Source organism: Cardiocondyla obscurior, linkage group LG09 (assembly GCF_019399895.1).
Source record: "Cardiocondyla obscurior isolate alpha-2009 linkage group LG09, Cobs3.1, whole genome shotgun sequence".
Taxonomy (NCBI): Eukaryota; Metazoa; Arthropoda; class Insecta; order Hymenoptera; family Formicidae; genus Cardiocondyla; species Cardiocondyla obscurior.
Window position 1 is genome coordinate 643,398 of NC_091872.1, and position 72,089 is coordinate 715,486.

General features: G+C 42.4%; 3 protein-coding genes across 3 annotated transcripts; 1 reads left to right on the forward strand and 2 right to left on the reverse strand.

Annotated features, from left to right (window-relative positions):
• Positions 1-26,093: 26,093 nt before the first annotated feature.
• LOC139105597 (uncharacterized protein PF3D7_1120000-like) lies at positions 26,094-27,175 on the reverse strand. Its single transcript, XM_070661789.1, has 3 exons — positions 26,606-27,175; positions 26,372-26,525; positions 26,094-26,242 (listed from the first exon to the last, which is right to left on the reverse strand). The coding sequence occupies exons 1-3, from the start codon at positions 27,173-27,175 to the stop codon at positions 26,094-26,096; spliced, it is 873 nt and encodes a 290-aa protein (XP_070517890.1).
• A 3,669-nt stretch (positions 27,176-30,844) lies between these two features.
• Positions 30,845-34,527, reverse strand: LOC139105599 (uncharacterized). Its single transcript, XM_070661790.1, has 3 exons — positions 34,344-34,527; positions 31,214-31,479; positions 30,845-31,108 (listed from the first exon to the last, which is right to left on the reverse strand). The coding sequence occupies exons 1-3, from the start codon at positions 34,525-34,527 to the stop codon at positions 30,845-30,847; spliced, it is 714 nt and encodes a 237-aa protein (XP_070517891.1).
• A 32,635-nt stretch (positions 34,528-67,162) lies between these two features.
• LOC139105600 (uncharacterized) lies at positions 67,163-68,164 on the forward strand. Its single transcript, XM_070661791.1, has 2 exons — positions 67,163-67,364; positions 67,620-68,164. The coding sequence occupies exons 1-2, from the start codon at positions 67,316-67,318 to the stop codon at positions 68,162-68,164; spliced, it is 594 nt and encodes a 197-aa protein (XP_070517892.1). The 5' UTR covers positions 67,163-67,315.
• Positions 68,165-72,089: the final 3,925 nt, after the last annotated feature.

Consider the following 72,089-nt stretch of genomic DNA (forward strand, 5'->3'; position numbering starts at 1 on the left):
CTCTCAGGTGCTATAAGTGCCTGCAGAGAGGGCACGTAGCAGACAAGTGTCCAGAGACACTTGACAGATCTGGCAGGTGTTACCGTTGTGGAGAGCAAGGACACTTTGCCAAGATGTGCAGGGCCCCTCCAAAGTGCCCCATCTGTTCGGATCTCAACAGGAAGGCCAACCACGTACTTGGTAGCGCGCAATGCACGACTCAAATACGGAAGGGAAGAAGAGACGTCGCAGAAGTGGACAACACCAACCCACCGCCTCTTCCACAACGGGCCAAGAGACCCACAGCTGGAAAATTCAGCGAAGGGTCAATGGAGATCGATCCCCCGGAGGAGGGGCAAGTCGGCTATTTGTAAATGGCCCTACGCCTTATTCAGGCAAACGTCGGGCGCTCTAAGGGCGCTCAAGACCTGCTCCTGCATACGATGGCGGAGCAGAAGATGATTTTCGCAGTAGTCGCCGAGCCGAACTACGTTCCCAAGGACCACCCCTGCTGGACTGGAGACGAGCTAGGATCGGTAGCACTCACATGGAGATGGATTCCGGGCACCCCCTCGTGTGCCCCGCTGGAGCGAGGACAACATTACGTCGCAGCTAGATGGGGGCCAACGATCGTCATCGGTACTTACCTTCCGCCTTCAGGCACCATTGAGGAGTACCAGAAATGGCTGGACGACATGGCGGTGTACATCAGACACCTGAGGAACTCACCGACCATCGTGGCGGGAGACTTCAACGCGTGGAGTACAACCTGGAGCTCGGCACGCACCAACGCAAGAGGCCGCCTTGTCGAGGCTTGGGCCGCAAGTATGGACTTAGTCCTCTTGAATAGGGGCAACACGTCCACATGTGTCCGCCCGCAGGGAGAGTCGATCATCGACTTGTCGTGGGCATCCCCGCGGCGGCACGCATGGTGTCTGACTGGAAGGTGTCCATAGACATGGAGCACCTCTCCGATCATCGGTATATCCTGATGTCTTTGGCGTCTCTGAGATCGACTTCCCGTCGACCAGGAGACGAACGCAGATGGGCAACGCGGAAGTTGGACGAGGACGCTTTCCGAGCCTCCATCGCGGCTTCTCTTTTCACCAGCGATCTGCCGAAAGAAGAAGAAGATCCCGAAATCCAACTCCAGTGGATCACAGAGACAGTCACACGCGCCTGTGACATGTCTATGCCGAGGGTAAGACACCGCTTTCGAAGATCAGCGTATTGGTGGTCAGATCACATTGCGGCGCTACGAAAAGAAGCCATTAAGGCTAATAGAAGAGTCACTCGTAGCCGCAATAATCAAGAAAGAAGAGCCGAAACTATGGCGATCTATAAAGAAGCCAGAAAAACACTACGGACGGCCATTCGCAAGGCCAAAGAAGAGTCGTGGACAGAACTGATCGAGGCCCTAGATGACGACCCGTGGGGTCGTGCGTACAAGATTGTATGCAAAAAACTTAGGCCGATGGCGCCTCCAACCACAGAAGTACTGGATCCCCAGTTCCTCAAAGAAGTTATCAACAAGCTTTTCCCTCCGGACACCCGCGAAGAAGGTCGAGTCCACCTTCAATCTGCGGATCTGGACTGGAATGAGGCCTTAGAGATAAGTGAAGAAGAGTTTCTCCATGCGGCCAAAAGAGGCCTCAGAGGAAACACCGCACCGGGCCCGGACGGCCTGCCTAAAGCGGTTTGGAAGTTAGCCTTGAAAAATCTTCAAGGCTCCATAATACAGCTATTTAATAGCTGTCTACGACGTGGTGCCTTTCCGCTTCCATGGAAAAGGGCAAAGTTAGTCCTGCTACGTAAACAGGGCAAACCGGAAGACTCTCCTTCGGCATATCGCCCGATCTGCTTGCTGGACGAGGCCGGGAAACTTTTTGAAAGAGTTATAGTGAATCGCCTCGTTCAGCACCTTGGGAAAGAAGGCGTAAATATCAGCCGAAATCAATTCGGCTTTAGAGCCGGCCTTTCAACGGTGGACGCCATCACAGCGGTGAGGAACTTCACGGAAGAATATGTTTCTCAGGGGGGAGTTACGCTTGCAACATCCATTGACGTCTCTAATGCGTTCAACTCTCTTCCTTGGGAAACCATTAGAGCGGCCCTCAGTCGGCATCGAGTCCCAAAATATCTAAGGGACATATTAGGAAGTTACCTACATAATAGGTACTTTACTTTCACCGACCACAACGGTGAAGTCCAGGAGAGGAGCTTACAACGTGGCGTACCCCAAGGCTCCGTCCTCGGCCCGTTCCTATGGAACATAGGATACGACACGGTCCTTTCATCGGCGCTTCCCCCCCACTGCGGAGTTGTGTGTTACGCTGACGACACGCTCATCCTGTCGGGGGGAGAAGATTGGACAGAAGCAAGAACGAGAGGAGAGATAGCGGCTAGTTCCGTACTCCGCACCGTCCAGAAACTGGGCCTCCACGTGGCCCATGAGAAGACAGAGGCCATTATATTCTCTGGGAAAACAGGTGGCCCCCAGCCTCCACCATCTTCACAAATCTTGGTGGGTGCGGCCAGAATCCAGATCGCCCAGAACTTAAAGTACTTGGGCCTCATTTTAGACCATAAATGGTCTTTTGGCCCACATTTTAAAAGAATTGGGGAGAGAGTTAGGGAGAAGTCCACCTCTCTGCGTGGGATTCTTCCAAATATCGGAGGCCCAAGCAGCGCAGCGAGGCGTTTATATGCGAACACCGTTCGCTCAATCGCCCTATATGCCGCCCCTGTCTGGGCCGAAGACTTAGCGGCGTGCAAAAAGAGTCAGAAGAACTTGGAGGCTGCCTTTCATCAGGTGGCTATCAGGACCGCACGGGCATATAGGACCGTTGCCCGCCCGGCAGCAGCACTCCTGGCTGGCCTTCCACCTGTGGACATCACCGCTGCGGAGTATCATCGAGTATACAAGGATCTACAAATCCTCAAATCTAGGGGGATCACGCCCACAGCTGGGATGAAGAAACGTCTACGCCGGCGACACAGAGTCATAACTGTGGGCCAGTGGAAGGACAGACTCACCGGCCTTCACAACTTCGGCCAGCGTACGCTGTCCGCCATCCTCCCAGTCATGGAGGACTGGGTGGATCGTTGCGGCTGGAAAGGCGTCACATCTTTCTGGACGACGCAAATAATCACGGGCCACGGATGCTTTTCCTCCTATCTACATAGGATCGGGAAAGAGGCATCCACAGCATGTCATCATTGCGATGACAGTATTGACGACGCCCAGCACACTCTTGAAGTGTGCCCGGCATGGACGGAGGAGAGGCAGGTCTTGAGGAACGTGTTGGGACCGGACTTATCCCTGCCTACCATCATCGAGCTTGCGGTGTACGAGGACAACGTCTGGAGAGCCTTCATGGACTTCTGCAGTGCGGTCATGCGTCGCAAGACAGAAGCAGAGAGGGAAAGAGAGCGGCATCCACAGTCCGCTCCATCAAGAAGCAACGCGGGCGGCAATCATCGTGGGACTGGCCAACCCTCGGCCACAACTTCCTGCATGACTCCCGCCCAGGCATTAACGCCACCTGCGAGTACGCGGGTCTTGAGATCAAGACCGCGCCCAAGAGCGCCCACCAGTCGGGCCATCGGTGGAAGAAGTCCGAGGAATAATCCTCCCTCTTCCCAGCCATCAGCCCAACCGGGCACTCACAACGTGTCCTTGAGCCCTTTGGCGTCTAGACCAAGGGCCAGGACACTAAGTTGACACAGTCGGGGAGGGACAACAACATCCCCCTCCCCGTAAGTAATAGACATTTCACGGAGAAGTCAAAAAGGAGATAAACTCCTCCGAACAAGGAGTAGAGTAAGAGGCGACCCTAGCGAGAAAACAAACTCGCTAAGAAGAAGCATCCGCCGAGATGCAAGTGCGGAGGGGACCGAGAAGTTATACTTCTGTGCATCCTCGGTCTCCCCTCAAGGAAAACGCACTGGGTCAGAGCCCCGACGGGTTTTAGTGGGTAGTGGGCAGGCCTCGACTAGCGAGCCATAAGACCCGACCCCCATACCCCCAGAGAAAGGGGGGATGCGTAAAGAGTGCATTTCCGTCGTGGTTAGGTTAGGTTAGGTTGATGGGCGGAGCTGCCTGTTCTGCTCAGGCCAAACCGGCCAGGAACAACGGAACGAATAGAGGTGAAGGTACCTCAGAGAATGTAGTAGTGACGGAGACGACAGACCCTCCGCCCAAGCCGCAACGCCCAGCCACAAGGCGTACAGCCGTTAACAAATCGGCCGAGAAGAGTTCCGACCTGGAGGAGGTCGAAATGAGGCCAATCAATGAATAATACGACCTTACTGCAGACTAATTTAAATCATGCTCGCGAGGCTCAAGACCTCTTTGTCCATAGTCTCGTAGAGTATGGTTGCGGCGTGGGCATAGCAGCAGAACCATATCGTGTTCCTCCAAATCACCCTTCTTGGGCAGTTGACACCCTTGGATCTGTAGCCATTCACTGGACTTCGCACACTCGGCCATGTATTTCTGTGGCATCTGGAGATGGTTGGGTTTGCGTAGAATGGAATACCATTTATTTGATAGGTATATATATATCCCCAGCTCTTAACCTGGTGGATTTTGAAACAAGACTAATGTCTTTGGACGGTGTTATCAGGCAACTTCTCCCCCGACCGATCTTGGTCGCGGGAGACTTTAATGCCAAGTCTTTAGCCTGGGGATGCCCGAGGCCGGATCGGCGAGGAGATATTACAACAGAGTGGGCGGACAGTTTATCCCTCTCTTTAATTAACGAGGGTAATGTTCCAACGTGTATTGCATGGAGAGGTGAATCGATCGTAGATCTCACATGGGCCTCCCCCTCCATGCGAACACTTGTATATAATTGGAGAGTGGCAGATGATGTAGACTCGTTATCAGACCATAGATACATCTTTATGACATTATCTGCTACACGGTCTGCTTTGCAGACACGATTGTTTGCGGAGGTCCCACGAGGTCGCAGATGGGCCTTGCGCAGCCTGGATCAAGACAAGTTCTTAGCAGCGTTGGAAAGCAGTACTTGGCCGCCGATAAATGAAGAACAAACGGCCCTGGAGGAAGTAGAATGGCTTCGAGATACGCTACAGGGAGCCTGTGATGTAGCCATGCCTCGTGCGGGTGCAAGAAGGTCGTCCCAAGCCTACTGGTGGACGCAAGAGTTAGCTGTTCTTAGGAGATCTTCTGTAGAGGCTCAACGACGGTTTACGCGTACTAGAAGAAGAAGACGTAGTACTGCGGAAATGATAGACGAGGCATATGAGAGTTATCGGGACGCTCGCCGAACTCTTAGATTAGCAATTCGCCAAGCAAAAAACGCGGCTTGGAACGAGTTATTAACTTCGATGGAAGAGGACCCTTGGGGCCGTCCTTACAAAATTGTAACGGGAAGACTTCGACCCAGGGCCCCTCCGATTACGGAATTACTGGACCCACGAAAGGCCAGTCAAATCGTGGATCATTTATTCCCGCCAGAAGATGGCCCATCTATTACTAGGGTGATACCTCCACCTGATTGTACACAGCGAGACGTTCCCCCGGTTACTGGGGAAGAATTACAGCAGGCGGTCCGACGTATTCGATCCGGTAAAGCCCCGGGTCCTGATGGGATACCAGGAGAAGCAATCAAGCTTTCCGTCAAAGTACTTGGTCCAAGAGTATGCCGTATTTTTACCCGATTAATAAAAGAAGGTATATTTCCGCCGGCTTGGCGAGAATCTAATCTTGTCCTGATACCAAAGCCGGGAAAACCTGTAGGAGAAGCTTCATCATATAGGCCTATCTGTTTGTTAGATGAAATTGGCAAGCTATTTGAGCGCATAGTGATTGGCCGTCTCACTCAACATACAGCTCGGAAGGAACATCGCCTTGACTCAAGGCAATTTGGATTTAGAGAAGCGAAGTCGACTATTGACGCTATTTCAATGGTCCGCTCTCTCGCAGAAGCGGAAACATCACAAGGAAGGGTGTTAATGGCGGTCTCATTGGACATTGCCAATGCGTTTAACACCCTCCCATGGAGAACAATCGGTGAGGCAATGCGGCACTTCGAATTGCCGTTATATGTGCAGGAGATAATAGGACAATATCTTAAAGACAGAGTGTTGTCCTATACAAATAAAAACAGGCAGGTAGTTAGAAAAGAAGTTGAGCGCGGGGTTCCACAGGGCTCTGTTCTTGGCCCTGCTCTGTGGAATCTCGCATATGATAGGATCCTGAGAGTCTCCCTTCCCCCGGGCTGCAGCGTAGTATGTTACGCTGATGATACCTTGGTGCTAGCCAGGGGAGGAATGGGTAAAAGCCCGCACATATGCGGATTTGGCAGTTAGTGCCATAGTTAGTGCGATTCAACGCCTAGGTTTACGGGTGGCGGCGAATAAGACCGAGGCAATTTTCTTTCATGCTTCGCGAACTCGTCCACCCGAGTTAAGTATTAATGTGAATAACACTCTCGTCCGGGTAGGCTCATTTGTCAAATACCTGGGCCTCACCTTGGACGGGCAGTGGAGATTTAACGAGCATCATGCTCGTTTGGCTCCAAGAGTGGGAAAAATGGTTGCTGCCTTGGGGCGTCTTATGCCCAACCTTGGAGGGCCAAGTTGGCCAGTACGCCGTCTATATGCTGCCGCAATCAGATCGGCGGCACTTTACGGGGCGCCTATATGGGCTAGGAACCTCACCACGAGGTCAAAGATGTTTTTACGCCGCATTGAGCGTGCTCTTGCTGTTAGGGTTGGCCGTGTTTATCGCACAACAGCTTGCGACGCGGCGTCATTGATTGCCGGAGTGCTGCCTTTGGACTTAGAGGCCCTGGCCCACGCCCGGCGTTACGAGTGGGTAGGCAACATTAGAAGCCGGGGGATCTACTTCACCTGCCATAAAGGCAAGAATGAAGAACCTCAGCAGGAAGGAAGCTTTGAGGAGTTGGAGTGAGCGATTGCAGCAGACGACTGCAGACGCGCCCGGACATCGTGTGATATTGGCGGTTCGTTCCTGCTTGGAGGACTGGCTCGACGATGTGGCCGGCAGACTTGGATTTCGTGCGGCACAGGTGATCACCGGACATGGTGTCTTCGGTGATTACCTGTGCCGCATAACAGGGAGCAGTCTCCCCGTTGTTGGGAATGCGGTGCAGACCGGGACTCGGCGGATCACACTCGCCGAGTGCCCGGCCTTTGAAGCCAGACGCGAATTGATCGCAGTCATAGGGTTGACCTCTCCCTTCCGGTAGTAATTAATGCTATTGTGGAGGGAAAGGTCGAAAGAGGCATTTGCCTCCTTCTGTGAGACAGTAATCTCACAGAAGGAGGAAAATGAAAGAGTTCGTCGGGGGGAGATAGCCCCATCGAACTCCCAAGGAGCCTCAACAAGCGCCGATTAGGCGCAGACATAGAGGCATCCCGGCGCACTTACGCCGCTGGTGAGGAAACGGGGGCGGGTTCGGTCTAAGGATCAACCTAACCCCCCTAGTGAGGAGTTGGGAAATGGTCCTTTTAGGGCCAAGTAGTTAGGCGAAGAAACACGGCCCTTTTCAGGGCCATGTAGTTAGGCGGTGAAATACGGCCCTTTTCAGGGCCACTCGGAGTTAGCCTGTAGGGGCCCTCCACTTAACAGCCCTTGTCAGGGCTGAGGAAGGAAGTACGTGCTGGCGCCCGGGGACGGGCCCAATAGCTCCCGTAAGGGTGAGGGTTGTTCCGTCTTTCTGGTGGTGTCAGCCGTGCTTCTTGGTACGGAGGGGGCGGTATCATAGGTGGCTGGGAACCACCTACCCTGCCCACTTGTGGGCGTTGGCGAAAGGCGGTGGTCCCTTCTCGTCAAGATACGTGTGGTGGCCCGGTCAAGTCAAAAGACCGGGCGCCGAGGCCTCCTTAGCCTTTAAGGAGGAGCCCTCGGCCAGGCAGTGACCCTCTTACACCTGGGGGTCTCGGCGGTGGGCGGCGGCGCGGCGTTTGTAATGTTTTCACGCCTCCCGTGCCGTTCGCCTATCACTGCCTGCGCTAGGCCACTCGTGAGGTTTTAGTGGGTATTAGGCTGCATGTCTGCATAAGACCTGAGTCCCACATAACCCCCGGAGTTCCCAAACCGGGGGTATCCGTAAAAGGATTTCCTCACGTTAAAAAAAAAAAAAAAAAAAAGGTTAGGTTAGGTTAGGTTAGGTTAGGTTAGGTTAGGTTAGGTTAGGTTAGGTTAGGTTAGGTTAGGTTAGGTTAGGTTAGGTTAGGTTAGGTTAGGTTACCCTCTCGTTGTGCGCCACCTTGTCGTGGTGAGAGGGCTTAAGGGATCGAATCAACGATCCGCTGGGGCAGTACCTGGGACTTAGTCGGGAGGGGCCCGGCGGGGAGGTTCGGTCCTACTAAGAGCGCACAGTACCTCCCTGGCATTGCACTTCGAGTACAGCATGTACTCGAGCCGTGGGAGGTACAAACCTTCAGGGGCCGCGGTGAACAGTCCTTCTCAGGGCTGGGATCCGCGGTACGGGACTGGCGTTCCCGGAGGTGTTCCTGAGCCCGGCGACCACTTCGCCGAGAGGGTGGGTATTATTCCCCCAAGGTGGTAAGGGATGGCGACCCGGAATTCAAACGCCCGGCCCGCCGGGGTCGTTAGGGGATGGTCTAAGACCTCCCTCCGGCAAGGTGTGGGGAACGGGGGTTATGGGGGAGGGTTTTGGGGGTTTAGGGGTTTTGTTTTGTGTTATTATGTTTGTTTTGTTTTTGTATTTTTGTTTATCTCTTATTCCTTCCTTTCCTTCCTTCCTTCCTTCCTGTTCCTGTGCTCTTCGGAGCTGTGTGGGCGGCGTGGGGCCGCTCGGACTTATTCCGAGGCGGGGCCCACGCGCCGCGAGTTTAGGGAGTCGGCCAGGCCGGGGTCGTTAGGGATGGCACCCAACCGGCCTAGGGGAGCAAACCTTATACAAACCACCTTATTTTGAACTATGAAAATGTCGGCCCAAAATAAGAAAGACTTACCACTCCAGGGGGACCGGACCCTCAGGAGTCGGCGCGAGGAGTGCTGTCCCAGCTCCCTCCCGTCGTCATCACATGATGGGCCATCTGTTGCTTGCTCCGCAGGGCAGCAGAGGAAATAGCGTCTGCGATGATAGATGGTGCGATGATAGGTGGTTCGAGCCTTGGAAAGGCCAAGAGGCCTGGTCCAGCGAGCAAAAAGAGGGATGCGATGAGGACGTCACCTTATTTAGCTCCCTTAGTCGAGAGGTTGAGAACGTCAAGGGCAAGTTCACCCACGCCCTCTATAATGTCCAATGCCACGACGGACATACAATCCGACACGATATGTGTTACGGATGTTGAAGACGACTCCTCGGTGGACTTTGATTTGTCCACCATGAGTACTCGTAAAAGGGGACGTCCTCCCACTACGGGAGAATACGTAGGATTGGCGTCCGCCAAGCTACGTCTAGTGGAGGCTGAGAAGAAGATGTCTGACCTCGAGGAAACCAAGAGGATACTTGACCCTTCTAGCTCGTTGCCGGAAAAAATCCGTGTATCTACGGATAACATGATCAGCGGATATGGAGGACCTTAGAGAAGCTCCTCTTGAAGATTTAACTGCGAGGGCCTTTGAGGCCATGAATCAAGTGATAAAGGTGGCATGTGTCTCCAAAGGCCTTAAGGGCACTCTTATAAAAGAGTTGAAGACTGCAGCCTGCAAGACAAGTGCTAGTCTTGCCATTATGGCTTCTAAATCGGCCAGGAGGCCTGCACAAGTTGTTTCGAGTCTTTTACATTAGTAAAAGAGCTGGATGAAGCCAGGAAATCCGAAATCTCAAGGAAGAGATTCGAAGCCTTAGGTCAAGAGCAGCGGAGCTTCCAGCCCAGGACTTGCGTGATGTGCCGAGTACATCACGAACTCTCAGATCGAGAGCAACGAGGAATTCTTCTCCAACAATGGAGGAGGCTGAAGAAGCGTTACTTAAGCGCTTTGACGGCCTATTTAATAAATGGTGCGAGAAGAAATTTGGCTCATTAGTTCCAAACTTTGGTACTTCGAATCCAGACTTTGACGGTATGGAAGCCGAGACAGAGATCTCTGCTGTTCCCCTCTCCTCTAAGGCAAAGCCTTCTAAAGGCGGTACTAAGAAGAGTTCCGTATTAGCTCCGCAACCTGCGGCGGAGAAGTCAGGAAAGAAGAGTGGCTCTACAGCTGCCACAAGTGGGAAGGTAGACCGAGATAAAGATAGGTCCCGGATGCCTCCGCCAGTACCTCTTTCTAGGAAGAAGACATCAGGCGTAAGCGCGGAAACCAGCGCTGTTACTCGATCAACCGAGTCATGGACTGCGGTGGTCGGTAGGAAAACGAGGAAGAAGACGACCATCTCTTCTTCCGTGGAAGATAAAAAGAAGACTTTGAAGGCCAGGAAATCTTCAAGGACACCTGTGGGACGGAAACAGGGAATTCCAACGCCTGTTAAATCTGCTGGAAAGAAGAAGGCAGCGAACAAGCGGAAACCTCCGCGGGCAGCGGTGGTTGTAAACTGCCCTCCAGACAAAAGCGGCGATGTCCTTAGATTGGCCAAAAGCAAAATTGATCTGGCCAGTCTGGGAATTAGTCAGGTAAGGCCTAGAAGGGCTGCAACTGGGGCCCAAATGTATGAGGTCTCTGGCCCCGAAGGTTCGCAGAAGGCGGATGTATTGGCTCAAGAATTATCTAAGGCCCTGGAAGGATTAGAGGGGGTCACAATCCAGCGACCCGTTAAGATGGCGGAGATTAGAATACGCGGGTTAGATGACTCCGCTACTGTACAGGAGGTGATGGATGCGTTGGCTGGTGCTACGTCTTGCCAGCCTACGCAATTTAAGTTAGGCGTACTTCGCCTCTCAGGTGACGGTCTTAGAACCGTCTGGGTTCAGTGCCCGCTTCACGCTGCCAACAAATTGGCTTTTGAAGGTCGGGTACAGGTTGGCTGGACTAAGGCCAGAGTTGAGTTGTTAGCGGCGCGCCCGCTGCAATGCTTTAGGTGTTTGCAGTCGGGCCACGTACGCCAGAGATGCCCTTGTAAAGAAGATCGCAGTGGAAATTGTTTCCGCTGTGGTTCTTCCGGGCATAGGTAGCTGATTAAGTCCCCGCAGTCTGCCCTGTTTGTAAGAAGGTGGGGAGACCTTCAAACCACAGATTGGGCGGACGTGCATGTCCTGCGAAGTCCAAAGCAGGCAAGATAGTGTTTCCGGACAAAAGTCCGAATATAAGGACTTCCTCTGTTACCACTGCCATGGAGGTAGACGGACAAGTTCCAATGGAACAGAGTAGCAAAGAGCCAATGGTTATTACATTGGCCGAAGGAAGTAACAGCCTGGAGGAGGCTGCAACGGCCCCGCCTTCACCGCCATAATCCTCCAGGCCAATCTGAACCATGCCCGCCGTGCTCAGGACTTGTTTGTCCATAGCGTGGCGGCCCGTGGCTCATGTATTGGTGTAGCTGCGGAGCCACACTCCGTTCCGCCCGGTCACTCCCGCTGGGTGGGTGATAATTGCGGCTTGGTTGCCATTACATGGCATAACATCTCTCCTCTCTGTACTTTATGGGGAAAAGGAGATGGATACGTAGGGGTTAAGTGGGGAAAGTTTACCATCGTTGGTGTCTACATCTCCCCCTCACTGTCCTTTTCTGATTTTGAGGATCGATTAGAGATCTTAGGCTCGGTCCTGAGGCCCTGTTTATCTGGGCAAGTGTTAATAGCGGGGGACTTTAATGCGAAACACGTCGCATGGGGTTCCCCGAGGTCTGATCGTCGGGGTGAAGCCCTGGTTAATTGGGCGGCAGCATTGGGGCTCCTTCTTGCCAATGAGGGAGCTGCTAGTACTTGCGTTGCGTGGAGGGGTGAATCGATAGTTGATCTGACTTGGATATCTCCCTCCGCGCGCGCATTGGTGTCAGGTTGGCAGGTGGTGGACGAGGAGACGCTTTCGGATCACTTATACATCCAAATGTCTCTCGGCACCACTCTGCGGAATGTAAGAGCCCGACGGTTCGTCAACAGGGGACGACCAAGATGGGCTCTCAAGAAATTGGAGTGTGGCCACTTGGAGGCCGCACTGGAAGCTGCGACTTGGTCGCAAAATCCGGCGGGGTTATCGGCGCAGGAAGGAGTTGAGTGGCTTAGACGTACACTTACTGACGCTTGTGAGGCGTCTATGCCTAGGGCCACTCCCTCTAAACCCCATCGTGCTGCATATTGGTGGACGGAGGAAATCGCCGAACTTAGACGTGCCTCCGTCCACAATAGACGTGGCTTTACACGCGCGCGTTCTCGAGGACGGTCTCCCGAGATCATAGCCAGCAGGTATGCTGACTACAGGAGGCTTGCGGGACTTAAGGCTGCCATTGCGGCTGCCAAGGCCAAGGCTTGGGACGAACTCCTTCAAACATTGGAAGAGGATCCATGGGGGCGCCCATACAAAATAGTTTTGGGCAGCTTCGATCCTGGGCGCCTCCGTGACAGAGCAGTTAGCCCCCTCAGTTTTAAAGGGGGTGGTGGATACTATTTCCACCAAATGAGGACCTGTTATTCCCCCAAGCCGAAGGGGACTTTCAATGGCAGGAAGAGTGGGAGGTTTCAGAGGAGGTTGATCGGCGCCGTCAGGAGACTTAAGGCTAATAAAGCACCGGGTCTGACGGCGTCCTGGTAAGTTGTGGCCTTGGCGGCGAATACTGCCCAAACAGGTTGGGCAAGTATTTAATGCATGTTGCGGGAGGAGTCTTTCCCGGGCTTGGAAAAAGCTCTTCTCACCTTGATTTAAACCCGGCAAGCCCGGGTACTCCCTCCTCGTACCGACCAATCTGCTTGTTGGACGAGGTCAGGAAGTTATTGGAGCAATTATCGCTGCCCGCCTCGTCCAGCATCTGGCAGGTCGGGAGAATGGACTCCACGAGCAATACGGCTTCCGTCCGGGGCGTTCAACGATTGACGCGATTTCACGCGTTAGAGCCCTGGCGGAAGCTGCTACGAGGATGGCGGGGTGTTGTTAGCGGTGTCATTGGATGTGACAAATGCTTTCAACACCCTGCCGTGGAGAATGATCGGGAAGCGTTAGATTACTTCCAGGTCCCGATCACCTCCAACGAGTTATGCGTTCTTACCTTGATGGTAGGACGCTGGAGTACAGGACCGCCAGGGTAGGCGGGTCTCAGAATGGTAGATCGCGGGGTCCCACAGGGGTCTGTGCTGGCCCCTGCTTTGGGACCTCGCGTACGACAGAGTCCTTAGGACTGCGCTTCCCCGGGTTGCAGCGCAGTGTGTTACGCCGATGACACACTTGTGCTGGCCCGGGGATGACAGCTGGTGGGAGGCCGGGCTATGGGCGAAGTGGCTGTGGCGGCAGTGTCAGGGCGGTTCAGAGAATGGGACTAAGGGTGGCCCCGGAGAAAGAGGCACTAGTGTTTTGCGGTGCCTCTGCGACTCCTTCCCTCCTCATTCCTCCATCTTGGTGAGTGGTTCGGCTGTTCAGGTGAGTCCCATATTAAATGGGCCTCATTCTGGACAGCAATGAAGGTCGGCGAGCACTTCGCTCAACAGTTTAGATTGGGCAAGATTTCAGCACTTGGCCGTCAATGCCCAATCTTGGGGGCCCATCAGGAAGGTGCGGCGTCTTTGGCGACGACCGTACAGTCGGTGGCTATGTACGGCGCACCGATCTTTGCGGCGACTTAGCGCACTGTCATCGCGCCACAACTGCCACTCTGCGCCGCACCATGCGCAGGTGGCCATACGAGTCGCCCGCTGCTACCGTACGGTGTCGCATGACGCCGCTACGGTCTTGCGAGACTCCCGCTGGAGTTGCTCGCTTGGGAGCGCGCTCAGATATATGAGCGTGTCTCCCGTATGAAGGAGGACTCTGCCCACAGCCGCCATTATGGCGCGCCTAAAGAAGCAGGCGAGAAATGATATGCTGGGCTGGTGGCGCGCAAGTCTTAGCGCGTCAGGTGCACCACCCGCCGCACATTAAGGGCATTAGCCCCGGTGTTAGGTGGATAAGTGGGGCGTGTTATCGCCTCACCTTCAGGTCGGCACAGGTGGTCTCCGGACATGGGTGTTTCGGGGATTATCTGTGCCAGGTGTCGTGAGCCCACGTCGTGCTGCCACCAGTGCGGGGCTAGTCAAGACTCGGCGCAACATACTCTGGCGGAGTGTCCAACCTTCGCCGAAGAGCGCCGAGCCTTGACCACTAAGTTTGGGAACGATCTTTCCCTTGGTACACAGCAGCCGTCAAACACAAGGTAAATACGCCAAGTGAAAATCCGCCAATAAATAATCGCCCGTATAGATTACCAGAGAAACACAAAAAAGAAGTAAATAGACAAATAGACAAAATGCTGAAAGAAGATATAATTCGCCAGAGTAGCAGCCAATGGAACGCGCCAATACTAGTAGTACCGAAGAAAGTAGACGCGTCAGGAAAAGCGAAATTAAGAATAGTGGTGGACTTCCGAAAAATCAATTAAATAACGATAGGTGATTCATTTCCAATACCAAATATCACCGAAATACTTGATCAGCTAGGAAACGCGAAATACTTCACCACATTAGACCTTGCATCTGGGTATCATCAAATATAAATGAAAGAAGAACACAAATGCAAAACAGCATTTTCAACACCACATGGGCATTACGAATTTAATAGAATGCCCTTCGGGCTAAAAACGCCCCGCAACATTCCAAAGACTGATGAACTCAGTACTAGCAGGATTACAAGGTATCAAGTGTCTGGTATACCTGGACGACGTCGTGATATACGGACCGACACTTGAAGAACACAACAAAAAGCTGACAAGAGTATTTAGCAGGCTAAGAGAAAATAATCTGAAACTCCAACCAGACAAGTGTGAATTCCTACGGAAGGAAGTATTATTCCTAGGACACATAATTACAGAAAACGGAATACAGCCAGATCCAGCAAAAATAAACGCAGTAAGAAACTACCCGATGCCGAAAAAAGTAAAAGATATACAAGCGTTCATAGGTCTGGCAGGATACTACCGGAAATTCATAGAAAATTTTTCGAAAATAGCAAAACCACTAACAAAATTGACAAAAAGGGAGAAAAATTCGAATGGGGAATAGAACAGCAGAACGCATTCGAGATATTAAAAGAAAAGCTAACGACAGCTCCGGTATTAAGTTACCCGGACTTCACGAGGCAGTTCCTGGTAACAACAGATGCCTCGGATTATGCAATCGGAGCAATACTATCACAGGGAACGGTCGGAGAAGACAAACCGATCGCATATGCCAGCAGAATTCTAAATAAAGCGAAGCGAAATTATAGTACAACAGAAAAAGAACTACTAGCAATAGTATGAGCGGTAAAACATTTCCGACCATACGTATACGGAACGAAATTCATAATAATAACGGATCACAAACCATTAACATGGTTATTTAATGTAAATGATCCGGGCTTAAGACTAATACGCTGGAGACTAAAACTAGAAAAGTACACATATCAAATAGTGCACAAAGACGAAAAAAGAAAACACAAACGCTGACGCACTAAGTAGAAACCCAATCGAAGAAACCAAAATAAATAAAATAGAGAACGAAACAAAAAAATATTTAGAAGAAAAAATAAAAATATAAAAAGAATATCACGACTGCCCATTGGGAGGACACCAGGGTGTGAAACGTACAATAAATAGAATAAAACTCAACCATAATTGGCCAGGAATGAACAAAGAAGTGGAAAAATACATCAGCAAATGTGAAAAATGCCAAAAGAACAAACTAAGCAAAAAAACAAAAATGCCAATGGTCATAACCGATACGCCGAAAAAGCCATTCAAAAAATGCGCACTCGACATCGTAGGACCACTGACAGTAACAAACGCGGGAAATAAATACATCCTAACATTTCAAGATGCCTTAACGAAATTTAGCAAGGCAATACCAGTAGCAAATCAAGAAGCGGCAACCGTGGCGAAAGCATTCGCAACAAAAATAATTTTTGAACATGGAATTCCAGAAAAAATACTAACGGATCAGGGAACAAACTTCGTAAACGAAATGTTCAAAACGTATGCAAACTATTGAAAATCGAGAAGATACAAACAACGGCGTATCATCCGGAAAGCAATGGGGCTCTAGAGAGATCACATCGAACTCTAGCAGAATACCTAAGACATTATATAAACGGAGTTCAAGCCGATTGGGACGAGTGGGTACCGTACGCGATGTTCGCATATAATACGACACCGCACACAGCAACGGGGTACACGCCGTTTGAATTGGTGTACGGGCACCAAGCAACATTGCCGACGGCACTGGCGACGGCACCAAGAAACACATACACATACGACGACTACGCGCAGGAACTAAGGGAACGATTACGCGCGTCAAATACAATCGCGAAGGAACACTTAAAAGGAGAGAAAAAAAAATCAAAAACAAACTTCGATAAGAAAATACGGGAAAGAAAATTCAAAATAGGAGATCAAGTCCTATTGCACGATGAAACAGTGAGAAGAGGAAGATCAAAGAAATTAGAAGCACAATGGATAGGGCCGTACACGGTTATAGAGAAATGCGGAGAAGTAAACTACAGAATAAAAGGAGGAAGAAGAAGCATAAAAGTGCATGCAAATAGGCTAAAAGCATTTGTAAAGCATTAACAAAAAAAAAAAAAAAATGTGTATTCACCAGAGTGCATAGGATAGACGGCACGATTTCGTCCGGACGATCCTCCATCATCACCAATAAATTTGGCACGGGGGTAAGCCGGTAAATCCGTGACCGAATAGGAGGAACGGAACTTAGTCGGCACTCAAAACACTGAAGTGCCATGTACTCCCGCTGACAGGTGGTACATCGCACCCACCGACGGGAGGACTCAGCGGGATCAAAAACGATATTCACAGACGAACTAGATAAAAGAAAAAACAAATAACAAAAATACAAAAAACAACGCCGGTAAAAAATAGAATTAAAACCGACACTTACGACATTGTAAAAAATGTATAGGGTAGAAGATACAGCAAGAAAGTTACTGACAGACTGACGGAACGGAAACGAGACTAAGAGACAAATCCGACGCGATATAAAAATGCATATTAAAATTTCAAGAAGAGCAACGCGAAACCGCGCGAACACAGCAAAGAAAAGTTATAAAGACTTACCTCGTATCATAATACACAGTTGCTCCCACAGAGAACACACACGCACACAATAGATAACACACGCGAAAAGAAATAAAAATTAGAATACGCAGAAACCGCGAAAAATCAATCTGAAAGAAAATCATCTTTCAGAATAATAATCACCGTGACGCTGAGCGCAAGCGAAAAACCGCCGGAGATAAGCTCACCGTACACGGTAACGCAGTTCGTACATGAACCCGGACTCTACTACGAAAACGTGGGACAATTGCAGCTATCCGACGCGTCGTGGAAATTAGTAATAATAACAAAAACACAAGAATTAAAAGCGCAATATGAAAAACTACAAGAACGAGTAAAAGACGGAGAAAAAGCGTGCGAGACATATAGCGGAGAATTACTTAAGGATAAATGTAAATACTTAGCAGAGACAGTACGAGCCCAAAACGAAAAATTAATAACAGCTATAGAATTACTAACAACACATGAGGCACAAAAAACAAAGCAAGGATTAATAGATGTAATAGGAACAATAAGTAAAAAACTATTCGGAACAATGGACGCGAACGACGAAAAAGTAATAAGCAAACAGTTAGAAATGTTAACGAAAAGACAGCAAACGCTGCAACATGTAGCAAAAAATCAGCTGAAAGTAATAAATAGTTCGATTGGTCATATACAGAAATTAGAGGAAACAATAAAGTACCACAAAAAAGTTATAACAAACGCGACGAAGCTGTTAAGCAAAAAAGTAGACGGCATAACGGGACAAATAGAAATGTCGGAACATTTCTACATATTAAGAATGTTAATAACGGATTTATTAACGAACGTGCAAGAGATGAGAATGGATTTCATCAAGCCTTTGTCTTAAACCTCTAACAAACTCTCCTTAAGAAACTGAAAACTGAGAAAATTGAGAAATCATTCCCCGCGTTAAATCTAACGGTAACCTTAAATCCCTGCCAAAACAAAGCTCCGCCGGAGAAACCTCAGTAACCTCATGCTTCGAAGACCTATAAGCTAACAAGAACATTGAAACCCAACGATCCCAATCTTTTTGATTTTCTGAAACAAATTTTGAAAAATATTCCAAAACTGTACGATGCTGTCGCTCCACCTGCCCATCCGATTGTGGATGTAAAGCAGTAGTCCTAGTTTTCCTAACTCCCAAAAGATTCAACAACTCTTTCAAAAGACCGGACTCAAAATTTCGTCTCTGATCCGTATGTATTTCCTCAGGAACTCCAAATCTCGAAATAATTTCTCTAACAAAAACCTCAACTACCGTTTTTGCTCTAATATTCTTCACCGGAAATGCTTCCACCCATTTAGAAAAACAATCAACAATTACCAAAAGAAACCTATTTCCAGAAGAAAATATAGGAAAAGGACTAAGAACGTCCATCTGTAATCTCTGAAACGGAGATCCAACATTGTAAATTTGCAAAGGAGATTTTCCTTTGCCGGAAGGTCCCTTCTTTAAACAACAAACCGAACACAAACGACACCAATCTTCTACATCTTGTTTACAAGAAACCCAATAAAAACGCTTTCGAATTCTATCTAGAGTCTTGTTGATCCCGAAGTGCCCAACCGAAGGAGAATCATGGGCATCAGTCAGAACCTCTTTAATCCGTTTACAAGGAACCACTAACTGAAACAGCACCTTCCTCAAATTCGGAGCTATTCACTTCTTATAAAGAACTCCGTTCTCTAAAACAAGGGAATCCCAATATGAATTAAGAACTCTTCCCGTTGTATCTAAAGAAGAAAATCCCGAACGGGAAAGATGTTTCCCAGACTCCTTCGCCTGAATTAAAACATTCAGACTCGGATCTTCCCGCTGATCCTTTTTCCAAAGATCTAATTCTTCTACTTGGAAGACTATTCGAGCCACAGTCTCACCTCCCTCGGAAAGACTTTTTTGCTCAACCTTAAAACAATACCGACAGTTTTCCGCTTCACAAAGTCGCCTCGATAAACCATCGGCATTTCCGTGAGAAGTCCCCTTCCTGTAAGCAATTTCAAACTGAAATTGTTGTAACCTTTCTACCCAACGAGCTAACTGGCCCTCGAGTTCCTTAAAAAACAAAAGTCACCTTAAAGAAATATGATCCGTACAAATTAAAAATTTCCCTCCTAAAAGAAAATGACGAAAAGATTTAACTGCATCAACGATGGCTAAAAGCTCGCGTCGAGTAACACAACAATTTCTTTCAGACTTTGATAAAACCCGACTGAAATACGCTATAACTTTCTCCTCATCTCCTTGCTTCTGTGAAAAAACAGCCCCGATTCCTATTCCAGAAGCGTCAGTATCTAAAATAAACTGACCTTTCTCCTTCGGGAACGCTAACACTGGAGGAGAAGTTAAGGCCCGCTTCAAGGATTCAAAAGCCTTTCGACAGTCATCCGTCCAAGAAAATTTCACCAAATTTCTCGTCAAAGAATGAAGTGGCTTTGCTATTGAAGAAAAACCTTTCACGAATCTCCGATAATATGAGCAAAAACCTAAGAAACTTCTCAATTGCTTCTTAGTATGAGGAATTGGCCAATCTATCACTGCTGCTACTTTCTCCTGATCAGTAGCAACCCCTTCTGAAAAAACCACATGACCCAAGTACTTAACTTTTCTACTGAAAAGAACACACTTCCCTGGATTAATTTTTAAATTAAATTTTCTTAAACAAAGAAACACTTCATTAAGATTCTCCATAAGTTCTTCGAAACTCCTTCCAAAAACTATTACATCATATAAATATACAAAACAACTCTTAGAAAGAAGCCCTTCCAAGACCCTTTCCATAAACCGTTCAAAAGTTGCTGGAGCATTTGTGAGACCAAAAGGCATGACAGTGAATTGCCAATGTTAAAATATATGCGCTTCAAACATGTTAAAATATATGCGCTTCAAACAATAATTATAAATTTAACTTTAAATAAGACCGAATCAATTTACAAATAAATAATTCCTAGTAGACCGGAAACACTACGTGACTTTGTGACAGCTAGATAAGAAAGGGAATAAACAAAAGGTTTATAAACAAGACAAAGGACCGGGAAGCCCCTTTACTGATTCAAAGATAAAACTAATATCGGGACTTACTCACTTGAAAAAGAGTCGTCGTCGGGTACAGACGTGTCACATATTAAAACCTCCTTAAATACCGTTCTATATTCTTTTATGTTTTTTTATTAAGTGTGTGTAAAATATAAACCAAATATAAACCAGTGTTTTGTGAATTAAAGTGTTTTTTATTATAAAAAATTATCCACGCACCCAAATAATTTTTTCATGGTAGCAGAGCGTGGTTCATAAATCAAAAGGTGTTTACCACAGTAAAAGTGAATGCAACTTGGCTTCGAAGTTGACTGGAACGATATTTAAAAAATAACCAAAAAAACTATTACAAAAATAGTTAAAATTAAAAAGAACATTCAACAAAAATCAAACACTGAGTTCAGAATAAAAGAAGAACAAGAAGACGAAGAAATGACTGAAGAGATTAAATTTAACAGTTCAATGGACAAGATTACAATTTATGGAAGAAGCGGATACTACTCTATTTAAAATTGAAAAAATGTGATGAGGTGGCAATCAAACCAATGCTATCGTCTGATAATTCAACAACATGGGCCGAAAGTAATCTTAAAGCCATGAATTACGTTTATTGCGGCATATCCAATGAACAGCTCGAATTTGTGAGCAATGAAGAAACGGCTTATAATATTCTTAAAAAATTTGATGAAATGTATTCCAGAGAATCCACTGCGATACAAATATGTGTGCGAAATAGACTAGAAAAAATAAAGCTAATGGATTATGATGACTCAAGTGCATATTTTACAGACTTTGAAAAATTAATAAATAAGTTAAAATCATCAGGTGCCACAGTGACGGAAAAAGAAAAACTGAATTACATGCTACGTACGTTACCCGAGTCATTAAGTTATGTCGGAAACTTAATTGATGCTGTAAGAGAGCAAGACCAGACATGTGAATTTGTCAAAAACAAAATCAAGATGTGGGAAATACGTGATAAAACTGAACAAGGAAGGAATGTGACAAAATCAAGTGCCTTTAAAGGAGAAAGAAAAAATATAGAAAAAAGAACGTGTTACAAGTGTGGTAAACTCGGACATTTAAAAGCAAACTGTCGTGCAACTGGATCAAAAGGAAACTTTGAAACTCAAAATTCAACAGAACAAATGTATCCACAAGAAGGGAGCAGCTTTAACTATAGAGGAAATAATTTCAACACCCAAGGATATGTCCCGAAAGGAAGAGGAGGATATTCTAATCCACGTCAAATAAACAACCCCAGAGGAAGAAGAATCATGCAAGCCATCAGAAGTGTTGTAACCCGACAGCGCACGCTGGTCATTGACCACCACGCGCGACACATTTTTATACACAACTCAGCAGATTACCAAACTGTTGGAATCTGCTGAGCTCAAGAATCCGTCTTGTCAGCCTTTCGACATCACGCGCTATCAGCAGAAAGCAGTAGGGCACGCGGCCACTTCCTTCTGCTATTTCGCTGACAAGACCAAAAATAATAATATATAATGCACAAGCTCCGAAGCTCGTGCAAGTCAGTTCGGGAGTTCGAGGTAGCGACTCGTAACTCTATCACCGAAACATCAAGGAGAAATAAATCCATCAATATACAATATACTTTATACAACTAAGAGTATATTTATTTACAACACCCGTACACCGATTACACTGGAAAGTGTAATATTCGGAGGACGGACCCCGTGCACCGCTCCGGTGCAACAGAAGATACAATCAAAATAGAAACTATAATAGAGACAGTAATTGCGAAACCAACACCAGCGAATCAAGCGTCTTCAAAACCGAAATAAACGAAGGTAAGAAAAATATAAAAACTATGAATACGGAGGTAAATTTTTGCAACAAAAAAGAAATTAATTGGGTGATAGATAGCGGCTGTACCGATCACATTATAAATAATGATGCATTTTTTGATAAATTTGTAACTTTGCAAAAACCGGTAGACGTTAAAATAGGCGACGGAAGATGTATTCAGGCAACAAAAATAGGAAATATTAAAACGATCTTTATAAATCATGAATCAAAAGTACCAATATTAATTACTAATGTATATTATGTAAAAGAAATAGATAAAAATTTATTAAGTGTAGCAAAGATAACAAATAATTTTACAGTAATAGCAGCTGGAAATACAACAAAAATTTATAATAAAAAAAATTAATTAATTGCTGTAGCATATAAAGACAATGGATTGTATAAATTAAAAAGTTTTTTAATACATAATGTATAAGGTGTTTATTTCTCCTCAGAGGTACACCGGGACTTTCGCTTCCCCAATTTTCTGTTTACAATTTCATAAAATATATTTTCAAACTTCATTCTTATCTCTAAACTATTTCTACTTTTATAATCTTCTTTCTTCTCACAGCCGTTTCCTGAAAGTAAAAACTTATATCTACGCCTTTTTCCTATTCTATTGCCTACGCGTCGAGAGAGAGAGAGATCACACTTCCATTCATACTTTACATTGTTTTGCCTTAATTTTACCTTAAATTCTATCTTTGGACCCCCGCTTCCGACGCTTTTTCTTTCATACTTTCAGTCACTCCTATTTTTCTCCCTTGTTCTTTCCAAATTTTCCAACCAATCTATCCCCCTTCCTTCCCCTCCCAGAATTTCCTCCACCATTTCCTCCCAACTAATCTCGTTTCCCCAATCTATACACTCCTCCCATATATGTTCCCACGTTTCTTCCTTCTCCAAACATATTCTACATTTTCTTTTCTCCTCTTCCTCCCAATATTTATTTCCTCTCATTTCCTCCCCTAATCTAAATTTTGCCATTCTTTGCCATTTTTCTTCTTTCCATCCCAATTTCAAATATCCTGGTATCCCTTCCTCTTTCACTTTTTTATAATACTTATTAAATCTTGACTCTCTTATTTTTTTCCATCTTTCCTCTCTTTGCCATTCTTTATCCTTTTTCACCAAATATTCCCCCCTTATTTCCCCTCTTTCTCTTAAATCTTCCACCTCTTTTCCCGACCACCCAAAATTTTCAAAAAATTCCTCTCTTTCTTTTTCCCATTTTCCCTTGCTTCTTCCCTCCCTTGCTCTTTCCTTCATTTCTTCCCAGCACCATTTTGCTAGAACACCTCCTTTCCCTTCTTCTAACCTTTTTTCATATTTCCATGCTCTCATCCCTGCTCTACCTTTCAATTTATCCCTCTGTAGTTCTTCTCTCACCATATATCCTGGTACATATCTTCTTACTCCCAGCAACCATCTCAGGTATTTTTCCTGTAATATCTCCACCTCTTCTCTTTCCTTCCATCCCCATATTTCCACGCCGTAATTAATAACCGACCATACCAGTTTATCAAATAGCCATATTCTTTTACTCCAATCTTTTCCAAATTTTCTTTTACCTATACTCCACACCTGCCCCATTATTCTTGCCGCTCTTCTTACTCTGTCCTTTACATGCTCTTTCTGCTCTCCATTTCTCATAATTGTGTATCCCAAATACTTGAAACTTTTTACTTCCTCTATTTCTTCCCCTTTCCATACCCATTTAGTTTTTTTCCATCTTCCTCCCCCCTTTCTACACCTCATTATCTTTGTTTTCTTTACATTCACTTCCAATCCCTTTTCCTTTACATATTCTTCCATACTTTTAATCATTCCTTTCATGCCTGCCTCATTTTCTGCCAGTAGCGCAATGTCATCCGCATACGCCAGCGAGTAAACTCTCCTGTCTTTTATTCTTATACCCCCCCATCCTCCTTTTTCTAATTCTTCATCTATGTCTGCCAACAAGAGCGTGAACAAGCTAGGACTAAGCGGACAACCCTGTCTTACTCCTTTTGTTGTCCAGAAACTTTTCCCCTCTTTATCCTTCACCTTTACTTTATTCACCGTTTCCTCTAATATTTCTTCACACCTTCTTATCAATCCCTCCCTTACCCCTCTTTTCTTCATTGTTTCCACCAATTTTCTCCTGTCTACAGAGTCAAAAGCCGCCTTCATATCTATAAACACAATTACCATTTTACCTTCCTTTTCTTCTATCTTCTTATTTAGCAAATAATTTAACACATATATTTGATCCACTGTCCCCATGTCTCTTCTAAAACCGGCTTGACTCTGCGGTAATATTTCTTTTTCTTCTATTTCCTTTCTTAATCTTTCTGCTAACACAGATGCATACACTTTGTACGCAGTCTGTGTCAGCGTTATCCCTCTATACTCTTCTACTTTTTCCCCTTTTCCTTTTTTTAACACCGGAACTATCACACCTTCTCTCCATTCCTCCGGCATCCTCCCCTCCATACCCTTTTGCACGTTTCCCATAATTTCTCTTTTACTTCCCCCTCCCCATTTCCATATTTCATTTTCTAACCCATCACTTCCTGCAGCTTTTCCTTTTTTCAACTTTCTTATTACATTTTCAAATTCCTCTCTATTTATATCTTCCTCATTGTCTTCTATTCTCTTTCCTCCTAATTCTTCTCTTACTCTCCATTCCACTCCTCCTAACATTTCCTTAAAATATCCGTCCCACTCTTCAATCTTTATTTTTTCCTCCACTTCCTTCCTTTTTTTTCTTCCTTTGTTTACTACTTTCCATACTTCTCCCTCTGTTCTAATCTTTTCTATTTCTTTCTCCCATCTCACCTTTTCTTGCAATTTTTTCTCCTCACATAGTTTTTTATATTCTCTTTTCTTCTTTTTGTAATTCTCCTCACTCCCTTCCCCCTTCCTCCAATTTATCATTTCTTCTTTTACTTCACCTTTTTTCTTTTTACAATCTTTATTCCACCATCTTTCTTTTGGTTTTTCCCCCTCCTCTTTTTTCATTTCCTTTTTAACTACTTTCTTTGTTTTCTCCAGTTCCTTACTAAAACTTCTCCAATTTTCCTCCGTATTGTTTTCTTTCTCTCTTTTTTCTTTATATTTTTCCCTGAACATTTTCCTCTCCTTCTCACCCCAAGCCAGTCTCGTGCTCTTTTTTATACCATATTTACATCTTCTCCTCTTTTCTCCCTCTCTTTTAATCGTCACTATTAACGGTAAGTGGTCTGAGTCCACTTCTTCCCCCACCTTCATTTCTACTATTTCTCCTTTTGATTCCACATTACTGATCACATAATCTATTACTGTTTTTCCTCTTCCCCCTACATATGTCCATTCACCCTCTTCATCTCCTCTTGTACAACCATTAACTATTCCCCATCCTGCTTCTTCCAGAACTTTACAGAATTTTTTTCCTTTTCCTGTAATTTTTTTATCTTTTGTTCTCCTTTTTCTCTCTTCCTTGTCTTCTTCTTCTTTTTCCTCATCCCATAGCCCGCCCTCTTCTCCCGTCCTCACATTAAAGTCTCCTCCTATCAGATATCTCGTTCCTTCCTCTTTTTCATCCATCCAGTTTCTCATGTTCTCTGTTATGTCTTCTAAATCCTCATTTACGTATACCCCTGCTATTTTCCACCATACCTTTCCACTTTTTATCTTTATTCCTATCATTCCTTTTCTATCTTTAAATTCTAATTCTTCCTCTCCTTCCAATTCCTCCCTCCATCCCATCACCATTCCCCCCATTGCCCTCCCCTTCTTATTTTTCTTTTCTGCCCCCTTATTTATCCATTTATAGCCCTTTGGCAATTTACTTCTTAACCCCTTCCATTTTTTTTCTTCCAACCAAGTTTCACACATATATATCACCTCCCATTTTTCCATGTTCTTCCAAAAATCTTCATCCTTGTTTTCTATTCCTGCCACATTCCAAAAAACTATTCTCACGTTTCTGTCTTTTACCTCCGCCTTTTCCTTTCCTTTCTCCTTTTTCTCCCTTTCTTTTTCTTTTTGTCTTTTATCTTTCCTTTTTCTATTTTTTTCTTCATCCTTTTCTTTTTCTCCTTCCTCCTCTTTTCTCTCCACTTTTTCCAGCTCATTTCGTTCTCTTCTTCCGCCTTTTTTTAAAAACTTGCATTTAGCCTGTCTGCTATCACCTTCTTTCTTTTATTCCCTTCTTTTTCAAATTCTTTCGCACCATCCCATTTTCTCAATTCTTCCTTCAGGTCATCCCATATCCACATTTCTTTATTTACCCATATCTTTTTGTACCCTATTTTTACCTGTTTTCCTTCTCTTTTCAATTTATCCGCTTCTCTCTTTATGAGCCATTCCACTTTCCTTTCGTATTCTGTCAGATCGTCTCCTATCCATTCCGTCCTGTCCTTTAATTTTCCCTTACATCTTAATATTTCCAATTTTTCTTTGAAACTTTCCATCTTTACCCACACCATACCATAACCTCCTTTATTTACTCCTCCTATCTTATTTACATCCTCTATCTTTGCTTTCACTCCTGTTGCTTCTATTATTTCTCCCACTTGTTCTTTCAGCGCCTTTTTTCCTCACTTTTTATCTTTATACCTCTTATTATTAAATTGTTTTTCCTCCATTCTTTCTTTTCTCTTTCTTTTGCCATTTCCAGCATTCTCGTTCTTTCTTCTAGACTCAAAACCTTTCCCTGTATTTCTTCTGGTATTTCCAGTTTACCTCCCTCATATTTTTTTTCCTTTATTCTTTTTTCCATCTCGTCCATTCTTTTCTCTAAGTCTATCTTCTCTTTTTTCCATATTATCTTCAATTCTTCTATTTCTTTTCTTATTTGTACCTTTATTTCCCTTACTTCCTCCATCTGCGCTTGAATCCTTGCAAATCCACTTCTCATTTCCTTTATTACCTCTTCAAAACCTTCCTTGCTTATTCCCCCTTCACCTCCCTCTCCTGTTGCTTTCACGGGTGATCTGTACACTTTCACACTTTTCCTAAATCCTTCCAAGCCCTCTATTTCGCTTTTTTCTTCCTGCCTTTCCTTCCTTTTCTCTCCTTGCTTCCACGCTTCCAAAATTGGCATACTGTTAGCCCTTTCTCTTTTTAACATCTCTACCTTTGCAGGCCTTCCCATTTTCTTTTTTGTTTTCTCTTCTCCTTTTTCCTCTTTTCTTTCCTCATTTCCACTCTCCACATTTCCTTTTTCCTGTTCGCTCATTTTTCAATTTTCCTTATCTCTTTTCCCTTTGTCTTTTATACCTCTACCTCTCTCCTTTGCCCCCTTGCCTTCCTCTTTTCCTTTGTCTTACCCACGGTTTTTTCCCGTCACCGCCAACTTAACCTCAAAATGAACTCCTCTTTTTACCTTCCCCGATTTTTCCTTTTATTCTTACCTTTGCTCTTTCCCTTCACTTGCCCTCCTTAAAAACCCTTCCCTTTTTCCCTCAAACCAACCCTTTACCTCTGAAAAACTATTTTACTCCCCCGAAACCTTTTTCTACATGCACTCGCTCAGACACACAACCGCTCGCGCTGCTGTCGGAAACGAAAGTCCATTAATACATAATGAATCAAACATAACATCAAGAGTAAATAATGCTATCACTCAAAAAGAAAGACTACACAGAATACTAGGACATGTCAATTTTAAATATTTGGAGGACATGTGTAAAAATAAATATGTAAATGGAATTCCGGAAAAATTAGAATCTGATCAATTTAAATGCGCTACTTGTATTAAAAATAAAATGCATAACCTTCCTTTTGAAAATCAACGAACAAAAGCCAAAAATTTATTAGAAATTATACATTCTGATTTAAATGGTCCTCACCAGACAATAGGTATAAATGGAGAAAGATATTTTCTCACTTTTATCGATGACTTTAGTAAAGCAGCAAGAATATATACAATTAAATCTAAATCGCAAGTATATGATTGTTTTGTTGATTACGTAAATAATATTGAAAATTTAACTGGTAAAAAAATTAAAAAATTAAGATGTAATAATGGAAGAGAATATAATAATAAAGACATATATAATTTTGCAAGAAATAAAGAATTCATAATAGAACCGTGTCCACCATATGTTCATCAATTAAATGGTACAGCTGAACGTTATAATAGAATCATAATGGATATGGCAAGATGTTTGTTAACCGAATCAAATTTAAGTAAAAAATTTTGGCCAGAAATAGTTAGAACTGCATCATACTTGAAAAATAGAATCTTAACAAATACAGAAATTAAAAAGACACCCTATGAAATTTTAACAAGAATAAAACCAGACATTAAAAATTTACGTTTATATGGAAGTAAAGTCTTTGTAAAGGTACCGGAAGAAAAGCGTAGCTCAAAATGGGACCATAAAGCCGATCTTGGTCTATTATTAGGATATGAAAATGTAGGATACAGAGTTTTAATAAATAATAAAATAACAATCGCTAAACACGTAGATATTATAGAGAATGAAGAAAATTTAATTGGATATAGTAATGATGAGAATAACGTCACTTGCGAAGAAGAAGATAATAATACTAATTTTGGTAATGACACAATAATAATTAGTTCCGATGAAGAAATGGATTTAAATCAAAGCTTTAGAAGACAGAATGAAGTTAGGAAATCATCAAGAAATAGGAAAAGACCTGATAGATATGGTGACAATATTGCGACAGATTTTGTATATGTTAATTATGTAAGTGCGGACAGTCCTCTTAATTATGATGATGCAATAAACTCAAGGAAAGCAGACGGCTGAAAACAAGCCATAAATAAAAAAATAGAGTGTTTAAAGAAAAATAAAACATGGGAATTAGTTCCGTCACCAGCAAATAAAAAAATTTTAAGTGTAAAATGAATATATACAAAGAAACCAAATAATTTAAAAAAGGCTAGGCTAGTGGTTCGATGATTTGAACAGGAAAAAAATTTAGAAGACATATATTCACCGGTAGCAAAGATACAAACACTAAAACTTCTATTAAGCTATTGTTGTCAAAATAAATTATCTATATTTCAGATGAATGTTGAAACAGCTTTCTTAAATGGTAATATCAAATCCGAAGTATATATTAAGCAGCCACAAGATTATGAAGACGGAACAGAAAATGTATGCAAATTAAATAAGGCTTTGTATGGATTAAAAGAAAGCCTAAGATTATGGTATGAGTGTTTGAATAATTACTTAAGTAAATTAGAATTTGAAAAAAGCAACAATGATTATTGTCTTTATATATTAAATTGTAATAATGATAAGATATACTTAATAGCATTTGTGGATGATTTACTAATTTGCGGAAAAAACTTAATTAAAATAAATCAAATTAAAGAAGAATTATCTAAAAAATTCATGTTAAAAGATCTTGGAAAAATAAAAATGTACTTAGGAATAAATATTATATATGATTTAAATAATAATAAAATGACTTTAGATCAATCTGATTATATAGAATCACTTGCAAAAAAATATAATATAGAAAACTCAAAAACATTCCAAACTCCAATGGAACAAAATTTAAAGTTAGAACCAGCACAATCAGTAAATACAAGTATTAAATTTAGAAATATAATTGGAGCATTACTGTATATAAGTACCGGAACAAGAGCTGATGTAAGGCTATAGCGTTAACTATCTTAGTCGTTTTCAAAATTCATATACAGATACACACTTTAAATATGCTTTGAGAATTTTAAAATATTTATATCAAACAAGAAATCTGAAACTAACGTTTGAAAAGAGTATAACATATGAACCTCTTGAATGCTTTGTTGATGCTGATTGGGCTGGAGACATAGTAGATAGAAAATCCACAACAGGATATGTGATTAAGTTTTATGGCAATACTATATATTGGAAATCTAGAAAACAAGGAAGTGTAACGAAATTATCCACAGCCGCCGAATATGTTGCGTTATCAGAAATTGTAAGCGAAATAAAAATTATAATAAACCTATTAAGAGATTTAGGAGAAATTATAGATAAACCAGTAAAAATATACAAAGATAACACAGGAGCAATTGCATTAGCAAAATATGGAAATTTAACTAAAAATTCTAAATATATAGAAGTACATTTACATTACATTCATGAAAATTATAGTCAAGGAATAATTGATATTATTAAAATAAATACATATGATAACTTGGCAGATATATTCACTAAATCTCTTGGTAGTACTAAGTTTAAGAAATTCAGAAATTAGTTAAAAATTATATAATCATTTTTTTAAAGTATAAATTTAAGGAGGAGTGTTAAAATATATGCGCTTCAAACAATAATTATAAATTTAACTTTAAATAAGACCGAATCAATTTACAAATAAATAATTCCTAGTAGACCGGAAACACTACGTGACTTTGTGACAGCTAGATAAGAAAAGGAATAAACCTCTTAAGACAAAGGACCGGAAAGCCCCTTTACTGATTTAAAGATAAAACTAATATCGGGACTTACTCACTTGAAAAAGAGTCGTCGTCGGGTACAGACGTGTAACATATTAAAACCTCCTTAAATACCGTTCTATATTTTTTTATGTTTTTCTATTAAGTGTGTGTAAAATATAAACCAAATATAAACCAGTGTTTTGTGAATTAAAGAGTTTTTTATTATAAAAAATTATCCACGCACCCAAATAATTTTTTCAGCCAATGTCCTTTTCCTACGGAAAAAGCCGTTTTCTCCTTGTCTCTTGGATCCATCCTGATTTGCCAATACCCACTCTTAAGATCAAGAGTAGCAAACCAGGAATTCCCAGCCAAACGATATAGAATATCATCTATCCTCGGAAGAAAAAAAGAATCTTTTACTGTAACCGCATTAACTTTTCTATAATCAACGCAGAATCTAATTGTCCCATCCTTCTTTTTAACTAAAACTGCTGGAGAAACTCAAGGACTTTGCGACTCCTCAATTACCCAACGGTTTTTCATATCTTCGATAATTCCGTCAACCTCATCCCTCATTCGAAAAGGAATCCGACGAGGAACCTGTCTAATCGGAAAAGCGTCCGCTACATCAATCTTATGTTTTACTAGTTCGCAATTCCCTGCATCTATTTCCTCCAAAAATGTCCCCTGGAATTCTCTAAAGAATGAAGAAGCTACTTTCTTCTGCTCATCATTCAGTTCTTTTAAGGTTTCTTCAAAAAGCTTCTGAGGAAAGAAAGAATTCACCCCGGAAGTCTGTTTGATTCTGGCCACCCTCAAAGAATTCTAACAAGAACTAAAAGCTTCATCAAAGATTTTGGAAAAACCAACCTTCCTCAGAAAATCTGCCCCGAGAAGGCAATCATCCGAAATTTCCGCTACAAACATACTCATTTTAAGAGCAAACTTCCCTATCTCCATAGAAACTTTAGCTTCTCCTCTAATAGAAACATCTTCCCCTGTAGGATATCGAAATCTTAGCCCCTCTCTAAGCGATCGTAAACCTGAATTCTCCTTTCCGAAAAACCTAGAACTCAAAATGGTAATATCAGAGCCCGTGTCAACTCTGAAATTACACTTCCTACCATTAATCTTTCCTGCAAAACAAAAATCGCGTGAAGAATAGCCGATTTTCCTGGAAAATAACTCCTTCGGGGCCCCCTTTCCTTTAGCCGACCCCGAAGAGGTCGACTACTCCGAGTTTTCCTTACGGGTAGGGCACAGATTCTGGAAGTGTCCTGGCTTCCCATAAAGCCAATACTCTTCTCGAGCCCCCCCCCCTTCGTTTCCCGAAAAAATTTATTACCTTTATACTTTTTAGGATTCGCCGAACTTTCCCTCTTTCCTCCGCTTTCCTTAACGTTCCCCCTGGACTTTTCCGAACAAAAGGAATTAAAATTCCTAAAAGAACTCGCGCGCCCCTGAAAACTTGGCGCTCTCCTATCGAAAATTTCCCCGAAAATCGTTTTTATCACTTTCGATCTCTCGATCGCCTTTTTAAGTGAAGAAATCCCTTCCAGTTGCAGCGTTCTCCTAACCCTGCCATCTAACAACGCAGAAATAAATTGTGCCCAAGCGATTTTATCCCGTACTTTGTAGGGACATTCAGGATAAACTAACTAAGATAACCGCTCTAATTCCGTCCCAAAAGAAGCAAAATTCTCCCCCTCCTTCTGTCTCCAATTAGTAAAAAAAGAATAGTAATTTTGAGAAAACCGCGGTTCTCCGAAACACAACTCGAGCTTTGCTCTAAGCTCCGCGTAGCTCATGCCCTCGGAATTCTGTAAAGTACAGAAAACCGAACGCGCTCTGCCCCGAAGGCAAGAAACAAGAGCAACAGTTCTCGCCTCTTGTCCCCACTGCTTTGCTCGAGCGATTAAATCAAATTGGGAGAAGAACTCCCGCAACGGAACAGAACCGTCATACGTGTCAAGTTTTAAATTTAACCCGGACACAGAACGCGCGTCACCCTCAACCGGAGGGACATCCGGAACGAAACTCGCGCTCCCCCTCCGCCGGAAGAACACCGGAAACGCGCGAAAAATTATTGGAGGGACTTAGCTGCAGGATTCGGCTCTGCATCCTCGTAATTGCATCGTCGCGCAGACGTATCTCGGCCCACAGGCTCTCCTCCCTCTGCTCCTGCTCGACCCGCAGCTGACGCATCTCCTGACGAAGCGACTCGAACGCCGCCGCCTCCGACGAAGCAGGATCCTCTTGACGGGATCGCATCCTCTTCGCCGTATGCGTAGCCATCCCGGACGAGCCCCCAAAATGTTACGCCGGGAACGGGTCAACGAAACGTCTCCGCGTTCACGCCTCTCACTCTCACACACTCACACTCGCGGCGCCTGAACTCCGCAAAAAAAAGAAAGACGTTTTATGAAAATAAACAGGAACGGTTTAATAATAATCATGCAAGCGTTACAACATCTGCACTCCTTCGAGACACGGGCAGAACTGTCATTTTAACCATCAATAATAATCTTCGTTCCCCTGGTAACGGGGAACCGAAACCTCGGAGCGAGCCAGCAGCTTTATGCCGCTCCGTATTCCGGGCGTAACAATATATTTGCGAACAAAGCCTCCCGGTATATCATACCAAGGCGAGCGCGCCGTGCAAAATAAGAGCGATTACCGAGCCAGCGAAAAAGCCGGACACGTGCGTAACGCGACAAGTTGCATTACGGGCAACATTCTGGATAGCAGTAAGCAAACCACAAGTGTGGATATACTCCACAACGAAAGAGCAAACGATAGAAATACAATGTAAACATAGACCGAGTAAAAAATTAGAAATAAATAGAACAGAAATAGTAAAATTAAGAACAGCATGTAAACTAACAACGACAGAAATGACAATGAAAACAAGAAACACGATAGGGGAAAGCAAAATAGAACGACACGTACCGGCATATAATCTAACAAACATAGAAACAGAACAGGACGAAAAAACTGACCCAATAAAAAAAGAAAATAGAAGAAATAAGCCGCGACAAGGAAATAAAAAACCCGAATGAATTAAATAAATTAGGGATAGAATTAAATAAAATGGACAAACAATTAGACGGAAATGTAATATTAACAAATAAAATAATAATGTACACAACGGGCACAAGCGCCACAGTAATAGCAATAATAGCGACTATAGTACTAGCAATAGTAATAGTAAAATTGTACAAAAAGAAAAAGAATAAAGTAACCGAACAGATAATTCTACCCAGCAAAATAAAAAGAAGAAAAAAGAAAGAAACGCCGAATGTAAAAATACCACGACCAACACAATTGTAAGTAGGATAAGAAAACAAAATGTAAAGAAGAAAAGATTGAGGTGTAAAAACACACTCAACCTTTTCTTCCCCCTAGGGGGGAGGGATGTTGTAACCCGAACCCCGTTACAACACGGAACATGACGCAAGGCATTTCGGCATAAGATCTCGTAATAAAATAACATCGGAGGATGCGATATCAGCAAACCTCCTTAAGCAATTAAATCATAAGAAATAAAAAAGAGAAATAATTGCGAGAACTTATTGCCGAAATCGCTAAGGTTGCATTCGCCGAACAACCGAAGTTCGGCATTGCAACCCGATGACGCCAAGGCCCTGCGTCACTATTAAATAACCGCGGACCGTCACGGGCGGGCAGTCACATCAGAGTCCGTGCAGTAAACCGATACCGCGTAGTAATTAAAGTTCGGTCGCGTGCCGTGAAAGAGGAGACCTCGCGGAGCCGAGGACGCGTGATAACGCTGGGACGCGCACCGAACTAACCAAAAGAAAACTCAAGAGAAGCGAAAGAATTGTAACTTTGAACCAATTAAAGAGCAAAATATTTATTATTATTTCTTAAAATTATCGACCTTCCCACGAATCCCGAAGGACGGACCCCGTGCACCGGCTGCGGTCAACACTTCCAACCTAGAAGTTTGATTGACTAGATACAAATTTATTACACTTACCATTACATTCTAATATGCTCTCTTTGTTCCTCATTAAAACTGAATCCTGCACATCACAGTCGACATTATCATCACTAAATAAAGGTTGAGCAGCTTGCTGTTCATTCAATCGTTTTCTTTTTCGATGGCGTTTTATCCGTTCACGTCCAAGTGCGTTTTTTCGATATTTTCGCAGATTGTTCATATTTTTTTACTTAAATATTAATATAAGTAATATACTCAAGAACGATCACACCACAGCTAACGCGACTCTGCTTATTTTGTAATGCTATCCACGCAAAGCTATCCACGATGCTCACATGCATGAGCATAAATAATTTGGACAATAGTGCCCTCTGAACTATTTTGTACATCAGGGCAACCTTATATGGTCCTGGTGTTTGCCAGATCAAGATTTCCCGATTAAAACTTAAGTTTCAATCGGGAAATCCTGATCTGGCAAACACCAGGACCATATAAGGTTGCCCTGATGCAAAAAAATTTATTATTTTTTTAACCATCAGGACAACCTTTTACGGTCCTGGTGTTTGCCAAATCAGGATTTCCCGATCAAAACTTAAAATTTTTAACGCAGAAATAACCTGATAAGATTGTTATCTGGGCTTGATCTGGTTGACCTGATCAGGATACCCTTTTCTGTGCTCGATCTGGCCCTGATGTGACGGCAGGTCTGCCAGTTAAAATTTCGAGTCGGGTAGTCTCGTACTCTTTTTCTTTCCATACTTACAACTTTTTCTCTTTCCTCCTTCCCCTTTTATCGTTACTATTAACGACAAGTGGTCTGAATCCACTTCCTTTCCCACCTTTATTTCTATTATTTCTCTTTTTGTTTCCACATTACTAACCACATAATCTATCACTGTTTTTCCTCTTCTCCCACATATGTTCACTCACCCTCTTTATCTCCTCTTGTACATCTATTGATTATTCCCCATCCCGCTTCTTCCAAAACTTTACAGAATTTTCTTCCTTCCCCTGTAATTTTTTTATCCTTTGTTTTCCTTTTCCTTTCTTCCTTGTCTTCTTCCTCTTTTTTATCGTCCCATAATCCCCCCTCCTCTCCCGTTCTCACATTAAAGTCCCCCCCAATCAAATATCTCACTCCTTCTTCTTTCTCATCCATCCAATTTCTCATATTCTCTGTCATGTCTTCTAACTTCTCACTCACATATACCCCTGCTATTTTTCACCATACTTCTCCACATCTTATCTTTATTCCTATCATTCCTTTCCTATCTTCAAATTCTAATTCTCTTTCTCCTTCTAATTTTTCCTTCCATCCCATCACCATTCCCCCCATTGCCCTCCCCTTCTTATTTTTCTTTTCTGCCCCCTTATTTATCTATTTGTAGCCCTTTGGCAGTCTGCTTCTTAACCCCTTCCATTTTTTTTCTTCCAACCAAGTTTCACACATATAAATCACATCCCATTTCTCCATGTTCTTCCAGAAATCTTCATCCTTGTTTTCTATTCCTGCCACGTTCCAAAAAACTATTCTCACGTTTCTATCTTTTATCTCCGCCTTTTCCTTTCCTCTCTCCTTTTTCTCCTTTTCTTTTTCTTTTTTCCTTTTATCTTTCCTTTTTCCGTTTTTTTCCTTATCCTTTTCTTTTCCTTCTTCCTCACCTTTTATCCTCTTTTTTTCCAATTCCTTTTCTTCTCTTCCTCCGCCCTTTTTTAAAAACTTGCATTTATTCTATCCATAATCACCCGCTTCCTTTTATTTCCTTCTGTTACAAAAGCCTTTGCTCCATCCCATTTTCTCAATTCTTCCTTCAAATCGTCCCATAACCACATTTCCTTATTTACCCATATCTTTTTGTATCCTATCTTCACCTGTTTACCTTCTCTTTTTAGTCTATCCGCTTCTCTCTTTATAGTCCATTCCACTTTCCTTTCATATTCCGTCAAATCATCTCCTATCCATTCCGTTCTATCCTTCAGTTTTCCTTTACCTCTTAATATTTCCAATTTTTCTTTAAAATTTTCCATCTGTACCCATACCATTCTAAAATCTCCTTTGTTCACTCCTCCTATTTTATTTACTTATTCTATCTTTGCTTTCACACCTATTGCTTCAAATATTTCTCCCACTTGTTCCTTCAACGCCTTTTTATCTTCACTTTTTATTTTTATTCCTCTTATTATTAAATTATTCTTTCTCCATTCTTTCTTTTCCCTTTCTTTTCCCATTTCTAACATTCTCGTTCTTTCTTCCAAACTTAGAACTTTTCCACATATTTTTGCTGGCATTTCCAATTTACTTCCCTCATATTTTTTTTTCCCTAATTCTTTTTTCCATTTCACCTATTCTTTTCTCTAAATCTATCTTTTCTCTTCTCCATATTGCCTTTAAATCTTCTATTTCCTTCCTGATCTGCACCTTAATTTCCCTTACCTCATCCATCTGGGCTTGGATCCTTGCGAATTTACTTCTCATCTCCTTTATAACCTCTTCAAAACCTTTCTTACTTACTCCTCCTTCGCCACCCTCCTCTGTTGTTTTTACCGGCGACCTATATACTTTCACACTTTTTCTGAATCCTTCAAGTCCTTCTATTTCACCTATCTCCTCCTGCCTTTTTTTTCTTTTTTCCCTTTGTTTCCAAGCTTACATTATTGGTAAGCTATTGGACCTTTCCCTCATCAGCATTTCTACTTTTGCCGGCCTTCCCATTTTCTTCTTCGTTTTTTCTTCTCCTTTTTTCTCTTTTCCCATCTCAATATTTTCCTTCTTCTGTTCACTCATTTTCCCAACACTGTCCTGAACCTCTTTTCTTTGTCTTTATTACCTTTTACTTTTCTCTTCGCCCCCTTACCTTCTTCCTTTCCTTTGTCTTACTCTCGGTTTTTTCCCTGTCACCACCAACCTAACCTGCAAAAAACTCCGTCTTGTACTTTCTCAGATTTCTCCCTTTATTCTCACCTCCGCCCTTTCCCTTTACTTGCCCTCCTTAAAAACCTTCCCCTTTATCCCCACAACACCACCCTTTGCTTCTAAATTCTTTTTAACACCCAAAAACCTTTTTTTCTGCACTCACACTCTCATACATACAACCACTCGCTCTGCTATCGGAAACAAAAGTGAAATGTGTACTTTAATATCAAATACTCTCTAATAAACTAAGCTAGTTTTGGTTTCGCAGCGCCAAGTTTTTTTTTTCTTTACATTACTATGTTATATCATATCGGGGCAAACCTAGATCTACGTTTGTATGGTTCCACATGGGTTTGTAATTAACGTCGTTTTATTATCGGGGCGAACCCAGGTTTACTTTTATACGATTCCACATGGGTTTGTAATAACCACGTTATATCATATCGGAGCGAACGTAAGTCTACTTTTGTACGATTCCACATAGGTTTAAAATGTTTAAAATTTTCTAGCACTTTCAAATTCTTGGCGTAATTATTTGATCTCAATAGTTTTATAGAGTATTTGATATTAAAGCACACATTTTAAGTTCTATTTTAAGAGATTCTTTTTTGGGAGAATCTTTTTTGAGGGAGTCTATTTTTGCGGGATTTTTGGTTTTGCTTAAATATAAATAATTGCTTAAATATGATGTTCTAGCTTTTTCAGTTTCTTAGCGAAATTATTTGATTTCATTATTTTTATAGAAAGTTTTTAATATTAAAGTGAACGTTTTATGTTTTACTTTAAGGGAGTTTTTTTGCGGTAGTCTTTTTGAAAAAGTGATTTTGCTTAAAAACTTTTTCGAAGATGCTTTTCGCGTGCCTTTACTTGGCGCTTTTTTATACCTTTATTTTAAAAAAAAAGTAATTTTTGCGGGATTGTATTCATTTTGTAGTTATAATCAACAATATTAAAATACACATTCTATACTTAATTTTGGGGAGAGTAATTTTAGGGGGTAATATTCAATCAAAAGACACATTAGTATTTTACGTTACGTGTACATACAGCGAAACCGACAATGTTATTACGCCATGTCATTTTATCTTAATTATTGAAATTTTCGTATTTCAACAATTGTTTAACCAATCGCTTTGTTGTAACCCAAACTCCGTTACAACACGAAACATGACGCAGGGCATTTCGGCATAAGTATCTCGTAATTAAATAACCTCGGAGGATGCAAGATCAGCAAACCTCCTTAAGAAATTAAATAATAAGAAACAAAAGAGAAACACGTGCGAGAACTTATTGCCGAAATCGCTGAGGTTGCATTCGCCGAACTACCGAAGTTCGGCATTGCAACCCGATGACGCCAAGGCCCTGCGTCACTATTAAATAACCGCGAACCGTCACGGACGAGGAGTCGCATCTGAGCCCGTGCCGTAAACTGAGAGCGTGAGATAATCAAAGTTCGGTCGCGTGCCATGTAAGAAGAGACCTCGCGGAGCCGAGGACGCGTGACAACGCGAGGACGCGCGCCGAACCGACATAAAGGGAAACAGAGGAAGATAGAAAAAGTGTAACATCGCAACTGAATAAAATTTATAAGTCTTTATTAAAAAACTACTATTTTCGCCCTCCCTCACGGATCCCGAAGGACGGACCCCGTGCACCGGCCCCGGTGCAACAGCTTTCTAAGTAGGTTTTTTTAAAATCTTGTATGTTTTTGAAATTTTCAAGAAAATTTTTGACTTATATGAAATAGAATGAGCCCCACCCAACGCTTAATCTCGTGAGACGCACCAAATTAATACTTTTCGTCTCTACGTTGCTATGTTACATTTGACACCTCCGGAGTTTTTATAAATATCGGTCTCAGGCGCACAGAAGCCTTTTATCGGCGCACAGCAGGTTTCTACCTGCGCATAGCAACCAATTATTTATTTTAATCTTTACGCTAAGTTTCTTATTCAGAGCTATTGTAATTTTCGAGTTTCAATAACGATTCTACCGATCGCTTTCTATATATAATCCTTTAAAAACTTATAATTAATTTATTACGTCTCGAAATTCTCGAGAAAAATCTTTGGATACGTTCAGCAGAAAAAACTGTTTTGCACTTTAGTAAAAACCAAATCAAATTTAATTTGCTTCATTATTTTTTGGTACAATTTTTATAAATGTCTAAGCTAAATATCAATCAGATTTTATTTTATTTTTTTAATTAATGATTACTTTTTGGTCCATCCATATACTTTGTTAAATAAATTTATTTTGTATTAATTTTTTGTAAAAAAAGTATATAAAGATCTTTAGCACGTCTAAACCATTGTCTTTTTCTAATTTGCGTATCATTAATTTCGATACAACTATTAGATGATCCTGTTGAAATATTGAACATAATCCATAAATTTATATTATCTAAATTGATATAAGATACCCCAACTGAGTTAGTAAATAATTCTTAGAAGAGTACGTGACTCTATTAATTATAGATATTAAATACGTAGAACCTTGATAAGAAAAAGACAAAGGGAACGTCCCTTGTGAACAGAATAATAGGAAGACGAAGGTTTCAGTCCCAGATCTAACGCGTCCATGAGCAGAGCTCACAAGCACTTTATTTGTATGTTATCAAAGGTGTTTCAAATAAAGAATTAATAATAAGTATATTTATTAATTCATTTAATAAATCAAACCACGATCCATTTGTAATAAAATCTCAACAGATCCTTCTCTACAAATATTTGTATAATATCCTTTATCAATACTTAAACCATTATGAAATATAGCATTTATAACTTTATATGATTGTCCAGCTACTAGTACTTTAGTCGTTGGAATAGAAGATGTATTAAAATTACGTTTGGTTTTTACAACTTTATCTTCTTCTGACAAAAAGAATACAAAATGAATAATTATTGTTAGATTGAACGAACTTACCTGAAGTGAAGTTCGATCTTAATTATGCCTGGTGTCTCGTCCGGATAGAAACTAAGTAGTAGTGCGCTCGCGCACTCATCTCGACAACATATTTTAAAACTGGCACCAAAATAAAATAGTGCCTTCTTCTTTCGCCGGCGTCCGTGGCGCCATCCTACGGTGACCTGCCTGCAACCTTATATATTCAAAGCCCTCGCGCAAATTGCTAAAAAAAGGATAAGGAAAAAAAGGAAAGGGCGTTTATCCGGACGAGACACCAGGCATAATTAGGATCGAACTTCACTTCAGGTAAGTTCGTTCAATTTAACAATTATGCCCTGTGTGTCTCGTCTGGATGGAAACTAAGTAACTGTTCAAAGCTTGGCGATTTGCAGAGAGGAACCGTGAGCGAGTGTTTTATTCTATAAAACTAACAAAATTAAAGGACAAGGGGAAACCGTTAACACAAATCAAAAATTACATTAGAGTTACTATCTTTGTACATGCAAAGTAACAGAAAAATAAGGAGTAATTATGGTGACCCTGAGATAAAGTAAAACACACAAGGAAAATACTTAAGGTAATAAAACCGCTCTACTGAATTCTTCAGGGTTGACAACCGGCCTGTTGTAGAAATCTGCAAAAATCCTGGACGCGCCAGTCCAACCGGCGGCGCGTTTAATAATTTCCGTCGGGATTTTCTTAGATGCCGCCCTGGAGGTCGATGCGTGACGAGTGCTATGAGCAGAAAAAATGAAAATGTCTACACCACTCTCTTCCAACGACAGGCGAATCCAACGATTGACCGTCTGAAAAGTTACCGCTTAATGCGGTTTAGAAAAGGAAACGAATAAGAAATCGTAATCGGAAGGGCGAAGATTTTTAGTGCGATCCAGATAAAGTTCCATAAGATGGAAAATACAGAGACTTTCCTGGCCAACAAAGTGTGAAAATTGAAAAAGAGGTTGAGAGCGACCCGGAACAGAGGTTTTATTTCGATCCGGAACGCGAATAATCAAGCTCTCGTTTAGGGAGATCTGGGATATCCTGAAAAGGCTGAAAGTCTGAGTGCGATGACCCGTAGCGAGAGCGAGCAGAAGAAGTAGCTTGTGCGTAATTGTTTTAAGAGAGAGATCCTCATGAGAGAACAAAGACGCCATCTCGTAATAACCGGAGCTGGGTCTCAGACGAAATCCATAGCGTGGACGAGGCGGTTTGAGCACAGAGACGCCCTTGCAGAACCGTCTAATCATGGGATGGTTGCCAATTTCGTCTCCAGGAATAAATGAAATCGCGCACCTCAGGGTGTTCAGAGAAGATTGCGAGGTGTTATTAAGCTCCTGAGCCAAAAAGTGTAGCAATTGCGTGACCGAAAGAGAGTAAAAAGAGGCCCTATGTCTCTGACAATACCTCCACCACGTTTTCAAGAAGTAGGAGTATTGTTTAATACTCGATTCAGATAAAGAGGCCACTAGCGAAACAATAGCATCTCCTGGCACTAAGCGAATCCTGAACGCTTCCCTGATAATCTCGCGACCCCCAGAGAAAGTGTTCTCCAGACTGGATGGGTGTTCCTGAAAAAAGACGATAAAAGAGAGAAATTAAGTGAAAGGATTAGTGGCTCCAAGTCTAGAAGATGAGTAAACAACGGGAACCAGAATTGTAAAGGCCACCAAGGCACAACCAAGGTGCTCGTTGCTCCATCATCGATTATCTTTTTCAGAACTCGAGGCAATAAAATGAAGGGTGGAAATGCGTATAAATATGAGCTTTCCCATGAGAATGTAAACGCGTCTACGCAAGCAGAACCAGGGTCGGGAAACCAAGACACGTATTGCTCACATTTGTAGTTGTTCGTGGAGGCAAACAGATCTATGTCAAAAGGTCTGAAAGATTCGAATACTGTCTTGAAAGCGGGGGCCGATAAGGACCATTCCGTGTCTAAATCAACAGTTCTAGATTCCAAATCAGCGATAACGTTCTCTGTTAAAGAACATTATCTGATATCTACCTGAAGAGGACCGGGATTTCTTCCTCGAGGAATAATGTCGGGATTTACGCTCCCTAGAGTTCCGCCTTTAGGCACTCTTATGTTTAGGCATGTGTGCTTTTAGAACCTGAAAAAAGCTAAGAAAAAACTGCGAAAACTGCGAAAAACACGAAAGAAAATGTGCACGTACACGTGGTCGAGACAAACAAACAGAACACAATGAGGTTGCAGGCAGGTCACCGTAGGATGGTGCCACGGGCACTGGCGGAAGTAGAGAGCACTATTTTATTTTGGTGCCAGTTTTAAAATATGTTGTCGAGATGAGTGCGCGAGCGCACTATTACTTAGTTTCCATCCGGACGAGACACACCGGGCATAATTATATCTTTATCTGACGAAAGCGTCATTGTTAATTCATTTTTAAACAATACATTATTTCCTGTAACATTTTCACATGATTCGGTTTCTGATTGATTCCAATGTGCAAATGTAACATCTAATAACTCTTTCAAGTTATAGCTCTATTTCTTCAAATTATTAATAGATATTAAAATAAATAAATTATTAGAACAAATTGTTTTTGTATATTGACAAATAACACACCGAGTAGAAGAAGTTACCTCATGCTCTACTGATTCTCTTATACACTCGTACCTTGAACACAAAATTGTTAAAGACTTTAATGCATCTCGTTTATCATACATGAAAACGTTTTTCCTAAATCTTGTCAAACATTATATGTATTTAAATTACTCATTCCATATTCATATCGATGCATTAACATACGTAAAATATTTGATTTATCACTGTTCAAGATTTGAAGTTAGTAATTAATTATTTCACCGCCACGGGGGCAACACCTCGTGGCTGATCACCGGCGACGGATCGATATCGATCTGTCGTTCGATAATCGTCTCCGATTCTCGAAGGCGTTGCCGGCTCGAGACTTATCAGTGTTCATCTAGCCGTGCCAAGCATCACCTCGTGTGCAACAACGTGCAGTGTGCTTCTCTCACAATTCTTACTTATCGTACTACTCAGCATTCAACTCATCGTTCAACTCATCGCCTTGTCTCTAGTACAACTCATCCAGATCATTTTCGCCGTGTGCAACACGCCAAGAATCTTCTGAAAAACATCACCCTGCAGCACGAGGCGTGTTGAACCTCGTGCTCAGTAGCTCATCACATTTCGCAGCGTGTGAACTCACGATTAATATAATTGTGACTCATTGTTTAAACTCAGTGCGAGTTCTCAAGAACAGTTAAACAGACAAATATCAATTTAAAGACTAACTCAAGCGTGAAACTCATTTATAGATTCTGTGCGGATCTCATCTACCGGCCACGTGCTCAACGCGTGTCTCCGCGTAACTCGCATATTCGAAGAACTAACACCCGCCTTTTCGCGTTAAATAAACCAGCCACGACCGCGTAACATCTCCGCGGCGTTAATTGTAAAATCTCATTTTTATACATTTAGAACTCATTTTTATACAATCACAATTAAGCAATTGCTTTCTAATGACACTTAAATGCAATATACATTGTACAACCGTATTAGCGTAACATGAGACGTTATCTGTATTTTGAAAACTACGTAAAACCCAAGTAGTATTTATTTGTAACATTTGATTTTGCTGACCATTCTCTTGAACAGTTTTAACTAGTTTCGACAATACCCATGGAATATCTTTCACTTTGAAATAAAGTTTTTTTTTAATAGAAATTATTTCTATGTCTGATTTATATTTATATCTTAACCGATTGTACTCATTGTGGCGGCCGAGATGACAATTCTGCAATTGACACTCGACGCGTCACGAAAAATGCAACCCGGCACACATAGACGTAAGCCGGAAGGCCCGGAAGCTCGGTGGGAGAAAAGCTCCGGGCCTAGCTATTAACGACCGCGGCCGCCAGACGGCGCGAGAGACGAAAGCTTTCTCGGGAGTCAAAAGCGGCAAGGAGCGCTATATAAGCGGCACCGAGGAAGCTTGCGATATCGCCTATCCTCAATACGGAGATCACTTTTGTAATAAGCTGATAGTGCTTGTTAAAACGCATACTTCTTGATACAGACGAAGTAGTGCTCTGCCGACGTACACTCTGCTTGGAGACGGGGCAGTACTCGTTGCCACGAAAAAAAACTTAGCTGTATGCCGTTACCACCGGCTCCAAAGAATAAGAGCCCGGAGACCGGGACCAACAAAGAGCGCACTCGGAGGAGCCGGCGCAGGAAGACTGCTCTCACACCGCAGATCGTTCCTGAGAGTCCACCGTCGCCGCCTGTGGAGAGACTAAGACTCCTCGCATACTGTCCGTAGAAGTATTTCAACGTGTTGCACCGGAGCGGTGCACGGGGTCCGTCGTTCGAATATTACACGTTACAGTGTATAAGGATGGCGGCGTAGAATAAATATACAGGGTGTCTGGTTGAGTAGTGAGCATTTCTTAGTTATAGATAGAACTCGAAAATACAAATAGGAAAGTTCCGTACCATTTTGCAAAATTCTCAATCGTTATTGAGAAAAAAATTAAAATGCATAAAATGTATAGACGTAAGAGCGACAAGGAAGCTGCGCGTAGGTGAGCGCGACAGGCGAATGGCTAGGAATGGCGCCGTCGTCTGTCGCGCTCACTCACGCGCAGCTTTTTTGTCGCTTTTACATCTATACATTTTATGCATTTTAATTTTTTTCTCAATAACGATTGAGAATTTTGCAAAATGATACGGGACATTCCTATTTGTATTTTTGAGTTCTATCTATAACTAAGAGATGCTAACTACTCAACCAGACACTCTGTATATATTTTGTGGCGGCCGAGTCGACAAATTGACAGCCGACACACGGCGCGCCACAAGGAAGGAAGCCCGACATACACCGGCGTATGCCGGAAGGCCCGGAAGCTCGCGGAAGAAAAAGCTCCGGACCCAGCGAATAACAACCGCGACCGCCAAGCGGCGCGGAAGACGAGAGCTTTCTCGGGAGTCAGGTGCGGCAAGGACCGCTATATAAGCAGCACCGAGGAAGCTCCCGACATCGCCTATCTTCGTGATAGTAAGATCGCTTTTGAATACGCATTCGTAGTGCTCGATAAGACGCACACTTTTTGTAATAAGAGGTAGTGCTCCGCCGACGCACACTGTGCAGACAACGAGGCAGTAGTCATTGCCGCGAACCAAAACGCAGACGTATGCCGCTACCACCGGCCATCACAGACAAGAGCCCGGAGACCGGGGCCAATCGTAAGCGCACAAGGAGAAGCCGCAAGAAGAAGACTGCTCTCACGCCGGAGACAGTACCAGAGAGTCCGCCGTCACCTCCAATGGAAGAAGCACGGACTCCTCGCATCGTGTCAGTGGAAGTCTTCCCGTCCCAGCAGCCGCTGGCCGGCATACTACAACCACCAGAGTTCCGGAAACCGCCACGACACGCACACTTGCAGCTACTTGAGTGGAAGCCACAACTAGCGAACTTTACGCCGCCAAGTCTGACAAGATCACCAAGGATCTTCTTGGCTCCTGAGGACGTAAGGATCTGGCGCTATACCAGCCCGCGCTGGAATCAAGTAGCTGAGCCTCTCTCACCGGTTCCGCCCACGCCACTAGCGCGTACGGACCGAGGCATACAGTGCGGGCCTAACACTGTGGAAAGAGCCATCCAGCACGCTCCAAGAGTAAACGAGTGTGGTGTCCAGTGCGATTCCTGGGCCACCACCTCGTCTTCAGACGCGGAACTCCCACGACTACCAGGGGACGACAAATGGGGCCCAATTAGAGTCACGCTCACGGCCCCACATATCTCTTACAGAGAGCGCAAAGTGTAAGGCGTATACGCCTATCTTTTTGTAAAAAGCACCAGTGGGTGCGATTTAATCGAACTGCAAACATAACTGTATATAATAGTGTAAATACATTGTAAATAGATCTTAAAGCTGAGTGTTAATCTTTAAGCCAAATTCACTATCCTCACGTCACGCTAATACCTACATATTTCAATCGTTAGTTTCAATATATATGTGTTGCCTTTATTCCTCCTTTCAGCTTCGTGTATCGGTGATAGAGTTACGAGTCGCTAGCTCGTACTCTCGTACTGACTTGCACGAGCTTCGGAGCTCATGCATTTTATATTATTATTTTCGATCTTGTCAGCGAAATAGCAGAAGGAAGTGGCCGCGTGCCCTACTGCCTTCTGCTGATAGCGCGCGATGACGAAAGGCTGACAAGACTGCTTCGTAGGCTCAGCAGATTCCAATGGTTTGGGAATCTGCTGAGTTGTGTATAAAAATGTAGCGCACGCGGAGGTTAATGACCAGCGTGCGCTGACGGGTTACAACACACCGCAGCAGCCGCTGTCAGGCATACTCCGACCACCGGGACTGAAGAAACCGCCGAGACACACTCATTTCCAGCTGTTAGAGTGGAGACCGCAGCTCGCCAATTTCACTCCACCAAGTCTGATTCGGCCTCCGAGAATATTCCTGGCTCCAGGGGATATCAGAGTCTGGCGATACACAAGCCCGCGTTGGAACCAAACCTCAAGCTTGCTCTCGCCTATCCCACCAACACCACCGGTGCGGATAGAGCGAGGAGTACAGTGTGGACCGAGCACCACAGAGAGAGCGATCCAGCACGCTCCCGTGGTAACAGAAAGTGGCACTCAATACGATTCTTGGGCCACCACCTCGTCCTCGGAAGCGGAGCCTCTGTCATTGCCAGGAGACGACAAATGGGGCTCTATAAGAGTTACCCTTACGGCGCCCCATATCTCCTACCGAGAACGTAGACTGTAACCGCGCTAAGCGCAACTCTTTTGTAAAAGCACCAGTAGGTGCGATTTGAGCGAAATCAAACACAATTGTAAATAGGTTGTAAATACACTGTACATAGAACAGAATACGTCATCTTCATTTAAAGAGCTAAACATAACTATCCACACGATACTAATACCTACACTCATTAATAGCTTTTTCGTCAGCTGTCACTGCGGAAGGATCAAAGTTATTCAAATGCAATCCTTCCAGAAATGTTACTCGAGATATTGCTACATAAGTTTGACCGCAATTAAATATACAATTGCCTATGTCAATAACAGCACTTTGTAAACTCAATCCTTGACTTTTATGAATAGTTATTCCATAACTCAAACACAGTGAAAATTGTTTCCTTACAACAAATACTTTATCCACCACTTCAAATTTGACGTTCACTCTTTCAATCAAATATTCTAATCCTGAAGGTAAAAATAATATCATTTTTCCACACAATCGATAAATATATCTCGTACATTTAAAACTATTGTAGCTATTGTATCGTTAACCAGACCCAAAGTAGCATTATTAAACCTTATTATAACTTTGACTTCAATTTTAATTACAATTTCCTTTAAAAGTCCAGCAGTTTTAGAATTATCATCGTTATTATTCGATAATACTTTTAATACTTTTTTTTTTAAATATGAAGTACAGTCAATTATCAGTATCTTCAGCAATTAGTAATATTTCTTTCAATTCAATGCGACTTAACATAGCTGTATTAAGAGCATCACACATATGACGTGTCGGCAATAGACAAATAATATTTGATGAACAATTACTAATAAAATCACATAATTCGTTTAATCGGGATTCCAAAAAATCACCTTTGAAAAATATTTTTCTATTTTCAATTGCGGCACGATCAGACTTTGTCAATAAATCAATACAAATTCTCGACAACAATTGCCTATATGTTTCGTCTTCTTGTTGACGCATATTAATAGTTAATTCATTATAATGAAATAACAAAATCTTCATAAATATGCATTTGTATGAGCGATGGGCGCGATACCTTGCGATCCACTGCCCGCCGCTCGCCACCGCTGCCGCCGCGACGCCACACAGCCCCTTTGAAAAAATCGCGATTCCTTTGAAAAAAATCGCGACTCCTTTGGAAGTCGCAATGCCGCATAAACATACCGCTGCGCGACGACGCGCTTATCATTTAAAAAAAAATATTGCATTTCAGAGATTCAATGTAGTTATTATTTTCTAAACATTTTGTTCCTAGAATCGCCGACACAGAGGTGATTTATAAATACCCACCTCCTCCCCGCATGACGTCATTATCCCTCGCCCTAGGTCTCACGGACCCAGAACCGTTAACACCCCCCTCCCCGCGTGACGTCTGTAACGGTGCACCCGGCGATGCGCCGTTCCGGCCACAACAACGGCCGGCCGCCGGACACAACACCGTCCGGCGGGGACCCGGGGCGCGGTGCGCCCCAAACTTTATAATTTTATCTGCGCCGGCACAGCACGGCAACGCGTAGCCGTTCCGCGGCTAAGTCCATCCGCGGACTTAGCCGAGCGTCTCCGAGCGCCGCCGAACCGCGCCGTCGACGTCGAGGCCCGTCGTTTCCGAGCGCGCCGCATCCCGGGGCCTCGGCGCCACGCGTCGGGACACGTCACGTACCCCGCTGAGCCCCGGCAACCCTGCGCCGTCACTTTTTACGTATAAAAAGTCGACGCCAGGACTCAGCGGGACCGTCCTGATCCGTTCGTTCTCGAGCGAACATCCGTTCCTAGAGCACGAAACCACGGGGTGAAGCGAACTTCGTCTCGGCCAGGAGATCCTGGCGCTCACGATCCTCTCGTTACGAACTCTGACCGAACGCACGACTAGCTCGTGGGGTGGAGCGCACTCCGCCTCCTTCGAGGACTCTCGATCCTACGTTTGCGGCACGGAAAGACTCGAAACGCAATTAAGATCCCGTCGCACCGTCGTGATCCACGGGGTGGAGAGATCTCCGCCTCGGCCAAGAACTCTTGGCTAACGACACAGGTCAAGGTGCATCCTGCCCACGCGCATCGCGTCCACCGCGATCCACCGACGCATAGAATATTTCCGACCGCGAACTAGATCATTTTGTATCGCGATCCATAGCACGGCGGGCCCCGCCCGTCACTCTGCGCCCGCGTCCCGCATACCGCCGGTCCGCCCGGCAGGACCGATCACGAGATCTACGATCCGCGGCGAAAACCGCGCCCACTGTTCCGCGCCCGCGGCCCGCGTGCCGCCGGTCCTTCCGCCAGGACCGATCCCAAAATCGACGATTGGCGCCGAACACCGCGCCCACAATTTCGCACCACCCACCGCGCCTCACGTGGTGCATCCGCGACCATCCGCGAATTTACGTCTAGCGCACGCGTTACATCGATCCGCGATCGAAAGGGCCGACGCGCCCACCGGCACATTGTATCCGCGCGCCGCACACTTATTCATTTTATCGTGTTCACATTCTGTTTGTATATATATATATATCTCGGCGCCGCTTGACAAAGCGAGCGTCGTCGTTAAGTAATAAATCGTTCTTTTTGTTAAATACATCCGTCTCGGTGCATTCTCGACCTCACCTACTCGAATCCTGCGTCCCGACGAGCGTCCTGGGCTCGCTGGCCCGTCATTCGAGGACCACGAAAACAGGTCGTTTCACGTCATTACCCTTCGCCCTGGGTCACACGGATACACTAACACGTAGTGATACAGAACCGCTCCATATACATCAACTTATTTCTCTCTCACTCACATACGTACACAGACCATCAGAGATAGCGTTTGGCGGTACGCTAGTCTCTCCGGTTTGCGCCGACGGCGGCGTGCGCGCACGTGTGCCGCGAAGCCGCGAAGCGCCAAGATAACAAATTTTTAGAGTATTATTCCTGAAAAAAAAATATGTTTAATTAATAAAATTAATATTTTAAATTCAATCTTGTCTTAAAAAAGACAATTTATAATGCCGGCCGCTTTCTTGAAAAAGACAATTAAAACTTTTAATGTTATCTTGAAGAAGACAGTTTGAATTTTTTATGTCTTGAGAAAGACAATTTGAAATCTTGAGTAGGTCGATCAATCGTTGTCGGATCGTCACCAGATTCAAAAGACACGCGAGTTCTCGAAAAGAATTCATAGCATTTATTGATTTTCCCTCTTACTAATTTCAGAGTTGGTTGCATAAAAAAGGCGGTCAAAAAACAAAATAAGAACGATAGTTTTTAATTTCATGGTATTTAATTTCCTGTTTGCGCACAAGATTCTTCGTAAAATAGTAAGAATAAAAAGATGGAACAGCCTTTCTTAACAAAAGAAATATCTCGCCTTATCGAGAAGTCACATCTAGCCGTAAGAGCAGATCTTATAAATTATCACCGCAAGTGTGAGTTCTAAATCTTAATCTTTTTATCTCGCCGTAAGAGCAGATCTTGCAAATTATCATCGAAAGAGTGATTTGTCGTCAGCGTGATATATGTAATTATCATTCTTAAGAGCTGTGCCGCAGGGGCAGACCTTGCATACATACCGAAAGAGTATAACATAACATTAATTACATATTTTGTGACCACGATTTGACTGGCCTGAAAAGGTAACAATTTTTCTAACCTGTTATATAGTTTTTCAAAGAACCAAATTAGAATAGAAATAATTTATTTTGTGTTAATTAAATTGATTACATTTTTTAATATATTTATTTTTTGTTTATTCTTAAATTTTGTATCGGAACTCAGAATTAAGAAATAATAAAGAAAAAGCGAATTTGATACACAGAACATTTATAAAAGAGTACTTAGTTTTATTATTAATTCCGTAATTAAGAACAATCGCAAATATTTGTCGGCCCTGAAAAAGGCCGTTCGTGGGCAAAGCTGCGGAAGAAGACTTCAATAATCTGTCCAGTATCCGGACCGGTCGATCACTTGATTGAAAAGATTAGGAATCGAAATGCTTCGAGACAAAATCCGTCACGCGTTCCTGAAGTCGTTCGGTTCGCGACTTCTTATCCGTTTGCGTAGATACGTCAACCACTGTGTTTCCTGAAGGTGTCACTTGATACGTCATTCCTCTGTTCAATAAGTGATTCGTCGGTTTAGAATCCGTTTGCGTAGCTTTATCTTCCTTCATGTGACTCGCGTTCTCGCACCAACAAGACGGTTGATGCTTTGAAGGTATTGTAAGAGAAAGCGAAGTTTATAATTTAGCTAACGGCCACACGGCCGATCTTGTACATTGTTTTCCGACGAGTTATGTTTTCGACGGCGCGACCTCGGCACGATGCTAAGGAATTTATAATAGAAGTAAATATTCGAGAGCACCTGTCACGCGGTAGCGAGGAAAAGAGGTGTCTCCCGAGTATTTAAGGCGTGCTCCCGGAATGCGCGGGGCTTTTTCGCTGAAAGTATAAGAAATAGTCGTGTCGATATAAGAATAGTCGTACTTAGCCGAACCATCGATTTGTATAATTCGTGATCGTCCTACTTTGTAAAATAAATTGTGAGAGTCTGTCAGAGAGAGTATTTTTTTGATCATCCTAAAATCGTTATTAAATATTCTTCATAAAAAGTCGATTACAACGTTCAGAAGTGGGATTCGAACCCACGCCCTCAAAGAGGAAACAGAAAAAGAGAAAACGACGCGTTTCGGAAATAGAGCGGTCTCAAGGCGGCCGCGAATTCTGGAGACCGTACGAGCAAGTGCCAGATTGAGAGGTAAAATGGAGCGAGCCCGGCTGGAGGAGATGAAGCTGGGAGATCTGCGGACGGAGGCGCAAAGACTGGGCCTTCCGGACCGTGGCGACCAGGTAACGCGAGCGCAAATTATTAACGACATTTTAGAGCATTTGGAAAGGAGCCGAAAGAACCGCGAAGGGGCTCCGGAGCCGCCGGAGGAGGCGGTCGCAGGGCCGTCAACGACTCCTCCAGTCGTGAGCGAAAGTCAGTTCGTGACCAAAAAACGGCTCCAGGAGATGCTCCAAGCGAACGCGTTCGTGAACCAGCAGCTGTTACTACAGCAGCAGGAGCAAATGTTTGCGAGGATGGTACAGCTCTTGACGCCTAAAGAGACAACGGCCCCGGTCCTATCGACGAGCGGGACAGCCACTGAGAGAGGAGCGACGGTGCCGTCTCCGGGAGGAAGTACGGCGGTCGAACGGCGAGACAAAGCCTCGGGACCTCGGGAGCTGCCGAGAAGCTCTTCGGCGAAATCGTCCGGAGGGTCGAATCAAGGAGGCCTTCCCATCAAGTGGATCGCAACACAGATTCCGGAGTTTGGAGGGACCGAAGCGGAAAACGCCCAACAGTGGGTAGACCGCGTGGACGCGGTGGCAAGAATCCACGGTGCATCAGACGCATCGATGGTGTTGGCGGCGTCGAGCCGGCTCACGGGCACGGCCCGAAAGTGGTACGACCTAAAAAACGGACGGATCATGGAATCATGGATCGAACTAAGACGAGAGCTGCTGGCCATGTTCCGTCGCCACATACCGTTCTACGAGAGGATAAAGAAGGTAGAAGCAAGGAAATGGCAAGCGAATAAAGAAACTTTCGATAATTACGTCGTAGAAAAACAAGTTTTGATGCAACCGCTCAACCTGCCGACAAAGGACGTAATTCATCTATTAATCGGTGGCATCCAAACAAGTTCACTCAGAGTTACGGCTTTGTCGCTGCAGGAGGGAACGGTGGAGGCATTCGTGGACCGGATGCGTTTTCTCGTCGCCGGTCATTTGGAGCCGGAGCGGCAGCCGGTGACCAGATCGGCCCCGGCCAAGACGGATGAGCGGACGTGCCGAAACTGCGGCAAGCGAGGACACCACCACTTGCAGTGCAAGGCAGACGTGAGCTGTTTCTACTGCAAGGGCAAGGGCCACCGCCAGTTTGACTGTCCGGCACTGAAGGAGCGGAGTAACCGGACGAACAGGGCCGCGCCGATGACCGCGGCTAGCGTCACCGAGAGTCGAGAGACGGAGGGGCAAGGAGACGAAACGGTGGCGACGGTGGATGCTGCAGACCGCTGCCTGGAGGTCGACGAGCCGTTCGTAATCGTAAGTGAAATTCAAGGGAAGACCTGTAATCTGCGAGCGCTAATCGATACAGGAAGTCCGGTTTCTTTTGTGAAGCGCACCATATTTGAGCGGTATATTGAGCCCAAAAATTTGCCTCTGGAATCGGCGGTGGGCGCGTTCAAAAACTTGAGCAATGAGCGGTTAAAAATAAAGAGAAAGGTGCGCGTTCGATTAGGTTTTAAAAGATCGCCGTCGGAATTTTTCAATATTGAATTACACGTATTAAATAGCGATATGGCAGAAAGCGATTTTATTTTGGGCCGGCAATTCATTGGAGCAGAAAAATTAACGTTAATTTATAAACCGTTGGCCCGGTCAGATAGCAATCACGTGAATTTATTCGCGAGTTTACCGTTATACATCGAGGACAACGAAGAAGTTAGTAAAATAACAACTGACTCGAACTTGAACGCGATCAACAGGGCCAAATTAGAGAAAATATTAACACGCGTCCAAAATACCATGGTCACGCCCGTGGAAGATGACTACGCGGTGCGAGTGAAATTGCGAGACGACTCTACGTACGCCTATGCGCCCCGCCGTTTCGCGCTGACCGAGCGGACCGAGATCCGGAGAATTGTCGACGACCTTCTTGATCGGAAAATTATAAAAAAGAGCACTTCGCCTTACTGCGCGCGGGTAGTGCCAGTGAAACGGAAAAACGGAGCGATGCGGCTGTGCGTCGATTTACGGCCTTTAAACGCGCGCGTGGAAAAGCAAAATTTTCCATTTCCCGTGATAGAGGAATGCGTATCGAGACTGGCGGGTCGGAGCGTTTTTACTCTGCTGGATCTTAAGGACGGATTCCACCAGATCCGGGTCCACGAGGACCACACTAAGTATTTCGCGTTTGCGACGCCCGACGGGCAATACGAGTATTGCTATCTCCCTTTCGGTTATTGCGAAGCGCCGGCCGAATTTCAGAAACGGCTCGCGCAAATCCTCGAACCATGGATACGACGCGATTTAATAGTATTATATATGGACGATATATTAATTCCTACGAAAACCGAGGCGGAAAACCTGCGAGTGCTAGAGGAGGTTTTAATCGAATTAAAGAAATATAATTTCCGTTTAAACTTTGAAAAATGTTTATTTTTGAGGAAGACTATCGAGTTCTTAGGATACATTATTTCGGAAAATGAAATTACGCTGAGTCCCCGACATATAAAAGCGGTGCGAGATTTCCGGCAACCGACGAGTGTACAGGAAATTCAACAATTCTTGGAATTAGCTAACTATTTCCGTAGATTCATTCCCGATTTCACGTTAAAAGCGAAACCACTGACTAATCTGTTGCAGAAAGAAGCGGTATTTGATTTTTGTCATGAATCTATCGAGGCGTTTAATGTATTGAAATCCGAACTCGTTTCGCCGACAGTGCTCCGTATCTACGACCCAGCGGCCGAAACCCAGCTGCATACGGACGCGTGTAGCACGGGGCTAGGAGCCACGTTCATGCAGAGACACGCGGGCGGCGCGTGGGGCCCGGTGGCCTACTACTCGCAGGCGACTAATCAAGCGGAGAAAAATTACCATAGTTTCGAGCTTGAAATGCTTGCAATTGTGCGCGCCGTGGAACGATTCCATCTATATTTGTACGGGCGGCCGTTTACTATCGTCACAGACTGCAATGCTTTAGTGTACGCGATGAATAAAGCAAATTTAAATACGAGAATTGCGCGATGGACCCTGGCGTTGCAGGGCTACTCGTTTAATGTAACGCATCGACCTGGTAAGAGGATGGCTCACGTCAATGCATTGAGCCGAAACGTGGGATACGTTTATCAAATGCCTCTCGAGCGAGAGTTAGAAATGCGACAGCTCGCGGACACAAAGATTTCCGAAATAAGTAAGCAATTAGAGTTTGAGGAGAGCGATCGGTTCGAATTAGTGGACGGACTCGTTTATCGGAAGAATGGAATTAGCAATCCGCAGTTTGTCGTGCCGGAGACAATGATTGCGAGCTTGCTCGGGGCGCATCACGATGACGCGGCTCATTGTGGCGCCGATAAAGTATACGAGGGAATCCGCGCGAATTATTGGTTCCCTCATATGCGCAAGAAAGTATTCGATTACGTGGCCAATTGTTTTGTCTGTTTAATGTCGAATCAGTCGAGTAATAGTAGGGAACGGGAAACGCATTTACACGCAGACGCGAAGACGCCGCTCGAGGTTATTCATGTGGACCATTTCGGTCCACTAGCCGAGTCCGCGAATGGTTGTCGACATATACTGGTAATCATTAACGCGTACACGCGTTTCACATGGCTTTTTCCGACGAAGTCTACGGGCGCGAAAGAAGTAACAAACAAGCTGAGAGAAATATGCGATACGTTCGGGAACCCGGAGTGCGTCGTATCCGACCGGGGAACGGCGTTCACTTCCCGCGAATTCGAACATTTCACGGAAACGCGAAATATAAAATGCCGACAAGTGGCTGTGGCGGCTCCATGGGCCAACGGGATGGTCGAGCGGGTAAACAGATTCTTAAAAAGCTCGTTAACGAAATCATCGAAAGACCCGACGGATTGGGAAGCGCAGCTTGGTACGGTACAATACGTCGTTAACAATACCCGGCATTCGACGATAAAGGCAACACCGGCTAGGATGATGCTCGGTTTCGACCAGCGAAATCATGCCGACGCGGCATTCACGAGGTTTACGCGTGCATTAGAGGGGATCGACCGGGATATTGAAAGCGAGCGAGAGCGGTCACGAGACGTGGCCGAGCACGCGACCGAGCAAATGCGCGAGTACAATAAGGCGGTTACCGAGGCCAGATTTCGCAAACCAACGAAGTATAAGGAAGGCGATCTAATCTTGATGCGAGATTCGCGAGTGAGGACGGGCGAGAACGCGAAATTAAAACCTAGCTACAAGGGGCCCTACCGAGTTGCCAAAGTTTTTGGCAACAGCAGATACGTAATAAAGGACATACCCGGGTTTAATCAGAGGCCGCGGCCACTAGACACGGTCGTGTCGGCCGACCGGCTAAAGCCGTGGGTACGAATCGCCGAACCGTTGCGCGATGCGAGACCAAAATAAGAAAAAAAAATGTAAATGTTTGTACCGACGACACAGTAGTCGTTGCCAAATAGTGATGATTCATGTAACTAATTGTTAAGGCGAGAAATGTATCTCGATGCATATGTCAAAAAAAAAAAAAAAAAAGAGAATAAAGGAAGAAAATTTTTGTATCATTTGCGGAACCACGGCAACCCATCCGAAAGAACAACCGAGTTTGCACCCAAAATCGGTCATGCAGGGTGGCCGAGTTGTAAGAGAAAGCGAAGTTTATAATTTAGCTAACGGCCACACGGCCGATCTTGTACATTGTTTTCCGACGAGTTATGTTTTCGACGGCGCGACCTCGGCACGATGCTAAGGAATTTATAATAGAAGTAAATATTCGGGAGCACCTGTCGCGCGGTAGCGAGGAAAAGAGGTGTCTCCCGAGTATTTAAGGCGTGATCCCGGAATGCGCGGGGCTTTTTCGCTGAAAGTATAAGAAATAGTCGTGTCGATATAAGAATAGTCGTACTTAGCCGAACCATCGATTTGTATAATTCGTGATCGTCCTACTTTGTAAAATAAATTGTGAGAGTCTGTCAGAGAGAGTATTTTTTTGGTCATCCTAAAATCGTTATTAAATATTCTTCATAAAAAGTCGATTACAGTATCATGACGACGATAACAATCTCTCTCTATCGCTTTTTCTCTATCGACGTTAGGCATACGACGGAAAAGAAGTGAATACGCAACGTTCGTCGATTCACCGCTTTACATACACACGTCAAAGAATATTCCTACGTGATCTTATGTACGACGTTGGTCAACGGATTGTATTGAACCAAACGATCGTGTATGATGAGACAGTAGGCCGTGGTATTCGGCGCTACATTGTCCTTGCACTCAAACTCCAATCTCACGTCCACGTTAGCGGTTTTAACTGACTCGTTTAGACGCGAGCAGTCGATGATGACGAATAGACCGTTGAGCAGAAACGACGTGACGGTGAGATTCAGTTCGAGACACTCATAGCCGTAATACTCTTTACAGAAACGCGCGTACGCGTTGTAGAGAATCGCGTATCTATGTTTGCTAAAGTCGAGGTTCATATTGTTGTACGGGTAGCACTCGGAGTTTTTATCACGGCCCACACGGCCGCTGCGGCGGCTCTCTCGCGTAAGCCCGAATCTTTCGCTAGAACGCGTTTTCCCGCTCTCTTGGCGAATTCTCTGTCCACTGCGTGTCTGTCTGTGAGATCGTTGCTTCGCGCGTACGCCAAATCGTGCTCGCGACACGCTTCGTCCAACGTATTGACGCCTCGATCGCCTCTCGCTATGCGTTCCTTCAGTCGAGTTTCCGGGCCGCACAATTGATAACTGGGGATGTGCAGTTCAAAAGGAAGGGCGTTTATCGCGCGATTCAACAAATTCTTGCCGCACTCTCGGATTAATGGAGCAGGTCTGTCGATGTGCATTTCTTGCCAAGGTTGATTGTAATGCTCAAGACACCTGCGGTAAGTTCGAACCTCCGGATCTTCCGGCAAGTGCGCGGGGAGTTTGTCCAACACGTGATGAACGTAATCGCTGCAGACGTGCAGCAAAACGGCTTTTGGTACGATGCTCAACTGTTCTGCGGTTAAGTTCAACACGTCAAGGGAATGTTTCAGCGCAAGATACATGTCGATTAATGAGCTATTCACGGGTTCGTACAACTATAAATAGACGCGCGAGCGATCGTCTCCGTACAGCTGGTACCGGATGCGATTCGTGCGACAACCGCATTAATTCTAGCGTATACTTTTAAACATTTCGCGACTTATGACAACCGAAAATTCGCGAAATGTCTTAAAGTATACGCTAGAATTAATAGCGTACATGTGTACTGCGTACATGTATACTGCATAGTGTGCACATGTATACTGCTTAGTGCATAAAGAACGTGCTCGCGACTACTAACTAAAACCCGTACAATAATTTATATAATTACATCTATAATACATACTGCATACTTTATACACGTGTACTGTGTACATGTGTACTGCGTACATGTATACTCCATACTGCGTACATGTGTACTGTGTACATGTGTAATTGCGTGTTCGCGACTACTAACTAAAACCCGTACAATACATCGCAATTGACCGGTTCGTCGGTCGTAGGAAACTGAAATCGCTGCATGATAGAGACTCTAATTATTTATCTCCAAAGAAGTTTACCAAAGTGTATTTAGATACAACGTAACTGAACCGCTCAGGTTTATAATGTTGTCGGGACATCGGTAAAAAAAAATATACTAACTATTGTACCGTCAATAATAAAATGGAGGGACAAAGATACGAGTATAGTTGGAGAATATGACAGCGTTAAGAATAAAACGTATAATGTATGTTATTCCACGCATGCTTCATATAACGAGCTCGAGAGTTGTATAAAATATTTTAAACCAGAAAAAATACATTCTTGTGTATGTCCAGAAAATGTAAAATATCAAATGTTATATATATCAAATGTATTATATTAGATCAAGATTTGTATTTTTATTTAATAATGACGGGTTCGTTGGTCGTTTCGGAAGTTTCGCAAAGTAATCGGGTTTACTGCGTAAGGGCATGCTCGCGACTACTAACTGAGACTTGTACATCATTGCGTAGTGATATAAAACATGACCGGTTCGTCGGTCGTTTCGGGAATTCCGCAAAATACTGCCTAAATTTGAAAAAAAAGCAACCATCAACGCCTTACACACCACATACATCTCAGAATAAATTGCGAATAAATAAAAAAAAAATTTAAAGTGTCGAACGTAAACACAAATGACACATTTTGTGCAATCCGACTCATTTGCAAACTGCAAGAATCCAACATTTGCAGAAATCACAAATGTACGCATTCGATGAAAGTCAAAGTAATGACATAGAACCAAGTAAAGGTCTATTTATGCTTGCTCCAACTCCGGCACAACTGGGTCTAGCACCATTACAAAGAAGAAAATCAATAAAATATGTTAATGTTAACAATTACTCGAGAGACTTCGTACCAATCGGAAGTATAATACATCTATAATACATCTATAATACATCTATAATACATGTACACATATATACTGCATTCATGTATACCGCGTACATGTGTACTGCGTTTTATCGAGGTATGCGATAATGACCCCACGGTAAGGTCTTGGTCGAGTTCAGCACGAGATATCGCTTGTCGTCGTACGGACTCAAAGCGATCTTTGTGTCGGACATGGTGTACACTTCGTGCAATTTCGACCTGATGCACGATTGGTCGCGAGTCATAGCGATCTTGTTCTCGAGACACCTCACGTAGTCGTCAAACGTTATAGTTCGCGCCACGACTCCGCTCTTTACGCTCTTTGCTTTTTTGGTGTCTTTTCTACCGTCTACCCTGATCGCGTACATCTTCGCTCTGAGTCCGACGAACTCTGTGACGATCGCACCGTTGCACTCGTCCTTCATTAAATCGGGTATTTTTTTGTTCGCGAGAGGTGTACCGTACGCGTTATCGGGCGGATAGTCGCTCGTGTCAAACCGCGCGATATCGCGTTTCATCGTCTTGTATACGTCGTTGCACTCGACGCTGTACAAGAGACTGTCCGTGTCGGTATACATGACGCTACATTTGTCTCCAAAAGTCGGTACAATGTACTCGTGATGAAACTCGTACAAGCACACCTTAGATATGTCGAGTATAGACATACCGGCGTATATCGGTTTGGCGAATTTCACCTCAAATTTACGCAATTCCACGGCCACCAAGATTTCCGCAAATACGCTTCTGCTGTGAAAATTCGGTTTGGCGATCATCGCCTCCACGCCGCACAATGGGGACAAATCGATATTTTTCGTTCAAAAATCGCTACAGACCGTAATTTTTAATCAATCGCGATGTTTTTTTTTTTTAATTAATCGTTGAACTATCGCTCACAAAACTGTCGTTTTCGATTTAAAAAAACCCCAAAATTTACAAAAAAAAAAATATTAATAGTAATGTGGAAATAATAAAAATTAAATTTAAAGTATTATTTTTAAAGTTTCTTTCGCAATAAGTTATATGAATAAAACTTTTTAGTATCGCTGAAAACAAATTTGATATGAAAATTAAGATTTAACAATAAAAATGGGAAAATATAATAAAGAAATATTGCTATATTCTTTAGCGGGACAAACGTAAGATAAAAATAAGATTTTTCATTTAAGTTTTTTCCGCTAGAGGGATATAACAATATTGACTTACTCGCTGATAAGAAACAGTTAAAATAGTATATATAATAATACTGCTTAGTGCAAAATTTGCTTTGAGAAGCGATATTATGTCTCAAATTGAATCTTTTTCATACGATACGATGGATTCTTTTACTATACCTCATAAGGTATTGTGTGATTTTCTATTTAACAATAGTGATGCTACAGAAACAGACTTACTACAGCATTTAATTAATGTTTATAAAATAGATCCTAAATTGCATTCAGCAGTTGAAAACAAATTACATAATGGTTATATTAAAAACTTTAGAGCAAAATTAAAAAATGCCATGTATCAAAGAAAAGCGTTTGATAAAAAATATAAAAAGTGGCTAGAAAGAAATTTTGAAATAAAACTAACTGATTCTGAAAAAAAACGGGGAAGGCCAACAAATAGCGACTTTTTAAATTCCTCAATTTCTACAAAAAGAAGGAAATTAATCGAAATAGTAAATAACTACAGTGAAAAAGAGATTGAGGAAGCATTTTTACAATCGCTGCGAAATGCTGGTAAAAGAAAATTAACTAATGTAATAAACCAATTATTACGGCAAGACGATACGACAAAAAATAACGAAAATGACCCATGCATTATACCATATACAGCTGATGAAGCTGTAGCTTTGATCGAAGATGCAAAACTTATAAAATATCAATATGAGTGCATTCGAATTAACGCTGCGCAAAGGAATGCAAATATTTATCCTTTATATAAAAATTTAAGTTTTGCGAAAAAAGAATGTTATCCGGAATCAATTATAATAACAGAAAAGGGTGCATCCGTCGATCTCCAATCACTTATTAATCACACAACAAAAAATTAATTAAACAGCCTAATATTTTACTACTACCAATCAGCAATAGAATAATCGGACTAGAATTAATACTGAAATGGAGATGTGACGGGTCATCCGATCAAAGCAAATATAAACAGAAGTTTGAAGATTCTAAGGTAACTGATGAAGCAATTTTTACAATATCAATGGTGCCGCTCTGTTTAAAAGATACGTCTACAAATGAAGACATTTGGAAGAATCCTCAACCTGCTGCTACTAAATACTGCAGGCCTATTAAATTTGAATTCGCTAAAGAGACGAAGGAAAAAACTTTGCTTGAAGTCAAAGAAATGAAAAGTAAAATTAAGAATTTGATTCCAGTTAAAATCGAAACCGAAAATGGCATATATATATGGTGAAACCAAATATGAAATTGACAATGGTTGATGGAAAAGTATGCCAAGCAATTACGGAAACTCCATCCGCTGCAACTTGTTATATATGTGGTTCTCAACCAAGCCAAATTGTTGCACCAAGTAACGGTGCAAGGGGTCCGTCCTCCCGGAACACTTGTGTATTCGCGAGGAATGAATAAATGTAGACTTTTTTATGTAGCTGTCTTTTATTTCCTTCTGTCAATTAGCCCAGGCCTCGGGCAGCGTTACCTCGGTGTAGTGATTATTAGAATGACCCGCGGGCGTTCGGTGGCCGCGAGTTTTTTACGCGACTGTTGCTAAGGCGGAAAAGCAACAGTCCGCGGATTTCGGGCGCATAGGACAGTGACCGCGTTCGGTCATTGCCTATGCGAAAAGTGCAAGGCGTCGATCGGTCAGCGGATTCCGCGATCGGAAGATCCGATCGACGCTGGTTGTTAACCCGGGCTGCGCCTTTGCGGGCGCGGCCTTGCTGTTGCCAGAGTCGGGTTACAACAAAATGAATAAAGTAAACATAATTATAAATAATCCCAGAAATGTTGCAAATTACGAGTTCGGACTATCAACTTTGCATGCATGGATCCGATTTATGGAGTGTCTTCTTCATATTTTTAATCGATTAGACTTTTGTAAAACTGCAGCTATTACTGAAGCACAAAAGGAACAAGTAAAAGCTGCAAAAAAAAGAGTATCTAATGGATTTAAAGAAAAAATGGGATTAATAGTTGACAAACCAAAACATGGACATGGATCATCTAATGACGGTAATACAGCACGTCGCTTTTTCGCCAATTGTCAAACAACATCGACAATAACCGGAATAGATGAAAAGCTAATTGTAAAATTTAGCATTATTTTACAAGCATTAGCTTCTGAAAGGGCAATAGACCCATTTAAGTTTGAAGCATTTGCTTTTGAAACTGCACAATTATATGTCAGTATTTACCCTTGGTATTACATGCCTGTTACAGTACATAAAATACTTTTACATGGGGCTAATGTTATTTGTCACTTTTACATTGTGTTTAATCGTCTAAAAATTTATTATTAAGTCGACTAGAATTCCATCGTCGTTCACGATACGTCCGTGTTTTTCGTTTCATTTCTTATTTAGTCGGTCGCCGCATACCGCTCATTGTTTACCTCGACAGGTGAACTACGTTAACGTTGGATTAGTCCGGTTTTCACCGGTTATCTCGCCACCTGTTTTGTTTTTCATCCTTACTGTTCCGACGATCAAGGGCTTATTTCGGCCGAAACGCGACCTGTTTTCGCGCGAACCGCTTCACTTGTAAGTCCGCTGTTCTCACGTTCTCACCGTCGGACTTCAGTCTCGTTCGGCTGCGATCATTCGATCCTCCGCGATCATTAGATCCTCCGCGATCATTAGATCCTCCGCGATCACTCTTTTAAAGTGGTTCGTTTCTCTTTTCTTCGATTTGTGAAACGAGAAATCGCAATGCAAGGTACGCGATCGCGTAATTCTCCGGCGCGCGTGCAAGATCTCCGACGCCCGCGTTCAAGATTTCCGACGATCGGGCGGGAACCCTTCCGCTCACGAAGATCTCCGACGGGAAAGCCGGGTTCATGAAGATGTCCGTTCGTCTCCAACCTTGCTCTCGCGATTACAGATCTTGACTTTGTAACTTCTGTATTTCTTTTCTTTCTTTTTTTTGGTTTTTTTGTAAATATATTTTCTGTTAAATTTTCTGTGTGACTTCATACAATTATTAAGACGTTCGTTCTCTTTGTGGTTGTCGCCGTTACGCGAAGCAACGCGTCGAGCTCAGTTGCTGAGCTGTCTTCACCAGCAAACAAAAAAACGGTGTGCTTTTTTTTCTTAATCGCGCACACATTGCAATTGGACAGCTATCGGAAGAAGCTGCAGAAGCTCGAAATAAAGATTTTAAACGTTTTCGCCAGTATAATACTAGGAAATGTTCGCGTTTATTAACAAACGAAGATATTATGCACAAACTTTTAATTTCTTCAGATCCTTATATAACTTCAATTAGAAGATCTTGGATAAAAAAAATAAAAACTATAGATCCCGAGGCTGAAAATTTATTAAAAGAATGTGTATAATATTTTTTGTAAGAAAAAACCTATATTTAACTTTTCCCATTTTTATTGTTAAATTTTCATATTTTTTCATATCAAATTTATTTTCAGCGATACTAAAAAGTTTTATTTATATAACTTATTGCAAAAGAAACTTTAAAAATAATACTTTTAATTTAATTTTTATTATTTCCACATTATTATTAATACTATTTTTTTTTTTGTAAATTTTTGGGGGTTTTTTTTAAATCGAAAACGACAGTTTTGTGAGCGATAGTTCAACGATTAATTAAAAAAAATAACATCGCAATTGGTTAAAAATTACGGTCTGTAGCGATTTTTGAACGAAAAATATCGATTTGTCCCCACTGTGCGCCGGGCACACGGAGTCGGAGCGGCAGCCGGTGGCCGGACCGGCCACAGTCAAGCAGAATGACCGGCCGTGCCGCAATTGCGGCAGACGAGGACATCACCACCAGGAGTGCAAGGCCGATTTGACGTGCTTCTTCTGCAAGGCCAAGGGGCACCGGCAATACGACTGCCCGGTATTGAAAAACCGGGGGAGCCGCGCGGAGAGAGCTGCTCCCAGGACCGCCGCTAGTATCGACGAGGACTGAACCGCGGGAAACCCGAGCGGAGAGACGGTGGCAACGGTGCAGCAGACAGATCGTCGCATCGAGGTTGACGAGCCGTATCTGAACGTGAGGGACTTACAGGGAGAGGACTGTAAGTTGTGCGCATTAATAGACACCGGAAGTCCGGTCTCGTTTGTTAAAAATACGGTCTATAAAAAATATATCGAACCAAAACGATTTTTGTTAAAACCCGCGATCGGAAGATTTAAAAACCTAAGTAACGAACGATTAAAAATCGAAGAAATCGTACGGGTTTGAATAAATTTTCATCAACTGCCGACCGAAATTTTTGAAATCGATCTGTATATATTGAGTCACGACCTGTGCGAGAGCGACGTGATATTAGAAAGACAGTTTATTAACAGTGCGAAGTTAACTTTAATATATAAGCCGTCGAGTCCTTCGGAGAACGAGCGCGTTCAATTATTTACAAACTTCCCATTATGTATCGATGGCGACACGGACGAGGAGGAAATCATAATAAAAGTTCTAGATGAGTTGAATTTAAACGCGCCGAGTCGTATTAAGTTGAAAAATGTGCTCGAGCGTGTGAATCTCGCGAAGGTCACGCCGATTATCGATGATTACGCAGTGCGTGTTAAACTACGAGACGAGTCGACTTATGCGTATGCGCCCCGATGATTCGCGTTTGCCGAGCGTTGCGAAATAAGAAAAATTGTAGACGAACTTCTCGATAGAGGGATAGTAAAAAAAAGCACCTCTCCTTATTGCGCAAGGGTGGTGCCGGTCAAGCGGAAGAGCGGTGCGATGCGGCTATGCGTGGACCTGCGTCCGCTGAATGCTCGAGTAGAAAAGCAAAATTTCCCGTTCCCAATTATTGAAGAGTGCCTGTCACGGTTAGCCGGAAAACGTATATTTACCTTGCTTAATCTCAAGAACGGCTTTCACCAGATACGGGTACACGAAGAGCACACAAAATATTTCGCGTTCGCGACTCCAGATGGATAGTACGAGTACTGCTTTTTACCGTTCGGCTATTGCGAAGCGCCTGCCGAATTTCAGAAGCGGCTGGCCCAAATTCTGGAACCGTGGATCCGTCGCGACCTAATCGTATTGTATATGGACGATATCTTAATCCCGTCGAGATCCGAGTCGGAAAATTTACAAATTATGGAGGAGGTATTGCTCGAGTTAAAAAGATATGATTTCCGATTAAATTATGAAAAATGTAGTTTCCTGCAAACCACTATAGAATATCTCGGTTATGTAATATCGGCAGACGAAATTACATTAAGCCCGCGGCACCTGCGTGCGGTGCGAGATTTTCCGCGACCGACAAACGCGCATGAGGTTCAGCGTTTCTTAGGCCTCGCGAACTATTTCCGCCGATTTTTACCGGAATTTACATTAAAAGCGAAACCACTAACTAATTTATTGCGCAAGGACACGAAATTTGTTTTTGGTTAGGATTGCGTGGACGCGTTTGAAACTTTGAAGGTAGGACTTGTTTCGCCGCCGGTGCTCCGGTTATACGACCCCGCAGCCGAAACGCAGCTACACACGGACGCGTGTATTACGGGCCTGGGAGCCGCGCTCCTGCAAAGCCACGCGGGCGACGCGTGGGCTCCGGTCGCGTATTTCTCACAAGCAACGAATAAAGCCGAAGCTAATTATCACAGCTCCGAATTGGAAATGCTGGCGGTGGTACGAGCGGTCAAACGCTTTCATATATATTTGTACGGACGTTCCTTTAAAATCGTGACAGACTGCAACGCCTTAGTCTATGCGATGACCAAGGCGAATCTAAATTCTCGAATCGCGCGATGGACCTTAGCCTTACAAAACTACTCTTTTGAAATAATACGTCGTCCGGGAACGCGCATGGCTCACGTCGACGCCCTGAGTCGCAGCGTGGGCTACGTTTACCAAATGCTCCTTGAAAGAGAATTGGAAATGCGGCAGCTCGCGGACGCGCGAATCTCCAAGATAAGTAAGGAACTCGAGTTAGAGGATAGCGATCGTTTCTTGTTAATCGACGGTCTTGTATATAGAAAAAATGGGGAGCGCAATCCCCAGTTTGTCGTGCCCGAAACAATGGTGCCGAGTTTGCTCCGCGCGCACCACGACGATGCGGCCCATTGCGGAATCGACAAGGTATACGAGGGGATCAGGGCGAATTATTGGTCAGGGTGGGCGCACTCTCACCATTTTAGAGCGACGGAAGTTCTAATGCAGGGGAGCATACGATAGAGGCAGCACGATCAGTCGCCATATTGAAACAGTGTATTTGTTCAACGAAAGTGCTTCTAAGTACTCTGAAGTGCTCCTTGGTGCTCCTCTTCCCGCTCTTTTCGTTACTTTCTGTATACGTGTGTGACAGTGACAGGATAGTGAAAGTGCTAAAAAATTGTTCGCAGTGATATACAGGGCCCATGGATGTAAAGCCACATATAATTATAATATACAGGGTGTCTCAGCCCATGTGTAAAATTCTATACAGATAGGTAGGTCTTGAGGAAATAAGTAAAAAAGTTCTTTAACGTTTTGAAAAATTCTCAATACTTATTGAGAAAAAAATTAATTTTTCTAGCGCAAGAGCGACAAGAAAGCTATACGTGAGTGAGCGCGATAGGCGACGGCGCTTTTCCTAGCCATTCGCCTGTCGCGCTCACTCGCCCGCAGCTTCCTTGTTGCTCTTGCGCTAGACAAATTAATTTTTTTCTCAATAATGGTTGAGAATTTTACAAAATGTTAAAGAACTTTTTTATTTATCTCCCTGTTTGTATAGAATTTTACACATGGGCTGAGACACCCTGTATATATATAAATATATATATATATATATATATATATTTTTTTTTTTGGTAAGTATTATAAGTATTATACCTAAATTTTGCACACCGGTTTGTTATTGCACGGAATCTTTCCCCCCTATAAGAACAATTAATATAATACATTATAATATTCCCATTAAATACAGAATATTATAGCAATATGCGACGATGTTGAAATATTGCTGTAATATTCTGTGTTTGGTAAATTATTAATCTAATATTAAATAATAAATATTTTTCTAATATGAGAAATTAGATTTCAGGTATACAAGATGGTGCGAGCGTGTTGTGTGCCAGGATGAACACCAGAAAAACTGATACCACGACATAAACTGCCAAAGGATGTAATGAAGGCAGAAACGTGGTTAAAAGCGATTGGACGTGATGAATTAATTGGTAAGTTATATTTAGTAAAGAGCATTAGCTATGTTTAACAGATAAGGTGCTTTGCAACTGTTGTAAAAATAGTGTATTTGATTGACATATTATTTTCACTTTGACAGAATGTAGACGTATACCTAATTAGATTCACCATTTTTACAACAGTTGCAAAGCAACTTTTCTGCTGAATGTAGCCATTGTGTTAGCTCCTTTTTTTGTCTCTATTCTTAATTTTAATGTTATATATTAAATTTCGAATGTTTGTTTCAGGTTTACCTAACAAAGACTTAGACGGCCTAAGAATTTGCGCTTTACATTTTTCAGACGACATGATTTTTATTGATAGATCGCGGCGATGTTTTAAAGAAAATGCATATCCGTCTATGCATATTAGTTTTCAAAATAGTAGTACCAATAATACTAATACTACTATTAGTACTATTAGTACTATTGCTGCTAGTAGTAGTAGCATTCCATTTAATACTCCTGAAAATGTAGAGGCAAATGAAAGGTTTGTGCCAACATCTGAAGAAATAAAAATGAGAGAAATAAAGAAGAAACATGAAGAATGCTGCAAGGAATTACGTAAATGTAAGAAGACAATATATAAGAAAAGGAAAATTATTAAAAAACAGCAGCAAAAACTGAAGAAGAAGAAAAACAAATGGGAGGATCTCACAAGTCGTTTGCCAACGTTTCAAAAACTTTTTGTCGAAATGATGACCGACAATTTACAACATTTATCACAGGTATGCTTCTTATTTTTTTCAAAGCCACAGCCTATAAATTTAAATTTTATCAAACATTCAACATAAAATAGTGTGAGAAATTAGATGTGTGAGTATTCATATACATATATATTTATACATAAATACACAATTAATTTTATTCAAATAAACCAACATATTTAAAAAAATATGTATATTTTTATAAAATTGTATACTTTGTATATATTTTTTATATTAATGTTATTATACATATATTCGTATATACTTTAATTAATTTAATTCTTTAATTTTGTACACTGTCAAATTTTTATTCGACACTGTGTGATAGTGTTACATATAGTGTGATAGTATGATACAATTAATAAGTAAAAGTTTGAAAACGTTAATAAGATTTTAAAAATAATTAAGTAAGAATACATTAATTATAAAGAGATTATAGGTAAGTAATAGGTAATATTAAGAAGGTAAGTAATAATATTGTGTATATCTAAATATTAATAATATATTTTTTTACTATTATTTTTCATCAACATAATTATTATTTTTTACATTCTACTTATATTTCAATATATCATTTTATTTTCAGAACATGAATCATAATGCTACGTATCCAGAATTTTTGTCTCCAAGTGACGAAGCCAAATACAGTTTTTTTGTAGTACAAGAAGAACAAGCAATCGACTACACTGAAAATTATAAAATCACAGAACAGGTAAGATTGTACGACTAAAAAAGTATTTTATACATTTTTATGTTAAATACAATTTTTTTTAATAAGTATAATGTATATTTATTTATTACGAAAATGTAAAGTTATTTAATTGCTAACTTTTTTTTCAGATTACTTTCTTTGCATGGGTTTTCTGTGATCTATAATTTAATGGAATTTATTTTCGAGCATGCTGCATGATTATTTTCTTCTAATATTCTTGTTTATATATTTTAATATAACACTTACATATTAATATATATATATATATATATATATATATATATATATATATATATATATATATATATATATATATAAGAGGCACGGTAGTGCCTCGCGCCAAGTATAGGCGCAGCGTACTACCTGCCTATATTTACGCGAGACCCATTTTAAGAAATTCGTACATATTTGGATCTCGACAATGGCTGAACCGATCGCTTTCTACATAGGTTCATTGTGTAGATTAGGGTCGATTTATATAATAAAAGTATTTTTATTTTTTCGCTACGTTATCTACAAACAAAGATATCGCGATGTAAAATTTGCTTGCAAGAGTAAAATCTTATTTTATCTTTAACGTCGTCGACGACGAAAATGTCCTTTTCGTTTTCGCGCCGCTAGATGGTGTGGATTGATTTATCGACTCTGCTTCATTTATCGACTGTCTTTATTGATGTGTCAGTTTAGTGGTAATGAGTGATGAGTGATGATCTCGTAATAAATAAAAAAATAATAAAGTAAACGTAAGTTGTCATACGATCGGTATTAAGATCAAAAGTTTGAGTAATGGCAATCAAGTATTAAAACGAGGTATTTACTAATAATTCAGGAGATGGATTAAAGTTATTCCTGGAAGATGCGATAATTGATAAACATGATGTGTGAACATATTAACGATTTGATTTATTGTAAATTAAGTCGAGGAAATTCTTTGGAAGACCAACCATTAACTAGTGACAAAAATAAACGAGGAATTCTATTAGATAAGTTAAGTATATCTATTCTGTAATAGTACTTTATTAAATATTCATAGTTTACTTTTCAGATTTATAAATGAAAATGTAGTTGTCACAGCACAGAGTAAAAGATAAAGTTGGAATGGAACTTCAATTAATATTAGTGGCTGCTCTTGTTAGTAAAGCTTCTAGTCAAGCATTCTTTTCGCAAATACTTAAGGTTATTGTGCAAATAATAAAAGCTGTGAATTTAGCAAACACCAAAATTAAATATTGCAAGACTTAACGATTTGATTGTGAATTAAGTCTAGGAAATTCCTTGGAAGACCAACCGTTAACTAGTGACAAAAATAAACGTGGAATTCTATTAGATAAGTATATCTATTCTGTAATAGTAGTCTATTAAATATTTATAAACCATATTTATTAAAATAAAGTTTGCTTTTCAGATTTACAAATAAAAATGTAGTTGTCACAGCACAGAGTAAAGATAAAGTTGGAATGGAACTTCAATTAATATCAGTGGCTGTTCTTGTTAGTAAAGCTTCTAGTCAAGCATTCTTTTCGCAAATACTTAAGGTTATTGTGCAATTTATTTTACTAACTTGTAATTAATGTAGTATACAAATAAAATATGTAATTAATATATATAAAAAATATAAATAATGTTTTTAATTTAATTAATTGTAGTTTATGTAGTTGTTATTAATTGTAACCGGAGCGGAGGTCCGGGTGTACCCCGCAAGGGAAATAAACACCAAAAAAATATATAAGTATAAAAATTAATGTTTTATTTTATTTAATATTTAATATTACATTCTTTTACTTAATATTAAATAATTATTTACATTGTTCCGATATGAATCGGTTAATCATTTATTACATTTTTTTAATTATATAATATTAATCAATATAATATTTAATCTAATAATTTCTTTTAACCATTCAATATAAATTAGTTAATTTCTTTTTCTTAATTTATTAATATGTTATTAAAACTTTTAAACATGTAATAATAAAAAATAAAATTTGTCAAAATAATAAATGTGAAATAAATGTCAAATTAAAATAAAAAAAATTAACAATACATTTATAGAAATAAAAATTAAAAAATATGTGTATAAAATATGTATATGTATGTAAAAAAAAAACAAGTTTAAAATAATTTGAAGAAAAATAAAAATAAAAATGTAAAAAAAAATTAATAAAAAAAGTATTGCTTGTAGGGGCCTTTTGGTAGCCGCGACCTCTCCTGCTACCGCGACCCCGTCCGTTACCACGACCCCGTCCCTCACCGCGACCTCGCCCGCTACCGTGATTGTACATGTAGCGGCCAGCTCTTTTCCAACGAGGAGCTAAAAAAAATTAATATGTTTTTAAAAGTTATAGTAAAAAATCCAGAAGTACGATAGTACCTCATGCCAAATGTACTTACGTCAATTTAATTTTTGTTTCAAGATTTCTAATCTTTTTCTTAGCTCTTCGTTTTTGCGAGCTAAGATCGCGGCTTCAGTGGTTTGCGCCGTTTCTCCGGCTGTGTCTCGGCTATTTCCTGTAGAGGCCAACGGCTCCTCACGACGAGGAGACGATTGCCTTTGGGCAACCGCCACATCGTCGCGAGGAGGAAACTGTCTTGACGGCCCAGGCTGAACGTCTTCAAAGTCCATTTTTCCAAATGATCTGTAATATATATAATATATAATAAAATATAAAATATAAAACAAAATAAAAAGTAGAATATTTAAAAAATAATAATTACTTACGTAAAAATGAAATTTTCGTCGTTTAGTATGTCGTCTAAAGATTCTATTTCTTCGTTCGTTGTTTTGTTTTCACTTCTTGCCATCTCACTAAGGACTGTTGAAAATTATTAAAAACAGAGTAAACGTATTTTTCAAATTGATATAGATGTCGGTTGTTATTAATCGCATAAAGACGAGTTTACAATTTTGTAACGCTATTACACTTGCGAACTATTAATACACTACTGCTCGTGCGGAGACATTGGCTGCCGCATCTGATTGGTTGTCGCTATCGGGCTGTGATCCTCCAATCCGGTGACAGGAACCAACATATAGTATGTCAGCTGTAGTTACACTATAACCATCAGTTACACTGTAACTGTTATAGAGTGATGGTAGCAACGTCACTGTATATCTGTAAGATCTACATTTCTTACAGGTTTCTACTTCGTGAGAAATTTTTCTCCGCTTGCTTCTCTCTCTCTCTCTCTCTCTCTCTCTCTCTCTCTCTCTCTCTCTCTCTCATTCTTTTTCAAAATAGGCTGCTGTGTGCCAAAGAAAATAAGCGGCTGTGCGCTAAAAAACATAAGCGGCTGTGCGCT

Excerpts from the sequence above, each read along its gene's own strand:
- LOC139105597 (XM_070661789.1), bottom strand. The coding sequence starts at position 27,175 with ATGAGCGAACAGGAAAAAGGAAATGTGGAGAGTGGAAATGAGGAAAGA. Across the intron at positions 26,526-26,605 it reads GAACGAGAATGCTGGAAATG|GCGCTGAAAGAACAAGTGGG; the intron begins GCAAAAGAAAGA and ends TGAGGAAAAAAG. Across the intron at positions 26,243-26,371 it reads AAAATTGGAAATATTAAGAT|GGTACAAAAAGATATGGGTA; the intron begins GTAAGGGAAAAT and ends AGGTAAAAATAG.
- LOC139105599 (XM_070661790.1), bottom strand. The coding sequence starts at position 34,527 with ATGAACAATCTGCGAAAATATCGAAAAAACGCACTTGGACGTGAACGG. Across the intron at positions 31,480-34,343 it reads GAGCATATTAGAATGTAATG|GAAAGATTAATGGTAGGAAG; the intron begins GTAAGTGTAATA and ends TTTGTTTTGCAG. Across the intron at positions 31,109-31,213 it reads GGGCAGATTTTCTGAGGAAG|AAGCTTTTTGAAGAAACCTT; the intron begins GTTGGTTTTTCC and ends TTCTTTCCTCAG.
- LOC139105600 (XM_070661791.1), top strand. The coding sequence starts at position 67,316 with ATGAAGGCAGAAACGTGGTTAAAAGCGATTGGACGTGATGAATTAATT. Across the intron at positions 67,365-67,619 it reads TGGACGTGATGAATTAATTG|GTTTACCTAACAAAGACTTA; the intron begins GTAAGTTATATT and ends TGTTTGTTTCAG.